At 45.8% G+C, this 72,089-nt stretch overlaps 1 protein-coding gene across 1 annotated transcript; it reads right to left on the bottom strand.

Annotated features, from left to right (window-relative positions):
- Positions 1–13,587: 13,587 nt before the first annotated feature.
- Positions 13,588–42,414, bottom strand: GRIFIN (galectin-related inter-fiber protein). The gene is made up of 4 exons (XM_068244475.1): positions 42,284–42,414; positions 30,058–30,137; positions 23,561–23,723; positions 13,588–14,099 (listed from the first exon to the last, which is right to left on the bottom strand). Exons 1-4 carry the CDS (start codon positions 42,344–42,346, stop codon positions 13,932–13,934), a joined length of 474 nt encoding a protein of 157 aa, XP_068100576.1. The 5' UTR covers positions 42,347–42,414; the 3' UTR covers positions 13,588–13,931.
- Positions 42,415–72,089: the final 29,675 nt, after the last annotated feature.

Here is a 72,089-nt window from a genome sequence, read left to right as displayed (position 1 = left end):
ACACAGCTATGAACAGATTGAGTAGGTAAGCTCTCATACTGCACTGAGGGGTAAAAATGGAAAATTATTGACCAATCAAAATTGTATGTGTGTACCAGGCTTAAGTTCTCTAAACCTAGAATTCAGCTTGGAAAGTGACCCCCACTTACATCATTCTTGGTGTTTCTGAGTAATGGGCAGCCTCACTGACCAATAGCAAGCTGCAGGAGGTAGGAGGAGCTGTGCACTACAGCAGAACTCACTTACCTGAAGTTAAAATTGTCCTAATGAATCATGAAAAACCTTTAACCCTTTAGCAGCCAATTTATTTAGAGGCTTGCAAGTGCTCCAGGTCAATTTATTTTAGCACATTTTTTTTCTTATTTGTTACATTTCCTTTGCTTCTAATTAGTACTGCTGTAATCTGTATTTATGGCCACTTGTGACTTGGGGGCAGTGTGAGACAGGAATAGAAGACTTCTGCTATCAGTTTTTATATTTTCTGCTAGTATAGCGAGATCAAAGCATTGCAGGTATTTACAGCACAACGAGTTCTGCTGACTGAGGTCAAAAGCAGTGCACTTGTCTCAAACAAGATAACTATATTGAAGCTGCTAATGGGTTAAATAAAGAACAAGCACTTCTAAAGCCCCATCTACACCAATTTTTTGTGCGTTTCGATTCAATTCAATTGATTCAATTCGATTCAATTCATTGATTCGATTCAATCCGACATGTTCGATCGGGTTTCGATTTGATTCAGTTCATTTTGCCATTGTTCTGCATGGACATGTTGGACTGAATCGAATCGATGAATTGAATCGCACAAAAAATTGTATGGTGTAGATGGGGCTTTAGAAGCCATTTTCAATCTAGGCAGCAGTAACTGAAAGATAAGTTATGGAAGTTTAATTTCAACATATTGTTTTTCAAGCCGTCTCTCAGTATAGCCTCCTTTATTCCTTTATGCCCTTACCTTTACACACCAATTACCACCTACGAATAGAGAAATGGGCTAAAGAAAAGCAATTTAAACATTTCCTGTCGAAGCACCAATGAGCCTAACTCCTTCCTTTAGCAAAACTAAATCATTCTGTGAGTGCCAGTCATTGTGTGACGGCTGCATGAATTCCCCTAAGGTTAATGCCAGCAATTTGAATAGAGAAGTCATCGCAGCATCTTTTCAGCAGATCTTCCTCCATAGTTAAAATGAAATTAACTCCCCAGAGAATGTAGCTGAGCTCCAGAGCCGGTGATGGCAGAGCAGGGACAGTGGGGCGCATTCATACAGCTGCCCCCCTCTACGATGACACAGAATGATCAAAGTTATGGAAATGTTACAAGCTGAATGTCAGGAGCAGCGCAGCAGAGAGAGCAGGCAGGAATGGATGCAGTGTGAATCACACCGCGCTCTTTGTTATCGTCTCTTTATAGATTCGCTCCTTTCTTTACCTACATAAAATTGTGCAGGTCGGTAATGATACAAATCTTTCTTCGCTGAATGATCCACATCTCCCGTCTCCTCGTTCAGTGATGGCAGCGGAGGATTTGCATTTTGTCAATGGAGAGCTGGAAAATTGTCATACGGAAAGGTTAACTTCTGCCTGGGATGGGAAATGTCAGCCGCCTTTTAATGTCACGGCCATTGTTCCAAATAGGCGTTAAAGAGTGACTCTTTAACGCCTATACTTGAGTCCATCTTTTTGTTCGGGACAATAGACTCACCTCTATCTAGTTCACAGACACATTCAACAATGCAAATGCATAGCTGGGGTAGGGGGGAGGGTATATACAGTATATATATATATATATATATATATATATATATATATATATATATATATATATATATATATATATACAGTGGTTTACAAAAGTATTCGGCCCCCTTGAAGTTTTCCACATTTTGTCACATTACTGCCACAAACATGAATCAATTTTATTGGAATTCCACGTGAAAGACCACTACAAAGTAGTGTACACGTGAGAAGTGGAACAAAAATCATACATGATTCCAAACATTAAAAATAAATAAATAAATAATAACTGCAAAGTGGGGTGTGCGTAATTATTCAGCCTCCTTTTGTCAGTTGCCCATAGACATTGCCTGGTGAGTGCTAATGACTAAATAGAGTGCACCTGTGTTTAATCTAATGTCAATACAAATACAGCTGCTCTGTGACGGCCTCAGAGGTTGTCTAAGAGAATATTGGGAGCAACAACACCATGAAGTCCAAAGAACACACCAGACCGGTCAGGGATAATGGTATTGAGAAATTTAAAGCAGGCTTAGGCTACAAAAAGATTTCCAAAGCCTTGAACATCTCACGGAGCACTGTTCAAGCGATCATTCAGAAATGGAAGGAGTATGGCACAACTGTATATATATATATATATATATATATATATATATATATATATTATATATATATCCAGTGGTTTGCAAAAGTATTCGGCCCCCTTGAAGTTTTCCACATTTTGTCATATTACTGCCACAAACATGAATCAATTTTATTGGAATTCCACATGAAAGACCAATACAAAGTGGTGTACACGTGAGAAGTGGAACGAAAATCATACATGATTCCAAACATTAAAAAAAAAAAAAATAACTGCAAAGTGGGGTGTGCATAATTATTCAGCCCCCTTTTGGCTGAGTGCAGTCAGAGGTTGTCTAAGAGAATATTGGGAGCAACAACACCATGAAGTCCAAAGAACACACCAGGTAGGTCAGGGATAGTTATTGAGAAATTTAAAACAGACTTAGGCTACAAAAAGATTTCCAAAGCCTTGAACATCCCACGGAGCACTGTTCAAGCGATCATTAAGAAATGGAAGGAGTATGGCAAAACTGTAAACCTACCAAGGCAAGGCCGTCCACCTAAACTAACAGGCCAAACAAGGAGAGCGCTGATCAGAAATGCAAAATGTGGAAAACTTCAAGGGGGCCGAATACTTTTGCAAACCACTGTATGTGTATACTGTATATACATATCCTCGATTTACCTTGAGCCTCTTTTTCAGTGATCCACTAAGCTGGGTAATACTATGCCAGGCATATTCAAAGGCCAAAGTCCAACATGGGTCCAAATGCAGCCACCAATCATTTCTGGTGGCTCCCAATCCTCTCTACAGTTGTTAATTCCATGTGACCCGCAGGTTGTAGCTGTGGTGCCACATTCAGGGGCCAACAGCAGTAACAGCCACTGTTTAGCAGCTACCACTGTGCTAATTGCACATGGTATTTGGGCTATTTCATGTGGAAATGTTTAATTTAATTTGACAAAATGTCCAAAATGGCATAGTGTACCTAACGGCAATCAGCAAAAATTGTGTTCAATTTCGCTAGTTCGGGCCCCCCAGCACTCAAGAACAGCAATAAGGCCCTTGACCTAAAAACTAAACATCCCTGTACTATCATGACCGTTATTGTAGGTATGTCTTGCTCATCCTCCCTCCTCCCCTTTTTTATAGGACAGAATGGGTAGCTTTGAGGTACAGACTACATCTGCCTGAGAAGACTGCAGGAAGTGGTCAGTGGCACTAAGTACCAGCACAGATCTAGGAAAACATGTTTGTAATGCTGAGTACATACCATGCAATTTCAGCATGTCTGATCTACTCTTGAACATGGGATCGATTTTCTGCAGTAATGTTCTGAAAATAGATTCCGTTATCAATTGAAAGCAGATCGGATATGCCATAAATAGATGGTTTAACCTGTCGATCTGATGGGAAATTGCATGGTGACTACCTATAACCTAACATAAGAAGTGGGGTTAAATTGATCCATTTGATGTCCCACACTTGGAAAATTTGTGCCAGGAGCATCAATATCATATGATACTTGATGGCCATTTGGAAAGTAAGACAAGACATTTCTCTGTCATAGAGATGGCCCAAACGGTTCGCCAGCGAATGGTTCCCAGCGAACTTCCGTGGTTCGCGATCGCGGCGAACCGGGAACTTTTCCGGAAGTTTGGTTCGCCCCCATAGTGCATCATGAGAGTCAACTTTGACCCTCTACATCATCAGGGCTGCCATCAGAAATGTTAGGGCCCCTCACACATCATCAGGCCTGGGCCCACCTCCCTGGGCCCACCCACTGGTTGCTGTACCCGCCCACTAGCCACCCCACCCCGTGTCCGTGCTTGAAGTGCGCTGCGGTGAAAAATAAGCATGACTCTGACACTGAAGAAAGCGGCATGCACAGCGTGATGCAGCAAAAAGTGGGAGTGACTATGGCATGTTTTAGGTGGAGCCAAATACTAGTAAAATATAGGTAGGCCCTGGTTAACAAGCCAAGTATAGGTGGTGCCCCAGTATAGGTAGCTAGATATAGGTGGTTCCAGCCCCAGTATAGGTAGCCAGGTATAGGTGGTGGCCCAGTATAGGTAGCCTGTAGCCAGATATAGGTGGTGCCCCAGTATAGAAAGTCCTCTGTATTGGGCTTACTCATCTGCTCCCCACGTTCAAGTGCTGATTTCACTCTTCTCTCAGCGCTGGAACGCGGTGTGCTGGTCAGTTAGCCACAGGCCCACAGCCAGCACATGCGTCCCTTCCATCACATTTGGGAGGCCCAGGGCCCCCAGAAGCCCTGGGCCCCTCTCTACAGTGTCAGTTGTCCCCCCCTGATGGCTGCCCTGTACATCATAATCAGCAGGCACATTGTAGCTAATTAGGCTACACTCCCTCCTGGAGCCCCCTCCCCTTATAAAAGGCAGGCAGCGTCAGGCATTGGACTCACTCGTGTGCCTGCAGTAATTAGTGAAGGGATAGCTGCTGCAGACTCTCATAGGGAAAGCTTAGTTAGGCTCTTGTAGGCTTGTTAGCTTGCATCCACCACCCGCCTCCAAAGGGGCATAGACATTAATCACTACAGAGAGAATTGAATGTGTGCATTAAACACCAAGTGAACACCTGACAAAACTGGCTAAGCAAATTTGGCCTAATTGGCTATTCATGAGGCAATGCTCATGCAAATATGCATTCGCTTTCGCATGCCAACTTATGCAGCGTCCAAAACCAATGCCGCAAAGCGGTTGCCCTGCGGGAATTAGTTCATGCTACAATAGCACTATCCAGGAGCGCCACGAGGAGGCTTCCCAATGCCCCCATACAACCGGGGGACCGCGGGATCCCAGGCGGTCTCACTGCCTGGGAACCACAGCAGCACCCCGGAGGAGGAGGCTGGGTGGCGCAGGCGACCCCCCCAAGCGTGGCCAGCGCCAGGGAGAGCCGTCCGCACCCACCTCCCAATATTTAAAAACAGGCACTTACCTTAACTTCCATTGCGTTCTGCTACTGAGCATAGCTTGGGTGCAACACATTTGAAAAGGAAAGGAATGAGGCATGGGTCGCACTGAGCTTTGGAGCTCAGGGCTGGCTCACACGCAGCACTCCAAGGGGGGGAAGGACAGGCGCAGACAGCCCACTCCAGGACTCACACCACCTGGAATGAGCCATCCACCACCCGCCTCCAAAGGGGCATAGACATTAATCACTACAGAGAGAATTGAATGTGTGGGGGCATGGGAAGCCTCCTCGTGGCGCTCCTGGATAGTGCTATTGTAGCATGAACTAATTCCCGCAGGGCAACCGCTTTGCGGCATTGGTTTTGGACCCTACATAAGTTCGCATGCGAAAGCAAATGCATATTTGCATGAGCATTGCCTCATGAATAGCCAATTAGGCCAAATGTGCTTAGCCAGTTTTGTCAGGTGTTCACTTGGTGTTTAATGCACACATTCAATTCTCTCTGTAGTGATTAATGTCTATGCCCCTTTGGAGGCGGGTGGTGGATGGCTCATTCCAGGTGGTGTGAGTCCTGGAGTGGGCGGTCTGCGCCTGTCCTTCCCCCCTCCCCCTTGGAGTGCTGTGTGTGAGCCAGCCCTGAGCCCCAAAGCTCAGTGCGACCCATGCTTTATTCCTTTCCTTTTCAAATGTGTTGCACCCAAGCTATGCTCAGTAGCAGTACGCAATGGACGTTAAAGAGAACCCGAGGTGGGATTTAATTATGTTACTGGGGCACAGAGGTTGGTTGTGCACACTAAGACCAGCCTCCGTTGCCCCATGGTGTGCCTCCATGTCCCCCCTGCGTGCCGCTATAACCCCGCAGTGCTGGCGACACGCAGCGTGTCGCCAGCACAATGTTTACCTATGCACTGTCAGTCAGCGCCGCTCCCCCGCCTCCTCCGCATCGGCGCTACCTGCCTGCGTCACTTCGCTCCTATCAGCAGGAGGGAAGGGATATGGGCGGGTAGCGCCGATGTGGAGGAGGCGGGGGAGCGGCGCTGACAGACAGCGCATAGGTAAACATTGTGCTGACGACACGCTGCATGTCGTCAGCACTGCGGGGGTATAGCGGCGCGCAGGGAGGACATGGAGGCACACCATGGGGCAACGGAGGCTGGTCTTAGTGTGCACAACCAGCCTCTGTGCCCCAGTAACATAATTAAATCCCACCTCGGGTTCTTGTTAAGGTAAGTGCCTGTTGTTAAATATTGGGAGGTGGGTGCGGACGGCTCTCCCCGGCTCTGGCCATGCTTTGGGGGGGGGGGGGGGGGTCGCCTGCGCCACCCAGCCTCCCCCTCCGGGGTGCTGCTGTGGTTCCCAGGCAGTGAGAGCGCCAGGGACCGCGCGGTCCCCCGGTTGTATGGGGGCATTGGGAAGCCTCCTCGTGGCGCTCCTGGATAGTGCTATTGTAGCATGAACTAATTCCCGCAGGGCAACCGCTTTGCGGCATTGGTTTTGGACCCTGCATAAGTTGGCATGCGAAAGCAAATGCATATTTGCATGAGCATTGCCTCATGAATAGCCAATTAGGCCAAATTTGCTTAGCCAGTTTTGTCAGGTGTTCACTTGGTGTTTAATGCACACATTCAATTCTCTCTGTAGTAAAAAAGCACCCCTCAACAGCTCTTTTGAGAGCTAATCTTGTTCATGTGATCTATTTTTTTTTTTTTTTGTGTGGCCCACTTGCATTATATACAGCGCTGTGAGTCAGTGTAACTGTGCCTGCCTGTGTGTTACAGGTGCACCTACACACTACCTGTTGTGTCCACTTCAGTGCACCCACCTAACTACGTGAGCGCACGCAGTGTCACTGTGCCTATCCAGTACCTGTCTGTGTGTGACAGGTGCACATGTAATACCCATCACTGCATATACCTACTACCTGTTGTTCACTTCAGTGCACCCACCTACCTACGTGAGCGCATGCAGTGTCACTGTGCCTATCCGGTACCTGTCTGTGTGTGACAAGTGCACATGTAATACCCATCCCTGCATATACCTACTACCTGATGTTCACTTCAGTGCACCCACCTACCTATGTGAGCGCATGCAGTGTCACTGTGCCTGTCCGGTACCTATCTGTGTGTGACAGGTGCACATGTAATACCCATCACTGCATTTACCTACTACCTGTTGCTCACTTCAGTGCACCCACCTACCTACGTGAGCGCATGCAGTGTGATATACCACTCCGTGCATACCTATTAACTGCACCTGTGTGACTGACTGCACATTGTATTAGTCAAGTCAGTGTATACCTTTAACTTCATCCCCCCCAATATGGACAAAACAAAAGGCAGAGGCAGGCCACCTGGCAGGTCTGTTCGAGGTCGCGCTGTCGTGATTTCATGCGGCCCACGACCAAAGTACAGTGTTCAGAAGAAGGCAGGTGCGATCAACCCCCAATATTGTCAGGAGGGAGTTGTCTATTTAACACAGAACACCTCATCTTTCTCAGCTTCTGCATGGAAGCGTAACATATCTTCCTCCTCCTGCTCTGATTCTGGCACCCCACTTAACACTCAGTCTGCCGCCACCACCAAAGTGCCATCACCCCAGCACTCAGCGGTGTGGAAATTTTTGTGTGTGTCTGCCTCAGATAAAAGAAATGCCATCTGTACTCTCTGCAAACCGAAAATTGAGCCGTGGAAAGACCAAGACAACTACCTTATGAAGGCACATGATTACAGAGTTTGCACGTGTAAAGCCTTTACACTCGCACGTGCAAAGCCTTTACACTTAAGTTTGCACGTGCAAAGCCATTACACTCGAGTTTGCACGTGCAAAGCCTTTACACCCGAGTTTGCACATGTAAAGCCTTTACACTTAAGTTTGCACGTGCAAAGCCTTTACACGTGATTACTGAGTTATCACGCTTTAGTGAATCGAGCCCAAGATGTCCATCTTGAAATGGTTGACCCTTATGCCATCTTATTTTGTTTGGTTTTGTGGTAGGGCTGATGTCAATATATGCAAGCTTGGTGCACTTATAAAGAACATAAGAAATCAGTGTTTAGACCAGGGCTAGAGGAGAGAGAGGAGGGACCAGCAGCAAGGTGCTGGTGGTGAGTAACCACTGTGCTTTTTTGCCATTTAGCTAATTGTGCTTTTGACTTCACCTCTACCACACTATTTACAATGGTGATTTAACACTCATTTCCCCATGCACTACTGAGACCCCCTTTATCTGTTTCACTCGACAGCATAAGCCAGAGCTGGATCAACCACAAGGCAATTCTAGGCAGCTGCCTAGGGTCTGAAGAGAGTCTAGGGGCTTGGAGGATGTTTGCCCCCACCAAATTTAGCTAAAAAAGCCAGGTGTCCATCAGTGGTGAACAAAAAAATGCAATCTTGCCTAGTGCCCCATATCATCTTAATTTTTTTCTGGCATTAACATCTGGGCTTACTAATCTACATGAGATGTTGTGTTCACCTTCCTGACCAGTTTTGTTAGGTGTCTTCTGCATTATGAATTGTAATTGCCGATTTACAGTCTGAACAATCTTGGAGGTCTCGGTGTTGCTTTTATTTTCCCACCTTTTTGCAACCCCTTTTCCCTATTCCTATTAGTTTGGGGCTATCCACTTAGACTTTTTCACTTGCGTAATCTTGTCCAGGGCAGGGAGTGCCTTCACTATGCATCCCTGGCAATGGGGTGGGTCACTTTTCTCTTTTGAGTGGAATGCCTTTACAAAACATCTTGGTATCCATGACAACGTACATGAGTTGTGTCAGTGCCACGGAAGATTACTTACCCAGATTCACCCCCAACCTCACCAGGCTGTGAGCAAGTCACCTGTTTCAGTATCATCCTTGGCACGGTGGCACCCACCTACTTCCACTTTTTCCTGCATTACGTATGCATGGCAGAAGATCGTGTAAGTGTATTTACTCTGACTAAATTGGGTATGATGCAAGACTCCAGAGGTGGTACCCATCATGCTTTCTCCTACCATATAAACTGAACATCAGCATAGCTTGAGCTCAATGATGGATTAAGATGAAATGGGGCCCTAGACAAGGCAGTAGTTTGGCTCCTCTTGATGGTCCTTTTGGCAATCTGACATGGGAGATGGCACAGAGAAAGTGGGAGTTGGGCCCCCTGAAACACAATAGTCCATAAGCACCACCGTAAGTTGCCATGTGGATGATCCTGCTCTACTTGATCTGGATGTAGTGGCCACCTCTGGGTCCGCCCCTGTCTGCAGAATGTGATGTTACTCCTTGCCTACCTCAGCCAATCCCTTTGGTCCACCCCTACAGTTCTCGACTTGACCTAGCTAGCCTTTCACAACAAAGCTGATTTGATTGACCACATCGACTGCTTCGGTCCTATTAATCTGTTTTTCAATGTTTATATTTAAAGTGAGATCTGGGAAACAAGAAGGGTTGAACTGTCAAATAGGACCATTTGCCAAAACTCCATTTTCCATCAACTCATTGTCATAAAACACTGATTAGCCTTTCTTTATCATCACCATTCACAATTTTCACTAAAAATATCAAGAACTGTTATACTGCTGCGCTTTATATTAATGTTGATAGTTAATCTTGGATTGTACACTTTTAAAGTAGCAAGGACAGTCATAGTATCTCAGGAAAAAAACAAATATATAAGTAGATATATCCACTTACATAACATATGTATTGTACTATCCACGTTTTGATTTCAGCGAACTTTATAAAGTCAATAAAGAGAGTCAATAAAGAGTTCTAGGCATTTTCTATCTTTACTGCTGCCTGAAATGATGTATGCATTACCAGCCCTCTTACCCATTAAGCTGTGTACTAAAACTGCACTGTCACATCTAGCTTGCTTTGTAAATACAGTGGGATGCGGAAGTTTGGGCAACCTTGTTAATCGTCATGATTTTCCTGTATAAATTATTGGTTGTTACAATAAAAATGTCAGGTAAATATATCATACAGGAGACACACACAGTAATATTTGAGAAGTGAAATTAAGTTTATTGGATTTACAGAAAGTGTGCAGGAATTGTTTAAACAAAATTAGGCAGGTGCATACATTTGGGCACCACAAAAAAGAAATGAAATCAATATTTAGTAGATCCTCCTTTTTCATAAATTACAGCCTCTAAATGTTTCCTGAAGGTTCCAATCAGAGTCTGGCTTCTGGTTGAAGGTATTTTGGACCATTCCTATTTACAAAACATCTCTAGTTCATTAAGGTTTGATGGCTTCTGAGCACGGACAGCTCTCTTTAACTCACACCACAAATGTTCAAACATATTCAGGTCTGGGGACTGAGATGGCCATTCCAGAACGTTATACTTGTTCCTCTGCATGAATGCCTTAGTGGATTTTGAGCAGTGTTTAGGGTCTTTGTTTTGTTGAAAGATCCAGCCCCGGCGCAGCTTCAGCTTTGTCACCGATTCCTGGACATTGGTTTCCAAAATCTACTGATACTGAGTGGAATACATGCGTCCCTCAACTTTGACAAGATTTCTAGTCCCTGCACTAGCCACACAGCCCCACAGCATGATGGGACCACCACCATATTTTACTGTAGGTAGCAGGTGTTTTCTTGGAATGCTGTGTTCTTTTTCCTCCATGCATAATGCCCCTTGTTATGCCCAAATCACTTAATTTTAGTTTCATCAGTCCACAGCACCTTATTCCAAAATGAAGCTGGCTTGTCCAAATGTGCTTTAGCATACCTCAAGCAGCTCTGTTTGTGCAGTGGGCGGAGAAAAGGCTTCCTTTGCATCACTCTCGCATACAGCATCTCCTTGTGTAGAAAGTGCCGAATGGTTGAACGATGCACATGGAACTCCATCTGCACCAAGATGATGTGGTAGGTCTTTGGTGCTGGTCTGGGGGTTGACTGACTGTTCTCACCATTTATCGCTTCTGTTTATCCAAGATTTGTTTTGGTCTGCCGCTTCGAGCCTTAACATGAACTGAGCCTGTGGTCTTCCATTTCCTCAATATGTTCCTAACTGTGCAAACAGACAGCTGAAATCTCCAAGACAGCTTTCTGTATCCTCCCCTAAACCATGATGGTGAACAATCTTTGTCTACAGGTCATTTGAGAGTTGTTTTGAGACCCCCATGTTGCTGCTCTTCAGAGAAAATTAAAAGAGGAGGGAAACTTACAACTGACCCCATAAATACTCTTTCTCATAATTGGATTCACCTGTGTATGTAGGTCAAGGGTCACTGAGCTTACCAAGCCAATTTGAGTTCCAATAATTAGTTCTAAAGGTTTTGGAATCAATAAAATGACAACAGTGCCCAAATTTATGCACCTGCCTAATTTTATTTAAACAATTATTGCGCATTTTCTGTAAATCCAATAAACTTCATTTCACTTCTCAAATATGACGGTGTGTGTCTCCTATATGATATATTTAACTGACATTTTTTATCGTAACACTCAACGATTTATACAGGAAAATCATGACGATTAACAAGGTTGCCCAAACTTTCGCATCCCACTGTACATGTGAGCACAGAATAGATCGTATTTCAGCAGCTACTGCAGAAGGCTGAGGTGTATTTCCCTTCTCAGCCTTTTGTTACACTATACTGCCCTCAGCCAATCAGTAAGAAGCAGGAATGTGAGAGGGGAGATTACAAGCTTCCCTATCCCCGGCAATCTACCAGAATAGAGCCAGGCTGACTGATATACAGGGAGTGCAGAATTATTAGGCAAATGAGTATTTTGACCACATCATCCTCTTTATGCATGTTGTCTTACTCCAAGCTGCATAGGCTCGAATGCCTACTACCAATTAAGCATATTAGGTGATGTGCATCTCTGTAATGAGAAGGGGTGTGGTCTAATGACATCAACACCTTATATCAGGTGTGCATAATTATTAGGCAACTTCCTTTCCTTTGGCAAAATGGGTCAAAAGAAGGACTTGACGGGCTCAGAAAAGTAAAAAATAGTGAGATATCTTGCAGAGGGATGCAGCACTCTTAAAATTGCAAAGCTTCTGAAGCGTGATCATTGAACAATCAAGCGTTTCATTCAAAATAGGCAACAGGGTCGCAAGAAGCGTGTGGAAAAGCCAAGGCGCAAAATAACTGCCCACGAACTGAGAAAAGTCAAGCGTGCAGCTGCCAAGATGCCACTTGCCACCAGTTTGGCCATATTTCAGAGCTGCAACATCACTGGAGTGCCCAAAAGCACAAGGTGTGCAATACTCAGAGACATGGCCAAGGTAAGAAAGGCTGAAAGACGACCACCACTGAACAAGACACACAAGCTGAAACGTCAAGACTGGGCCAAGAAAAAACTCAAGACTGATTTTTCTAAGGTTTTATGGACTGATGAAATGAGAGTGAGTCTTGATGGGCCAGATGGATGGGCCCGTGGCTGGTTTGGTAAAGGGCAGAGAGCTCCAGTCCGACTCCAGCAAGGTGGAGGTGGAGTACTGGTTTGGGCTGGTATCATCAAAGATGAGCTTGTGGGGCCTTTTCGGGTTGAGGATGGAGTCAAGCTCAACTCCCAGTCCTACTGCCAGTTTCTGGAAGACACCTTCTTCAAGCAGTGGTACAGGAAGAAGTCTGCATCCTTCAAGAAAAACATGATTTTCATGCAGGACAATGCTCCATCACACACGTCCAAGTACTCCACAGCGTGGCTGGCAAGAAAGGGTATAAAAGAAGAAAAACTAAAGACATGGCCTCCTTGTTCACAGGATCTGAACCCCATTGAGAACCTGTGGTCCATCATAAAATGTGAGATTTACAAGGAGGGAAAACAGTACACCTCTCTGAACAGTGTCTGAGAGGCTGTGGTTGCTGCTGCACGCAATGTTGATGGTGAACAGATCAAAACACTGACAGAATCCATGGATGGCAGGCTTTTGAGTGTCCTTGCAAAGAAAGGTGGCTATATTGGTCACTGATTTGTTTTTGTTTTGTTTTTGAATATCAGAAATGTATATTTGTGAATGTTGAGATGTTATATTGGTTTCACTGGTAAAAATAAATAATTGAAATGGGTATATATTTGTTTTTTGTTAAGTTGCCTAATAATTATGCACAGTAATAGTCACCTGCACACACAGATATCCCCCTAAAATAGCTAAAACTAAAAACAAACTAAAAACTACTTTCAAAAATATTCAGCTTTGATATTAATGATTTTTTTGGGGTTCATTGAGAACATGGTTGTTGTTCAATAATAAAATTATTCCTCAAAAATACATCTTGCCTAATAATTCTGCACTCCCTGTAAGATTCATTACAGCAGATACATTTATGATTACATTGGGACGCTTGCAATACAGCGTCAGGATGTAGACTACATAATAAACACAGAGCAGTGGGTAAACGGAATTTGATTTCATGGTTGACAATACCGCTTTAATAATTTGTAAGTATAGCCGTCCTCAGAATGTATTTAGAACACAACATGACTGATTCCTGAAATCAGGTATGTTTGATGCAAGTCTAAGGGACTTTAACATGTTATAAATTGCTTTGCTGTAAGAAAAAGATGCCTCATATGTATTGAAGTAATTCACTTTGAAGAGAATAAATTGAATTACATGCTTATTCAGTAGAGCAGCGCATAGAGCAGTGTGTAAACTATAGTAACTTTCAACAACCAATGGTTGCAGTGAGGTGGCGCACATGGCACTTGGCCATGCAGAATCAGTCTCAAATGATTGGTCCATCTTTTACTCATACATTTCACGCCTTGTGATCTCCACAGCGGAAATATTGATGTCATTCAGGATCTGCAGCTTGGTGATGTTAGAGAAGTGCTTCATGCGGTGGCGGAACTGGATGATCTTATTGTCATCGATAAACACTTGGAAATGCTCTCTGTCTGAGTAGATTTCAACCTAAAAACAACAGAAGAGTCATTAGTATGTCTGGCAATTAAAGACTACCTCCAGCCAAAAAAAAGTTTGAATGGCAATACATATATGTAGTCTGTGCATGGTGTACAGTTAGATGAAAATATAAAGTTGAAATTGTATATCGTAGGGAATAGAACAGACTCATATTTATTTCTGTAGTAGCACCTCCATCTTTCTCCTCATGCGTTGCAAGTACACCCTCAGAATTGTGTCCTCCCCTTCAGCCTGGTGCCCTCAACTGCCCCTCCCTCCTCTGCCCTCTGCCTGCCTGATTCAAATCATATTTCTTTTCACAGTGGGTAGGAGAGGGGGAGACAGGAGAACTGCTGCAGACTGTCTTGACATGTCTGTGATCATATTCCACATGCCTGTCTACTCTACCTGCCTGGATTAGATTACATCTCTTTTCACAGTAGTTGTGGGCTTGGAGCAGGACATGGGGGGGGGGGAGGATTTATGACATGAATCCCCCCGCATCCTTTGCACCTACTGTTAGGAAAGAAAAGTGCCCAATTTCAGATGGGGGCGGCAATTTCAAGTTCGTATGTGGAATACGGATCCTAGGGGTGAGAAAATCACACTTTATTATATGTGATTTAATATATCTTGGCAATTTATTCGGTTTAAAGTAAGCTGTAATTTATAATTTGGTTACTTTTTAATCCCGAATAGATAACTTTTACCTGAACCAGGATCTGCATCAGCATGGGCAATGCTCAGTCACAGATGGTGAATGATCCAATCTCTGGAATGCTGTTTTTTGGACGTCTTGCTAGTTTGTTAAGTGCTTTGACTTAAGTCTTTGCTTTACTTTCCCAAGTCCAATTTTGTAATCTTACCCCATGAACATGTATAGCAGATGAGCAGCACTGAATGTAATTGTCATGCGTAATTTTACACAGAGCATGAAAAGTAACTAAACCGAGTGGTTAGGGGTCACCAGGATTACTACGGGGAATTATTACGCAATGTTATGAATGGATATACATAATGCTACTGTTGTTTGTTTTAAGTTACTGTGTAAAACTTAAAGGACAACTGGAGTGAGAAGAATATAGAGGAAGCCATATTTATTTCCTTTTAAACAATACCAGTTGCCTGCCAGCACTGCTGATCTATTTGGCTGCAGTAGTGTCTGAATAACACTGAAACAAGCATGCAGCTAATCTTGTCAGATCTGACTATAATGTCAGAAACACCTGGGGCTTGATTCACTAACCGGCGCTAAGTGTTAGCGCCGGAGTGAAAAGCCACTTAATGCCCGAAATGTAGCTTTGCACACATTAACAGCAGCGCAAAGCTACATCGCGCACAGGACCGCCCACATTGCGCGCAGTGCGTCTGGCTGATAATAGTGCGCGGTGCGACAATAACGTTGCACCCGCTGCCATGTAAACGTCGCACCCGGTGCGCCGATAACGGCGCATTGGGTGGCTTCCCGAAGCGGCGCATTGATGCACCGGGTGCGACATTTACATGGCAGCGGGTGCAACGTCATCGTCACACTGCGCACTATTACCGGCCAGCCGTGTTGCGTGCAATGTGGGTGGTCTGTGGGCACAAACCACCTAACGCTGTGGATTGCGCCCACAAACTGTTAAGGCCTCCTAACTGGCTTAGCGTCGGTTAGTGAATCGAGGCCCTGATCTGCTGCATGCTTGTTCAGGGTGTATGGATAAAAGTATTAGAGACATAGGATGGGCAGAATAGCCAGGCAACTGGTGGTATTGCTTAAAGAGAACCCGAGCCGGATCTAAAAGTAAGAAAATAATGCTACCTGAACTGGGGGGTTGCCAGATCAGGTAGTGTCCATGACCACCACTCCTCGCCGCTCCTATCTCCTGGAATCCTTTACTTTCACTTTGGAGGCCTTTGGGGTCACGATGCTGCAGAAGCAGCTTCTGTGCTCTACTCTGAGAGCACAGCGCTGATTGATGTGGAGGGGACGGGGGAGAGGCGGGGAGAAAGCAGTTAGAATGCTCTGATAGGCGAGGAAGGGGCGTTACACAGGAGTTCCTCTCATGCAGAGGGATGCCCCTTCCCCGTTAGTATGCCAAAAAGTTGCATGCCGGTAAAATCTGGGGGGGGAGGGGGAGGCTAGCGGGGTGCAGGGGGCACTGAGAACGGTGAGCAGGGTACACAGAGACATGCCCTGCAGATGGGAATATGCCTCTATGTCCCTTTTTTAGCTTTAAAATCACTGTGGGTACACTTTAAAAGGAAATAAATATAGCAGCCTCCATATTACTCTCAATTCAGTTGTCCTTTAAAGAGGAACTGAAGTGAAAATTAACATAATTCACAAAATTGTTTTTTTTTCTCCAATATTAACCGGTTCAGCCCCACAGTGTCGAAAACCTTGTGCATCCGAGCAACGTTCACCTCCCATTCATTCGCCAATAACTTTAACACTACTTATCACAATGAATTTATCTATATCTCGTGTTTTCCGCCACTAATTAGGGTGGTACATTTTGCTAAGAATTATTTTTTCTAAATCCATTTTAACAGGAAGATTAACCACTTGCCGACTGCCTTAAGCCGATGGGCGGCGGCAAGGGCTGGGCCCAAACGACCGCAATATGCCCATTGGCGGTGGCGGCGGCAGGCGTGGTTAGGCGGAGATCGCGTCAGCAATGACGCGATCTACCGCTGGCATCTGGCCCCGCCCACTCTGCGCCGTAGGTTACACAAAATCGGTGCATGCAGCGCTGCAGGACGAGAGTTCTCCTCCGCAGTCAAAAAGATACGTTTGCCGAGGCATATGAGCCGAGGAGCGGTGTTGGGGTTTCATATGCTTTGGCAAGCACTTTGTATCAAAAAAGAACTCTGGCAATGATTTGTTCATCCACATCGTGTGAATGGATAAATTGGGTTTGCCAGGGCATACGAGCTGGTGGGTTTGGATGTTTGGGGCGGCAGCTCCTATGTCCTGGCAGACGCCTTTCCCTCTTTTTTTTTCAAATTTTTTGGGCAGATATTTTTTCATCCACATTGATTGATTGATTGTTTGACGTTCATTTTTCCTTTCAGCCCAGAGTGCATTACCCTTAAGCGGAAATTGATTTTTATTGTTTTTTTTCACAAAGTGTCATTTTCCGCTAACTTGTGACAAAAAATAAAATATTCTATGAACTCCCTATACTACTAACGGAATACCTTGGGGTGTCTTCTTTCTAAAATGGGGTCATTTGTGGGGTTCCTATACTGTCCTGGCATTTTAGGGGCCCTAAACCGTGAGGAGTAGTCTTGAAACGAAATTTCTCAAAATGACCCTTGAAATCCTAAAGGTACTCATTGGACTTTGGGCTCCTTAGTAGTATAATGTGTTTTGGGGTGTATTTTTACACATACCCAAGCTGGGTGGGAGAAATCTCTCTGTAAATGGACAATTGTGTGTAAATAAAATCAAAAGATTGTCATTTACAGAGATATTTCTCCCCCCCAGCATGAGTATGTGTAAAAATACACCCCAAAACACATTATACTACTTCTCCTGAGTACGGTAATACCACATGTGTGACCCCTTTTTGCAGCCTAGGTGCTCTAAGGGGCCCAACGTCCAATGAGCACCTTTAGGCTTTACAGTGGTGCTTACAATTTAGCACCCCCCAAAATGCTAGGACAGTAAATACACCCCACAAATGACCCCATTTTGGAAAGTAGACACTTCAAGGTATTCAGAGAGGGCTATGGTGAGTCCGTGGCAGATTTCCATTTTTTTGTCAGAAGTTAGCAGAAATGGAAAATTTTTTTTTTTTTTGTCACAAAGTGTCATTTTCCGCTAACTTGTGACAAAAAATAAAATCTTCTATGAAATCACCATGCCTCTTTGTGAATACTTTGGGATGTCTTCTTTCCAAAATGGGGTCATTTGGGGGGTATTTATACTATCCTTGAATCTTAGCACCTCATGAAACCTGACAGGTGGTCAGAAAAGTCAGAGATGCTTTAAAATGGGAAAATTCACTTTTTGCACCATAGTTTGTAAACGCTATAACTTTTACCCAATCCAATAAATATACACTGAATGTTTTTTTTTTATCAAAGACGTAGCAGAATAACTTTCGTGCTCAAATGTATAGGAAATGTTACTTTATTTGAAAAATGTCATCACAGAAAGTTAAAAAAGTCATTTTTTTGACAAAATTCATGGTTTTTTGATGAATATAATAAAAACTAAAAATCGCAGCAGCAATCAAATAGCACCAAAAGAAAGCTTTATTAGTGAGAAGAAAAGGAGGTAAAATTCATTTAGGTGGTAGGTTGTATGACCGAGTAATAAACCGTGAAAGCTGCAGTGGTCTGAATGGAGGAAAAATGCCTGGTCCTTAAGGGGTAGAAAGACTGTGGTCCTCAAGTGGTTAAGAAAGAAATGAAAAAAAATCATTATTTCTCAGTTTTTGGCCATTATAGTTTGAAATTGATGCATGCTACCGTAATTAAAACTCATGTATTTTATTTGCCCATTTGTCCCAGTTATCACACTGTTTAAATGATGACCCTATCACAATTTATGGAGCCGATATTTTATTTAGAAATAAAGGTGCATTTTTTTCAATTTGCATCCATCACTATTTACAAGCTTATAATTTAAAATAATATAATAATATACTCAATTGACATGCAGACCCTTAGGTAACTATTTAAGTTGTTTTGGGTTTTTTTATTGTGATTTTTTTTATTTATTTTTTTATTAAAAAATGTATTTGGGTAATTTTTGGCGTGGGGGGGAAACAGCTAATTTTAAATGTAAAGTAATGTAATTGTTTAATAAAAAATGTATGTGGGTGTAGTTTACTATTATACAGTCAAAAAAGTCCTGGATGCGAATGATCTCGTATCCAGGAACTAGAAAGAGGACGGGACATTTTTTGGGGGGCAGAAAAACGGTGGTCTCTGATGAGAGATCATCGGTTTTTCTGCGGGGGACATAGATCGGTGAATGGGAACTATATTCCCATTCACTGATCAGGGGCTAGTGGCAGGTGACGGGAGCGCGAGCGATCGCGCGCACCACGCAGCAGCAGAGCCTATCTGGACGAAGATGCTCGTCCAGATAGGCTGAACTGGTTAATTTATAAATAATTTATTCAGTGTTTGCCAATTGTTAAATTTTTCCTCACGCTGATTTACATTCTGAAATGTATCACTGGTGGTGGCATCTGTAGTCCTGTCAGGTGCAGCTCTGTGGAATGTTTGTTTCTGAGAATTCCAAAGCCAGTGAGAAAATAATGCGTAGTCTACAAAAATGCTCTAGGAGCAGAATTCAGCATAGCTAAACAGCATAGGCTAAGCATCACTGAGAGGGTGGGCTACACACCAACATACTGCAATATATAGAAACCAGTGATTTTAAAGATTTTGTCATGCCTGCCGAACGCGCCCCTCTCCCCCACCATCATGTGCTGCTGGCGACAGGAACGGGCACACACATGCTCATACGCTGTCACAGGCAATTGAAATACAGTGGGTTGCAAAAGTATTCGGACCCCTTGAAGTTTTCCACATTTTGTCATATTACTGCCACAAACATGAATCAATTTTATTGGAATTCCACGTGAAAGACCAATACAAAGTGGTGTACACGTGAGAAGTGGAATGAAAATCATACATGATTCCAAACATTTTTTACAAATAAATACCTGCAAAGTGGTGTGTGCATAATTATTCGGCCCCCTTTGATCTGAGTGCAGTCAGTTGCCTATAGACATTGCCTGATGAGTGCTAATGACTAAATAGAGTGCACCTGTGTGTAATCTAATGTCAGTACAAATACAGCTGCTCTGTGAGGGCCTCAGAGGTTGTCTAAGAGAATATTGGGAGCAACAACACCGTGAAGTCCAAAGAACACACAGGACAGGTCCAACACAGGTCAGGGATCAAGTTATTGAGAAATTTAAAGCAGGCTTAGGCTACAAAAAGATTTCCAAAACCTTGAACATCCCAGGAGCACTGTTCAAGCGATCATTCAGAAATGGAAGGAGTATGGCACTGTAAACCTACTAAGACAAGGCCATCCACCTAAACTTACAGGCCGAAAAAGGAGAGCGCTGATCCAGTGGCGTACCTAGGGCATTTGACACCCGGTGCTGGGTATTAAAAGACACCCCCCCCCCAAAAAAAAATAATAATGGGCGTGGCTATAACCTGCGGCGAAAAATGGGCATGGCCATGACCAGATGAGGGCGGAGCTAACTAATTTAAAGTGAACCCGGGATGAGAGTGATATGGAGGCTGTACCCCCAGGAGGGGGAAGCAGGGCTAGATTGAGGGGCTGCGGAGGCAGTGGTGGGGAGGGGGGACATATCCCCCCCTCCCTCACCTGGGACCCCTCCTTCTGCCTTTCTCTTCCCCCTCCAGAATAGCGGCCCCAGTATAGCTAGTATAGCTGCCCCCAATATAGCTAGTATAGTTGCCCTTAGTGTAGGTAATATAGTTGCCCCCAGTATAGCTGCCCCCAGTATAGCTAGTACAGTTGCCCCCAGTGTAGCTAGTATAGTTGCCCCCAGTGAAGCTAGTTGCCCCCAATGAAGTTAGTATAGTTGCCCCAGTATAGTTAGTATAGTTGCCCCCAGACAGTATAGCTAGTATGGTCGCCCCAGCCAGTATAGCTAGTATAGTTGCCCCCAGACAGTATAGCTAGTATAGTTGCCCCCAGCCAGTACAGCTAGTATAGTTGCCCCCAGCCAGTACAGCTAGTATAGTTGCCCCAGCCAGTATAGCTAGTATAGTTGCCCCCAGCCAGGATAGCTGCCCCCAGTATAGCTAGTATAGTTGCCCCAGCCAGTATAGCTAGTATAGTTGCCCCAGCCAGTATAGTTGCCCCCAGTATAGCTAGTATAGTTTAGTTGCCCCCAGTATAGCTAGTGTAGTTTAGTTGCCCCCAGTATAGCTAATATAGTTGCCCCCAGTAAGCTAGTATAGTTGCCCCAATAAGCTAGTATAGTTGCCCCCAGTATGGCTAGTATAGTTGCCCCCAGTATGGCTAGTATAGTTGCCCCCAGTATGGCTAGTATAGTTGCCCCCAGTAAGCTAGTATAGTTGCCCCCAGTATGGCTAGTATAGTTGCCCCCAGTATGGCTAGTATAGTTGCCCCCAGTATGGCTAGTATAGTTGCCCCCAGTAAGCTAGTATAGTTGCCCCCAGTATGGCTAGTATAGTTGCCCCCAGTATGGCTAGTATAGTTGCCCCCAGTATGGCTAGTATAGTTGCCCCCAGTAAGCTAGTATAGTTGCCCCCAGTGTAGGTGCCCCAGGAGGGAGAAGCAGGGCTAGATGGAGGGGCTGTGGAGGCAGCGGTGGGGAGGGGGGAAATATCCCCCCCTCCCTCACCTGGGACCCCTCCTTCTGCCTCTCTCTTCCCCCTCTAGAATAGCGGCGACAAGTGCGGGGCGGCCGGAGGCGCATGGACAATTACTTACCTGATTTCCGCGTTCCAAGTGTGGAGCGCAGCGTCATGACGTTACAGGTCTCCGCCTCCAATGCCGCCCACTGTGCTTCCTGATTAGCGGAAGCACAGTGGGCGGCATTGGAGGCGGAGACCTGTAACGTCATGACGCTGCGCTCCACGCTTGGAACGCGGAAATCAGGTAAGTAATTGTCCATGCGCCTCCGGCCGCCCCGCACTTGTCGCCGCTATTCTGGAGGGGGAAGAGAGAGGCAGAAGGAGGGGTCCCAGGTGAGGGAGGGGGGGATATTTCCCCCCTCCCCACCGCTGCCTCCACAGCCCCTCCATCTAGTCCTGCTTCTCCCTCCTGCTGTGCTGCTGTGGGGGGTCACGGCGACACCGCCCTGGGTGTCTGACACCCGGTGCGCTACGCCACCCTGCGCCCTATTATAGAGACGCCACTGTGCTGATCAGAAATGCAGTCAAGAGGCCCATGGTGACTCTGGAAGAGCTGCAGAGATCTACAGCTCAGGTGGGAGGCTCTGTCCATAGGACAACTATTAGTCATGCACTGTACAAAGTTGGCCTTTATGGAAGAGTGGCAAGAAGAAAGGCATTGTTAACAGAAAGCATAAGAAGTCCCGTTTGCAGTTTGCCGCAAGCCATGTGGGGGACACAGCAACCATGTGGAAGAAGGTGCTCTGGTCAGATGAGACCAAAATGGAACTTTTTGGCCAAAATGCAAAACGCTATGTGTGGCAGAAAACTAACACTGCACATCACTCTGAACACACCATCCCCACTGTCAAATATGGTGGTGGCAGCATCATGCTCGGGGGGGGGGGGGGGTATCTCTTCAGCAGGGACAGGGAAGCTGGTCAGAGTTGATGGGAAGATGGATGGAGCCAAATACTTGGAAGAAAACCTCTTGGAGACTGTAAAAGACTTGAGACTGGGGCGGAGTTTCACCTTCCAGCAGGACAATGACCCTAAAAATAAAGCCAGGGCAACAATGGAATGGTTTAAAACAAAACATATCTATGTGTTAGAATGGCCCAGTCAAAGTTCAGATCTAAATCCAATTGCGAATCTGTGGCAAGACCTGAAAACTGCTGTTCACAAATGCTGTCCATCTAATCTGACTGAGCTGGAGCTGTTTTGCAAAGAAGAATGGGCAAGGATTTCAGTCTCTAGATGTGCAAAGCTGGTAGAGACATACCCTAAAAGACTGGCAGCTGTAATTGCAGCAAAAGGTGGTTCTACAAAGTATTGACTCAGGGGGGCGAATAATTACGCACATCCCACTGTGCAGTTATTTATTTGTAAAAAATGTTTGGAATGATGTATGATTTTCGAACCACTTCTCACGTGTACACCACTTTGTATTGGTCTTTCACGTGGAATTCCAATAAAGTTGATGCATGTTTGTGGCAGTAATGTGACAAAATGTGGAAAACTTCAAGGGGGCCGAATACTTTTGCAACCTACTGTATGAGTTTGCAGCATTAGGGATGGTCAGAAAGGCAGATTTCCAATTGCGCAGGAAATTTCGATTTCCGCCCATGCATAGTACCGATTCTGCCAGTTTTTTTTTGTCGTTTTTTTTTTAAATCATGGAATGATCGCAGAAAAGCTTTCACAGAAAAAGTGATCGCAACAGGTGACGGAGATTTGGGAATTGCAGTTTATCAGACTAAAATAATTCTCAGCTTTTCAAAAAATGTCTTCCATGTAAGGAAAACATAACTTGTTAATTATACAGATTCTCAATGTGAGTGAATATTTCATGAAGAACATTATCATTTGTCTTCCAGAAATGCCTTGAAATAACCCAGATGTTTTATTTTCATTTCCGGCCATTTAATGGCAATAGAGAAGAATTTAGGATCAGGGGTCAAGCTTATTAGCATTTTGCTGTGATGAAAGGTTTGAAAGCCAAATCAGTATTCTGCATAGAAGCAACCTATTTATGTTTAACAAGATCCATTAGTGAAATGTAAAGAATATTTGTCCTAGTTCACAGGCAGGTGGTGGGACTCATGGCCAGGGCATACCTGGAAAGGCTCATTGGCTTCAAAGGGGAAGGTGTCAATCTTCTCTTCCTGCCCCCAGTGACTTGACAGAAAGGAGTTGCAGATGATGGTGCTCTCAGAAAAACGAGGATTGAAATGGAAAGCGATCTGGTCTCCTGAATCCGTGAGGAAGTTGATTTCAAAGCTGTCAGATCAGAAAGGGAAAAAGACTGTGAATCTTTAATATAATACACGACTGCAGCATATTATCACTTCAGTCATTCTTGCCCCTGACATATTTTTTTCTGAAATAACGTTGATTAAAAAAATGAACAGGGAAATGTACAAGGAAAGCGTACTTCTGAAGTGCATTTATCTTAAAGTGTACCTGAGATTAAAGAAGTAGAAGCATTTATACTTGCCTGAGGCTTCCTCCAGCCCCCTGTTGGCCGTGGACTCTCTCGCTGTCTTCCTGGGTCACTCCGTTCTCTAATAGTGTGATCCGGTAAATTCCTGATTAGCCTAGCTGTGCTCCATTTTGCATACAATCTTGTGGCTGGGAGCGGTCTGCGGACATCCAGTCTGCTAAGACTGTAACTGGTCACCCGCAGAACACTCCCGGCCACAGGAGGGTGACCAGGTTTGCACATGGCCAGGGCTGCACATGCGCAGTAGTCAGCAAATACCAGAGGAGAATGGAGTGGCCCAGAAGAACAGCAAGGGAACCTAAGGCCTATAGGGGGCTATAGTAAGCCCCAGACAGGGCCGGGTAAAGAGGCCTTGGGGTAAGCTCAAGCATGGGGGCCCTACCCCCACCCACAATAGTCTCCCCAACGATAAACACTACCCCACTGCTCCCCGAGGCCCATGCACATTAGCTGCATATCACCTACTTGTCCCAGCGGGCAGTGGTTGCACTGTCTCTCTAGCCACACTGTCTGCCTCTCTATTCGACATGTGTTATGTGTAAACACATACCGGGTAATAGAGAGGAAGCAGACAGCATGGCCAAAGACTAAAGTGCACAGACAGTGCCCCCTGGGCCAAGTAAGTGATAAGCTCACGTGCAGGAGCCTCGGGGAGCAGTGGGGGGGGGGGGGGGGGGAATTCTCCATGCACAGGTGCAGGGACCCCTCAGACAATTGCACCCTTTGTCTCTATGGCAGCACCGGCCCCTTAAATGCCCTTTAGCTTTCCTTTAAATGACTCTCGGACACCTTTTACTTCCACCAAAATCCCCCAGCACCTTCTTGTACCTACTCTCCTGGAGAATGACTTTAACATGCTCTAGTGTGAGTACAGTGGCTCTCCGATGCCTCGGCCAGCAATCAGCCTAGACTGATTTGTGATGTGCTGTCACTCCTGTGAAGCTCTATCAGTCCTCTGCCCTCCGCGTAGCAACAGACCATGACGCTAGCTAGGCTTCACACTAACCATAATCTCTAAGTCTGCAGGGTTTATGCATAAAGTGTTGCAATCTGTGTACAGAGCACAATTTTTTTCACCACTTGTGAAATCTTTCCAACTTTTAATTGCTAAATTTGTTGAAGAGAGAACTGTTATAGCTTGCTGCAGGGGTGAGCCTGGGGTGCCTGGCACCTGGGTGAAATATTTTCTCTGGCGCCTATGGGAGTGGTTAAATTAACTGCGCCCAACCACATAACCACACCCATGTCCTGCCTAATCACACCCACACCTTCCACCTCTTTACGCATGCATGTGATACCCCATTCCTACCCCTCTTACATGGGCTTGCTCCTGGCTGGCTTTGGCTGCCTGCGAGTCTGCTAGTCTCTGGACTGACTCAGGCTGAGAGGCTCTGCGAGTGCGACGCAGTCACACACTGCGTATTTATGGCTGCCTGCGGCCACCCTACTCTTGCTCGCTGTTGTCGGCTCCTCCCCCCGCCAAGCCCAAGCGTGAGGTGGGCTGCCTCTATCTTTCCCGTTGCGCCGCGCAGCCTGCCAGTGTTGCCAACCTTTCACGTTATTTTTTACTGACAAATACCTACAAATTTACTGACAAAAGATTATTTTTACTGACAAAATTTCCCCACTAAATGCACATAAGAGACAGCGTTTCACCAGTAAATGCCCCATAATGAGAGGCCGCTTTTCACCAGTAAATGCACATAATAAGAAACCGCTTTTCACCAGTAAATGCACAAAATAAGAAACCGCTTTTCACCAGTAAATGCACATAATAAGAGACAGCTTTTCACCAGCAAATGCACATAAAAGACAGCTTTTCACAAGTAAATGCACATAATAAGAGACAGCTTTTCACCAGTAAATGCACATAATGACAAACAGCCAGTGTCCCCAGTATATGTAGCCAGCCTGAACCCCCTTTAGGTAGTGAGTGACAGGGACCCCGTTTAGGCAGTGAGTGACAGATACCCCTTTAGGTAGTGAGTGACAGGGACCCCTTTAGGTAGTGAGTAACAGGGACCCCTTTAGGCAGTGAGTGACAGGGAGCCCCGTTTAGGCTGTAAGTGACAGGGAGCCCCGTTTAGGCAGTGAGTGACAGGGAGCCCCGTTTAGGCAGTGAGTGACATGGAGCCCCGTTTAGGCAGTGAGTGACAGGGAGCCCTTTAGGCAGTGAGTGACAGGGACCCCTTTAGGCAGCGAGTGACAGGGACCCCTTTAGGCAGTGAGTGACAGGGAGCCATTTAGGTAGTGAGTGACAGGGAGCCCTTTAGGCAGTGAGTGACAGGGACCCCGTTAGGCAGTGAGTGACAGGGACCCGTTTAGGCAGTGAGTGACAGGGACCCAGTTAGGCAGTGAGTGACAGGGAACCCTTTAGGCAGTGAGTGACAGGGACCCTGTTTAGGTAGTAAGTGACAGAGACCCCCCCTCTAGCCACCGCCACTCCCCACTCACCTTGCAGTGTAGTCAGACCCCAGGATCAGCGGCGACCCGACCAGTACGAGCGGGCGCCGGACGCACCCGCTCTATATGTGGAAGTGATGTCACTTCCGCATATCAGTGCGGTGTGCTAGGTCCTAGCACCCACACTATTGGTCGCCACCTGATCAAGGTCTGACGCGGCGGCGGCTAGAGGGAGGGAGGGAGGGAGCGGCGGTGGCCAGAGGGGGTGAGCGCCAGCCGGGCTTGACCCTGGCTTGCTGGCTAGCTAGAATTGAAAACTGGAAAAGAAAACTTATACCATTAAATGGAGAAAAGAAGTAAAATGTTCTGCAGTGCATTATAAAGTGCATAGTCTTGTCACTAACTGTCCCTAGAGGAGTTTACACTCTAATAACCATAAATACTTAAAGTGAACCTCCGGACTAAAAATCTACTCAGCAGAACTGAAAAGGCTTGGTGCTTCTTTAACAGTTCACAGCATCAGAAACTTTGTTTTTCTTACCAAAACATCATTTTTAGCTGCATTTTTAGCTAAGCTCCAGCCATCAAAGGAAAAAAAGCCCAGGCTTTTTTCCCTGATGCGGTGCAGAGCATGATGGGATTTCCTATGTTGCTGTTCACGTTGCCTAGCAACTGGGAGAGGTGCTCAGGACACAGGACAGTTGGAACTGTGTCTCATGCTCCCTGTTACCTCCTTTCAACCAAAAAGATGGCTGCCATCATGAAATCAAACATTTGCCTGTTCTTTTAAAACAGGGTGGGTAAGAGATTATATTACCTATCTATTTTAATGAACATAACTAATGTAACTTAAAGGATGTGTGTGCGCTACGTGGATCGGGGAGGGAGGCCCTAGAGCTGCGCAGCCGCAATCGCGGCGGTGCGGACTGCGAAGTCGCGGCCTCCTCTGGCGGCCATATTTGAGGAGGCAGGGGAGCCCGACCCGGGCTGTGGGGTTGGGGTCCGGCCGGAGGGAGGCTAAGCAGCGGGGACCCGGCGGAGCTGCACAGAGGGCGCGGATGGCGTCCTCCGTGCCTTCCAACGTCATACAGGTACAGACCTTTTTTTACCGTGTTGGGCTCATAAGTCCTTTAATGACAGTATGTTTGTTTAGGCTGAAATTCCTCTTTAAGTACATGACTAAAGCAACAAGTGTTACTCACAAATGTAATGCTGCTGCATTGTGAGCTCATAAGCATGGTGGCGTAGTGGTTAGCACACACTCACCTTGCAGCACTCGGTCCCTGGTTCACATCTCAGCCATCAGGGGCATAACCATAAATCACTGGTTGGATGCCCCCCCCCCCACACACACATGTGCCAAATAATAGTAATGCGGCAATGTTTCACAATGAAATAATTGTAATGGGGCAGCATTTCACCATAAAATAATTGTAATGTGTGCAGCATTTCACCAGAAATTAATGGTAAAGTGGGCAGCATTTCACTGGAAAATAATCGTAATGTGTGCAGCATTTCACCAGAAATTAATCGTAAAGTGGGCAGCATTTCACTGGAAAATAATCGTAAAGTGGGCAGCATTTTACCAGAAATGAATCGTAAAGTGGGCAGCATTTCACCAGACAATAATCGTAAAGTGGGCAGCATTTCACCAGACAATAATCATAAAGTGGGCAGCATTTCATGAGAAATTAATCGTAAAGTGGGCAGCATTTCACCAGAAATTAATTGTAAAGTGGGCAGCATTTCACCGGAAATTAATCGTAAAGTGGACAGCATTTCACCAGAAAAAATTGTAAAGTGGGCAGCATTTCACCAGAAATGAATCGTAAAGTGGGCAGCATTTCACCAGAAATGAATCGTAAAGTGGGCAGCATTTCACCAGAAATGAATCGTAAAGTAGGCAGCATTTCACCAGAAAAAATCGTAAAGTGGGCAGCATTTCACCAGAAAAATCGTAAAGTGGGCAGCATTTCACCAGAAAATAATCGTAAAGTGAGCAGCATAAGCATTTTACCAGAAAATAATCGTAAAGTGGGCAGCATTTCACTTGAAATTAATCGTAAAGTGAGCAGCATAAGCATTTCACCAGAAAATAAACGTAAAGTGGGCAGCATTTCACCAGAAAATAATAGTAAAGTGGGCAGCATTTCACCAGAAAATAATCATAAAGTGGGCAGCATTTCACCAGACAATAATCGTAAAGTGGGCAGCATTTCATGAGAAATTAATTGTAAAGTGGGCAGCATTTCACCACCAGAAATTAATCGTAAAGTGGGCAGCATTTCACCAGACAATAATTGTAAAGTGGGCAGCATTTCACCAGAAATTTATCATAAAGTGGGCAGCATTTCACCAGAAAACAAATAGTCTCCAGTGCAGGGCTTCAGACCCCATCTTCCCGTAGCCCTGCCTCCCGAAGACTCCTGCAGGCTGAGGTGAGCTGCAGGAGGCTGGGAAAGAACTGGCACGGTGTCTATTAGATGCCGCGGCCAGTTCAACACCCGAGGGGTCCACGATCGGGCGACAGTGCTCCCCCGCACAAGGCGCTTCTGCACCTTCCCCCCAAAATGGCCCTGGGTGGGCCCCAGAGGGACCCCAGGCTCCCCTGAGGCTGCGGGGGTTGCAGCTCCTATAGTTACGCTCCTGCCAGCCAGGCTATTATCTACACCGCACAGAGTTTATATGTTCTCCCTGTGTCTATGTGAACACAAACAACAAAAGAGTAGCACTGAACAGTGGAAGTTATTGCCGCTAAGAGGTGATGGGGTGCTCCAAACCCGGCAATTCAGAGTGATAAAACAAAACAGATAACCTCAACGCAATGAGATCAGGATTTGCCACAAAATTCAGATCACCTGGAGCAACTGCGACGTAGTATGTAAGGATAGTACAGTACCACCCAGCGCATATATGCAAATAAGACATACGCCGTTTTCAACTTTGATCTTGAGGTAATCCCAAGGCCCTTACTGTCACGGCCAGTGACAGCAACTCTGTGCGGCGGTACAGCCGGCTCCCGAGGTTCCGATCAAAACCTCCGAGACAAACACAGCTCCCTGCCTGCCTGCTGCTAGAAGGCTGCCAGGAAGCACTGTGGGCTACCTCTGACCAGGGAGGAATCAGAACCACACATCCAACATCCCATAAACATACAGATAGTTTAATTGGCTTCCCTCTAAAATTGTCCTAGACTACGACACATACATACATACATAGACATATGATTATGGTAAGGATTAGATTGTGAGCCCCTCTTAGGGATAATTAAAGGACAGTACAATATACTCTGTACAGCGCTGCAGAAGATGTTGGCGTTATATACTGTAAATACTAAATAATAGCAATAAGTTACAAAGTATTTTCCTTGTCTGTTCAACATCAGTTCTGTGATGGTTTGACATCAAGTCAAATATAGTCTGACTTTAACCTGCCATTTACAACTATAGTTTGAATGTAAATGTAAAGTGAAAGCATACTCATGTCCTGTGTGCTGTTTAAGAGCTTAATATCATATATTTGTGCAATTATCCTGTTCTGGGACCTAAGGGAATTCCGGGACCTATGTTTGAAGGATGTTCTGTAACCATAGTGCAGATTGCAAGCATTTGGTTTTTCACTGTTAACTGAAAATCTCCACTGAACAGTCTATAGTTCTTTGCTGTAAACACTTTACTAATGAGAATGATAACCAGTTAATGTTCTTACTCATTTTCAGTGGAGCTTGTCTCGCCCTTCACAATGACACTCCATCCAGGACAGATTCCTTGTGGATACGATGCTTCAAACTATTAAAAGACACAACAAAATGTCATCAGCATATACAGTAATTGAAACTGGTTTAAAAAAAAAAAAATCTGATAAAATGCCTAAGACCATAAGTATAGATGGAGAAGAGAAGGGGTCTGAGGACTTAGCATTTAGGAACTCCAACCGAAGAGGGCAGGAGGAGGAGGTGGTATCTGAATGTGCAACTTTGAAAGTTCTTCCTGAGAGATAAGAGGAAAGCCAGGACCCTGGATGCCCAGAGACAGAGCAGAGGATTTGGGTAAGCAAAGGATGGTCACTGCGTCAAAAAGCTGAGGAGAGATCCAGTAGGATGAGAAAAGAGTAGAAACCTTTAGCTTTAGTACTGAATAGGAATTTAACTACTTTAACTTGAGTGGTCTCTGTGGAGTAATAGGGCGGAAGCCAGACTAGAAAAGATGAAAGAGCAAGTTGGTTATAAGACAATGTACCATTTCCTTAGTGGACATGCTGCTCAAGTAGTTTTGAGGATAAGGAAAGGAGAAAGATTGGCTTGTAGTTGGTGAGGGTAGTCAGGTCCACAGAATGTCTATTGAGTAAAGGTGTTACAAGGGCTTGCTTGAAGGTGGAAAACACGAGTGGAGAGTGAAAGGTTGAAGGGAATGGTTAGGGCAGGTATGATGGAAGAGGAAAGGTGAGTAATGAGGTGAGAGGGGATAGGATCAAGAGGGCAGGTGGTGGGACAAGATTTAGAGATGAGAAGGTGTGTTCAGTTAGTTGAAGTAACACTCCCTCCGGCAAGCAGAGGCGAGTCAGGTGACCCTTGCAATGCTGGCCAGGCATGTGCTTCCTCACCAAGATCCCACAGCCGGTTGCCTCCAGACAGCGGTTACTGTGCATGCGCAGCCCCAAGCCGCGCACACCCTGATAATGCTCCTGCACCTGGGAGCACTCTGCGCTTACGCAGTAGCTATTTTTGCATTCTGCAACCATGGGATTGTGGCGAGGAGGCGCATGGCCTGCCAGCATTGCGTGGTCGTCGCTGCTTGCCGGAGGGATTTTGGCCAATATCATGGGCATAGGATGACTCCAGGGGGCTGCAAGAAGTTAAAACTTACATTGGTAAGTTAAACTTATTTTTTTTTACTTTAAAGAATGAGACAAAGTTCTTGGTTGAGATGCAGCGAGTTGGAGGTGGAGGTCAATGAAGGGAATTGCTGATTGGGGATTGTAAGACTGGGAAGAGATAAGAATGTAGAGGTAGGAATGTTTAGCTACTGTGAGGGTCAGTCTGACTTAATGGAGGGCATTTTTATGATGCTGGAATAGTAAATTGATGCTGCAAACAATGTCAAATTAATTTTCAGCCAAAATCGAAGGAATCAGTTGATCGCAGCAGACAGAAGATGTCTGGAGGAGCAGGTCAGGAGTGAAGCGGTAACAGTGCTTGATTTGGGAATGTCCAGGGCAGGGTGTTAGCATCAGAGCTAACTTACCAGCCTGCTGGCATGCCTCCTCCTGTTTCCGGTGTTTTCTCTCCATGCCTTGGATCTCCTCTCTGTGCCATTTCTCCCGGGGTGCCTGTGTCATGTAAACCATGCTAGAGGACAAACATGCCGGACCTCTAGTGTTTTGGACTCTAGTGTTTATCACATGATAAAGGCAGCCCGGGAGAGAAGACACATGAAGGAGCACCGCGACATGAAGAGAACAAAGTGGGTGAGGCACGCCGCTGGACAGGCGAGAGTTAGCTCCACTGACAACACACAGACTTAGACCCTGGCCAGTAGCAGCTTCACAGATTTGTATGCAGAAATTTATAAAAAATCTGTGTGGAAGGATTTGATTAGTGTTGGGCGAACATCTAGATGTTCGGGTTCGGGCCGAACAGGCCGAACATGGCCGCGATGTTCGGGTGTTCGACCCGAACTCCGAACATAATGGAAGTCAATGGGGACCCGAACTTTTGTGGTTTGTAAAGCCTCCTTACATGCTACATACCCCAAATTTACAGGGTATGTGCACCTTGGGAGTGGGTACAAGAGGAAAAAAAAAATTTGCAAAAAGAGCTTATAGTTTTTGAGAAAATCGATTTTAAAGTTTCAAAGGGAAAACTGTCTTTTAAATGCGGGAAATGTCTGTTTTCTTTGCACAGGTAACATGTTTTTTGTCGGCATGCAGTCATAAATGTAATACATATAAGAGGTTCCAGGAAAAGGGACCGGTAACGCTAACCCAGCAGCAGCACACGTGATGGAACAGGAGGAGGCGCAGGAGGAGAAGGCCACGCTTTGTGAGACACAACAACCCCGGCCTTGCATGAGGGCAAGAAGCGTGCGGATAGCATGCTTTGTACCGCCATGCAGTCATAAATGTAATAAAGATAAGAGGTTCCATAAACAGGGACCGGCAACGCTAACCCAGCAGCAGCAGCAGCAGCAGCAGACGTGATGGAACAGGAGCAGGTGCAGGAGGAGAAGGCCACGCTTTGTGAGACACAACAACCCAGGCCTTGCATGAGGGCAAGAAGCGTGCGGATAGCATGCTTTGTACCGCCATGCAGTCATAAATGTAATAAAGATAAGAGGTTCCATAAACAGGGAGCGGCAACGCTAACCCAGCAGCAGCAGCAGACGTGATGGAACAGGAGCAGGCGCAGGAGGAGAAGGCCACGCTTTTTGAGACGCAACCCAGGCCTTGCATGAGGACAAAAAGCGTGCGGATATAGCAATGCTTTTTGCCGCCATGCAGTCATAAATGTAATACAGATGAGAGGTTCAATAAACAGGGACTGGAAATGCTAACCCAGCAGCAGCAGACGTGATGGAACAGGACTAGGAGCAGGCGCAGGAGGAGAAGGCCAAGCTTTTTGAGACACAACAACACAGGCCTTGCATGAGGACAAAAAGCGTGCGGATATAGCAATGCTTTTTGCCGCCATGCAGTCATAAGTGTAATACAGATGAGAGGTTCAATAAACAGGGACCGGAAACGCTAAACCATCCCAGATGTTCATTGGTCATGTTACTTGGTTGGGGTCCTGGAGTGTTGCGTAGTCGTTTCCAATCCAGGATTGATTCATTTTAATTTGAGTCAGACGGTCTGCATTTTCTGTGGAGAGGCGGATACGCCGATCTGTGACGATGCCTCCGGCAGCACTGAAACAGCGTTCCGACATAACGCTGGCTGCCGGGCAAGCCAGCACCTCTATTGCGTACATTGCCAGTTCGTGCCAGGTGTCTAGCTTCGATACCCAATAGTTGAAGGGTGCAGATGGATTGTTAGACACAGCTACGTCATCTGACATGTAGTCCTTGACCATCTTCTCCAGGCGATCGGTGTTGGAGGTGGATCTGCACGCTTGCTGTTCTGTGGGCTGCTGCTGCATGGGTGTCAGAAAATTTTCCCACTCCAAGGACACTGCCGATACCATTCCCTTTTGGGTACTAGCTGCGGCTTGCGTTGTTTGCTGCCCTCCTGGTCGTCCTGGGTTTGCGGAAGTCAGTCTGTCTGCGTACAACTGGCTAGAGGAGGGGGAGGATGTCAATCTCCTCTCTAAAGTCTCCACAAGGGCCTGCTGGTATTCTTCCATTTTGACCTGTCTGACTCTTTCTTCAAGCAGTTTTGGAACATTGTGTTTGTACCGTGGATCCAGAAGGGTATAAACCCAGTAATTGGTGTTGTCCAGAATGCGCACAATGCGTGGGTCACGTTCAATGCAGTCTAGCATGAATTGAGCCATGTGTGCCAGAGTCCTACCAGAATCCTCATCATCCTCTTGTGAGCGTTGTGATAGTTGTTGTGATGCATCATAGTCGTCACCTTCCTCCTGGTCTGCTTCTGCTGACCATTCGCGTTGAATTGTGGAAGTCCAACGTGCACCGCTCTGGCCCTCGTCAGTGGTGGCATGAAATTCCTGCTCCAACTCCAGCTGTTCCTCCTCCTCTTCTTCGTCATAGCTGCTGGGGCCAGCGTTCCCTGAGGCGGATGGCCTGATGTTGGTACCATCACGCTGATCGTTTTCTCCTTCAGATTCCCCCAGTTGCATCATGACAGCTGTTTCCTTGATTTTTAACATCGACCTCTTCAGTAAACACAGCAGTGGTATGGTAATGCTGACTGAAGAGTTGTCACTGCTCACAAGCAACGTGGATTGCTCAAAATTTTGGAGGACTTGGCAGAGGTCCAACATGTTGGCCCAATCGGATCCACAGAAGCTTGGCAGCTGGCCGGATGCGCCTCGGTACTGCGCCGTCATGTACTGGACCACTGCACTCTTCTGCTCGCAAAAGCGGGCTAGCATGTGCAGCGTAGAATTCCAGCGCGTAGGGACATCACACAGCAAGCGATGGTGGGGGAGATTGAAGCGCTCCTGCATCTTGGCGAGTGCCCCCGAAGCAGTACTGGAAGTTCTACAATGTTTGGCCACTCGACGCACCTTCAACAGAAGATCGGCCACGCCTGGGTATGTCCTCAGGAACCGCTGAACTACTAGGTTCATCACGTGCGCCAGGCAAGGGATGTGTGTCAGCTTAGCCAACCTTAAAGCGCGAATGAGATTACTCCCATTATCACACACAACCATGCCCGGTTTCAGGTCCAGCGGTGCCAGCCACAAATCCGTCTGTTCCTTTATTCCCTTCCAAATTTCCTCCCCTGTGTGCTGCTTATCCCCAAGGCAGATTAGCTTCAGCAACGCTTGCTGACGCATGCCAACAGCTGTGCTGCACTGCTTCCACGATCCTACTGCTGCTGGGTTAGCGTTTCCGGATGAGGTACAGCTTTGAGATGCGTTGGAGGAGAAGGAGTCAGAGAGGTAGGTGCTGCTGTTATCCAGTGGGAGGGACGGCGGTGCAGCTGTTTGTGGCGTGGGCAACACCCGTGCCGTAGCAGGTGAGGAATCGCTGCCAGGCTCCACAAGGTTCACCCAGTGCGCGGTAAGGGAGATGTATCGACCCTGGCCGAACGCACTCGTCCAGGTGTCAGTGGTGAGGTGAACCTTGCAGGCAACGGCATTCTTCAAGCTTCGGGTTATTTTGCTGACCACGTGCTCATGCAACTCAGGCACTGCAGAGCGTGCAAAGTGGTAGCGGCTGGGAACCACGTAACGTGGGATGGCCACTGACATCATGCCCTTGAAGCTGTTTGTCTCCACCAATCGATATGGCAGCATTTCGCAGGCCAGAAGCTTGGCTATGCTGGCTGTTACTGCCACGGCCCGGGGGTCATTTGCTGGCAATTTCCTCTTGCGCTCAAACATCTCCGACACAGACAACTGAACCGTAGCGCTGCACACGGAAGGGCTGTTGGTTGTTGTGTTTGAAGAACACTGGGAGACCTCAAGAGCACTACTCCGGAAAGTGACAGTGTCAGCGTCGTCTGATGTTTGTGAATGTTGTGAACCACGCAATGGCTGGGCTACTGCTGCTGCTGAGGCGGGTCTGGTGAACCCAAGGGAGGCAGTGTTGTTTCTGGTACCCTGTCCTGACGCGTTTGCCCAAAGAGTGGGATGTTTGGATAGCATGTGACGGCTCATGCTGGTGGTGGAGAGGTTGTTAATACTTTTCCCCCTGCTCAGGCGGGTCTTGCACACCTTGCAAATCGCCATGGTAACATCCTCAGTGCAGTCTTCAAAGAAAGCCCAGACTTTGGAGCACCTGCCTCCTTGCTGGCGATTTCTGTTTGCTCCTCTTTTGCCTCTCACTTGAACTTCCACGCTTGTGGTGCCTGAAATTGCGCGCCGCCTACCTTGTGGCACAAGGCGAGCTCGTGCAGCAGTGGGTTCTTCAACAGACTCATCTGTGCTGCTGCTACGACGGCGATGTTCTCGTTCACAAACAAAATCTGGGTCTCTGTCCACATTGTCCATACCCTCCTCTTCCATCTCCTCAAACTCGTCATATGTCATTGTGGGCCGCCGCCGTGGAGTAGAGCTCCCCACAACAACCTCTGCGCAGCACACTCCAACGTCGTCTTCCAGATCTTGTCGGCCGACCTCCTGCAATTGCAACCCCTCCTGCCCAAATTGCTCTGGGATTTGGGTTTCCGAGTCCTCTTCGGACTCGCCTTGTATTTCAGTGCGCGGTGCATTTCCCACAGTTAACGGTTGTGAATCCAGGCACAACATTTCTGGCTGTTCCTCCATTGACCTTTGAAAGGTGGAAGTTTGTTGGGCTGGGAATAGCTCCTGCGAATACCCCATTGTGTCCTGAGGTAATTCATCGGACTGGTTATCTGGCAGTTGTGTGCGTGGTGTCGCTGCCGGTTGTGTCAGCTTTGTGCCCACTGGCTCCTTGTAACTGGCTGAGGACTCGGACCTCGTGCGTGATGTGCTGGTGCTGCTTAACCCACTGCTGGACGCTTGAGAGGTCATCCAAGTAATTATCTGGTCCTGTTCTTTTGGATTTGTGAGGGTTGTTGTCCTGGACAACATGGGCGGTATTGAGTGGGTTTTCTTGGGTGCTCCCCTGTGGCCTGTACGTGAACCGTCAGGGGAAACACCTCTTCCCTTGCCCCTCCCTCTTTCACCGGATTTCTTCCTCATTTCACTTATCCTTACAGTACACGCTGACTGGCAGCAGTACAGTGGCAGTACAGAAATGCTATACAGTACCACTATTCCCAGCAGCGACACAGAGCACAATGCTATACAGTGACGGGTGAGCGGTGTACCACTATTCCCAGCAGCGACACAGAGCACAATGCTATACAGTGGCGGGTGAGCGGTGTACCACTATTCCCAGCAGACACAGAACAGTACACAGAATGCTATATAGTGTGGCTGAACGAGCGGTGTACCACTATTCCCAGCAGACACAGAACAGTACACAGAATGCTATATAGTGTGGCTGAACGAGCGGTGTACTACTGTTCCCAGCAGACACAGAACAGTACACAGAATGCTATATAGTGTGGCTGAACGAGCGGTGTACTACTGTTCCCAGCAGACACAGAACAGTACACAGAATGCTATATAGTGTGGCTGAGCGAGCGGTGTACCACTATTCCCAGCAGACACAGAACAGTACACAGAATGCTATATAGTGTGGCTGAACGAGCGTTGTACCACTATTCCCAGCAGACACAGAACAGTACACAGAATGCTATATAGTGTGGCTGAACGAGCGGTGTACCACTATTCCCAGCAGACACAGAACAGTACACAGAATGCTATATAGTGTGGCTGAACGAGCGGTGTACTACTGTTCCCAGCAGACACAGAACAGTACACAGAATGCTATATAGTGTGGCTGAACGAGCGGTGTACTACTGTTCCCAGCAGACACAGAACAGTACACAGAATGCTATATAGTGTGGCTGAACGAGCGGTGTACTACTGTTCCCAGCAGACACAGAACAGTACACAGAATGCTATATAGTGTGGCTGAAAGAGCGGTGTACTACTGTTCCCAGCAGACACAGAACAGTACACAGAATGCTATATAGTGTGGCTGAACGAGCGGTGTACCACTATCCCCAGCAGACACAGAACAGTACACAGAATGCTATATAGTGTGGCTGAACGAGCGGTGTACTACTGTTCCCAGCAGACACAGAACAGTACACAGAATGCTATATAGTGTGGCTGAACGAGCGGTGTACTACTGTTCCCAGCAGACACAGAACAGTACACAGAATGCTATATAGTGTGGCTGAACGAGCGGTGTACTACTGTTCCCAGCAGACACAGAACAGTACACAGAATGCTATATAGTGTGGCTGAACGAGCGGTGTACCACTATTCCCAGCAGACACAGAACAGTACACAGAATGCTATATAGTGTGGCTGAACGAGCGGTGTACTACTGTTCCCAGCAGTGACACACAATGACTGGGGGGGACCCTGGCTAGCGTGGCTGGAGCGCGAACTACCCTGCCTGCCTACCCAAAGCTAAACCCACAGACAAATGGCGGAGATATGACGTGGTTCGGGTATTTATTTACCCGAACCACGTGACCGTTCGGCCAATCAGAGCGCGTTCGGGTCCGAACCACGTGACCCGTTCGGCCAATCACAGCGCTAGCCGAACGTTCGGGGAACGTTCGGCCATGCGCTCTTAGTTCGGCCATGTGGCCGAACGGTTTGGCCGAGCACCGTCAGGTGTTCGGCCGAACTCGAACATCACCCGAACAGGGTGATGTTCTGCAGAACCCGAACAGTGGCGAACACTGTTCGCCCAACACTAGATTTGATCCCTCGCAGATAAGATTTGATGGTCAAATCTGGTGGACAGCTATTAGTGTATGGCCACTTTTGAGGCACCTTTCCATTACATTGCGGTGCATTGTCCCCATGGCACCCCACTGCAAATCAGAAAATGTCATTCATATGACCCTGCAGCACAGTGAGCCACCAGGGTCATATACACAGGGAATCCTGCCCCCCTCACTGCACGCCCTTCGCCGCCCCCCACCCAGTGACATACTCTGTGCTGGACAGGAAGTATGTCACTGGGATTCCTGGGGTTCTCTGTCATATATGCATCATTCTGTGCATGCAGACAGCACCACTAACATATTTAAATAGTTGCGTAATGCTGGTGCGTATATATATATATATATATATATATATATATATATATATATATATATATATATACATATATATATATATATGTGTGTGTACACACACCCCCAGGGGTGTAACTAGTAATCAATGGGCCCCCCGGAAAAATTTGGATGGGGCCTACCTAAAGTAAACAGATGCACACACTAGTTCCAATCTAATGTTTACAGCAATCGGAAACTATTTGTAGTGCCATCTTGTGGCCAAAAAAGGTCAAATACATCCAAATACACCATTATACACATTTACATAGAAAAATAAAGTATATTTTTATTATTTTTTAACCTCTTCCACCCCTACCCCACAGTTCCCAAAATAAAACAATTGTAAAAAAAAAAATCACATCATTTAAAAAAAAATACATAAATAGTTACCTTAGGGACTTTTTAATATGTATGCCATGAGGGTATTACTGTTATTTTTGTATATTTTTGTGTATAAAGTCTCGTAATTATTGCTATAGTATAAAAAACACCACATGGAAAAAAGTACACGTTTATTTCCAAATAAAATATTATCGCCATACATTGTACGGACACAATTTAAATGTTGTAATAACTGGGACAAATGGGCAAATAAAATGTGTGGGTTTTATCTACAATAGTGCATTTTATTTTAAAACTATAATGGCTGAAACTGAGAAATGATTAATTTTTTTTATTCTTCTTCCCTCTAAAATGCATATAAAATAAAATAATTTTTAGTAAAAAGTACTGCCCAAAGAAAGCTTAGTTTGTCCCACAAAAAATAATACATAGATCATTTCAGTGTGATAAGTAGCAATAAAGTTATTAGCGAGAATGGGAGCAGCGTGATGTGAAAATTGCTCTGGCTTTGAAGGAGAAAAAACAAGTAGGGAAGTGGTTAAAATTCCTGCGTTACATGACTTCTGCCACAGTTGTGTGTCACCGTGGAAGTCCAATGGTAACATGCTGTTGACTTTGCGGCAGGTCGTGGCTGATCTGGAACTTCCGGCACAATGCGACGCAGTAAGTGTGCCAGGTCTCATTGCCTGGCAAAGTTGTTGTTGTGTTACCCTGCGGTAAAAGGCACACTTACAAGGCAAGTATAAAAGGGCCCTGAACAGTTTCACTAACTCCGCGATTATTTAATTCAGGGCTTTGTAACCTGTGATGACGGCTCTGTTTGAGTAAATACAAGGAGCAACAGATGACATTTGTAAATTATCCACTAAAAATCGAAATCTTTTAGGTTCTAACCTCTTTAATTCAGCTGTGAATAATTTCCATGAGAAATAAATTGCACTTCTGTCCAAACATCTCATGTGCTGAATAATTAATTACTGTTTTATTAAAACTGTCACGAGATATTTGAAAGAAAATGAACATGAAAGAAATAAAGTGTGAAAATCAAAGCTGCAATTTCTACGGCATGGAAAAAGGATTTATGATTTTAAACCATCAAATAAGAATGATTGCAAAGCAGCCAAGCAAGACTAGTACAAAATGATGGATTACAGAAACAATATATCCGTCTTACAGGAACACGTAATTGAGAGGTATACTGAAGCTGCTGCTGCAATTCCTTTATAAAAGTGTCAGTTGCTTAGCTATCATGGCGGTGGCCTGGATTAAAGGACCACTCCAGTGAAAAAAGCAAGCAGTTAAAATTTGACAGGACCTACAGGTTTTGGACTAATCCATCTCCTCACGGGGGATTCTCAAGCTGATTTTCGACTGTAAACCAGCGTTGGTAAACCAGCCCGACGCACTGCATCGCACCATCAAAAAACAGGCCTATTGCGCAGTGTTTGTCTGGCCAAGCAGGAAGTGACGCATGCTTGCCGTCATTTCCTGCATACACTTGCGTCCATGCGCACTGCAATGTTGCATTGGTAATTGTTTTAAAATCCACTCGTCGCTATAGACTAACATGACTTTCCGTGACGAAGCAGAACGCCGCAAGTCGATGCATAACCACAGCATTAATGTAGTTTTGTATTTGCATCGGGGATGGGAGAAAACATCACTTCCGTCGCGTTGCGCCGTACCGCGGAAGTATGAAAGTTTTCATAGGCTGGCGGTGGGGTGCAGTAAAACGACTGCACCGCCCCGGTGTGAAAGGAGCTTCAGGGTTTTCTCTGTTTTCAAAAGCATTTCCTGAATGGCAGTTGCTAAGTCTAAGTGACAAAATAGTGTGCAAGCGAGTAGGGAGGCTGGCTGGTATCTTACTATTTTAGCAGTTAAACGATTTGGAAGTAAAAGCGATGTGGAAAATGTTGGCATTATATAAATAGGCAATAAAATACTAATTAAAAAGAAACTTTCTTTTAAGATTTTATTACAACCTTGTAGTTTTTGAGAATACTGATTTTAAAAAATTCAAAGAAAACTCTGTAAAATAACATGTTGCTGCGGTACACTATACTATACAGTGAGTTCAGAGTTCTGCATACACATTTTATAGCAAACCTTTACTCCAGTGCTGGGACACTCTGGATTTTTGCGTGGATTACGTGAAATCAATTCAATTTTATGTATAATCATAATTGCTAATTTTTAGGTGAAATGTGGCATAAGCAAAATAAGCATATTACAAGCATCAGTAGGACAGAAGGAGGCACAGAGGGAGCGGGAGGCAGAGGAGGTACAGTGGACTCAGTGGAGGCAGGGGTGGCACGAGGGGACACTATGGGAACAGGAGGACAGAGGTGGCTCAGTGGGGGGGGACTAGTGACATAACTACAATTCATGCCCCCCCCCCCCCAGCAAAATGTTGATTCTCCCCATGTTCACACCCCTTCACTTGTGTCCCCTTGGTGCCCTTCACAGCCTTAGGGGGCATTTTGTGAGGGTCATAAAACAAATGTGGTCAACATGATCTTCCATCCATAACAAGTGTAGCCACAAAAAAGTCCTGATGCGAAGTATAGTCTCCTGCATCAGAGGAAGGCCAGGTTAGTAGTTGATGCCCCCCACAGTTCTGGGCTGCCCTGTGATAGCAGATGCTGCTCCCCTCTAGTTATTCCCTGGGGGGGGGGGGGGCAGAAGTGGCACAGAGGGGAACACTAGTGTCATAGAGGGTCACAGAGAAGATACAGGGGGCAGAGTTGGCAAAGTGTTCTCACTTAAGAACAGATTCAGGCTAAGAACGTAATTTACAGTGTTGTTCGTTGACCAGGCACTACCTGTGTAATGTGTTTGTTGTTGATCAGATGTTATTGACTGGATTTCACCTGTAATATATTGAATCCTTCCAAAATCATGGGACCTAGATACCAGCTTGAAATCAAGTTGATTTATAAACCGCAGTATCAATAAACCTACAGCAAAACCAATTAGGTTTCAGCTGTTCATTGAAACAAGGTTTCAATGAACCTAAACAACTGCTTCATGTTTGCTAACATGTTCTTTCTCTATGAAATTTAACCCCAGGTTGGGCGTTTCCAGTTATATGATAGATTGCACCTCTGGACAGTGACCCTCTCAAGTTGATAAAATGGTGCTCTAAGATTTTTTGAACTGTACGATAGGCTCCTCTGACCGTAGCTGGAATAAAAGCTGTTTTCTTTTCAGTCATTCCGTGTTTGTCTGCAGTCTTTTATATTTCACGATCCTCTCCGCCAATGAAATTGCAATTATTATTATTATAAACACTTACCCTCAGCGCCATGTTCTCTGCCACCCCAGATTTGAGGAAGATGCCCACATTGCAGGCTCTCATATACCATCGGGTGGATCTGCCAGCACAGGTGGGAGATTAACGTTCACACAATGGAGGTATGCCATGCTGAGCGGATGGGCACACAATGGTTGATCTCAGCTTCTATTTGTGGATGTCCAGGCATTACAGCAGCCAGTAACTTTCCACGGGGGAAGCATTCTGAATAGGACATGGATTAATGAGGTCATGTTGTGATTTTAAGAGTGTTTAAACTGCTGAGATCGACAATCTCAACCACATAGCAGAGTGTGTCAGTGTGTTACATCTAGTCTAGTGGAACCTGCCTGGCATTCTTGTGCAGGCCAATATTGGTGTCTTTTTTGTACACAATGGTCTCATTTAATAACACAACTGTAAAGAGAGATTTTATTTGCCTTTACAGACCAATCATAAATTATTTTAGCTCAGCATCGATGACTGCTATGGGTTTGTGTACACCAATGGTTTATTCGCAACAGTTTGGTTAAATTGTTATTTTTTTATCATTAAGAGGAGCAACACAAAGAGTATATCCCTGTTGTGGGAGAAAGGGAAAGTCTATGTTTACCTTTTTCCATGCATTGTAACAGCTGACAGACCCCATAGCCAGAGTAGGATCACCCACAAGGCCACCTAGGTAGGTGTCTGGGGCCTAGTAGGTGTCAAGGGGCCATCTTTTTTGATCCCTCTCCTACATCAGCTTATCAGAAAGACTATAATAGGGAGCCAAAGCTACAACCATTCCTTGGGCCCCATTTTGTCTTAATTCTGTCTTGCCTATAGCATGGATTCCACCCTGCTCTCCATTGAAGTTAATGCCATGACTGTAGTGTCTTCAATGAGGCGCAGAAGGACTAGGCTAATTAAATTGGCGAACAACAATGTGGTGATTAGTGCATCAGGGAGCCTAATGTGGTGCCATGCTGCCAGGGAAGAGGTTAGTATAGATTTTTGTCTAGAGTCCTTCTTTATAGCAGAACTCCAGCCAAAAGTGTTATTTTAATTTTCAAAGTGGAAGATCACCCCTATCAATAACTTTGGGGGAGCAGCCCCTCTCATGAGAGAGCCCAGTGGGGAGGAGGGGTCCAGACTTCTTCCTTCCTCATCCTACAAAAGGGTCCCCTCTCCTATGCTCCTCTGGTGGCGTCATTTCATTCAGATCTGCAGATCAGCGCAGAGGCAGTGACGGAGCTTAGCTCTTCCCCCATTGGGTTTCTTCACCACTCCTGCTGCAGCCACTAGGTGTCACTGTCCACCCTGGTCTCTACCCTCCTCTTGGTCTCTGACGAACATCGCAATTCAGATTAAAAGGAAGGCAGAGAGAAGAGAGGACAGTGACACCTAGTGGCTGCAGTGGGAGCACCGGAGAGATCCCCATTACTGTAGCTGATCTGTAGCTCTGGGTGGAAGAGCCAGTTGAGCCTAGGAGGGGGCCCTAGTGGAGGAAAAAAAAGAAGCCTGGGCTCCTCCTCCCCGCTGGGCACAGGGCAAGGGAGGATCTGAATTTCGGAAGGGAGCTCGCTAAAAGTTAACGGGGGGGGGGTCATAAGGTGTAGTTACACCCTTGGATGCTACATACATTCTAAAATAACAATGCAGAGAGTAATGCTGGAACTGAAAGAAAGGACACCAAGAGCCCAACATAGTGTAGTATGTACTGGTAATGTATAATTGGAAGAGTAATAATATTAATTTAATACTCACAAACCATAGTTACCAATTAGGCAACCACTGTCAAAGCAGGTGGGGAGATTGTCCTGACCCCACTCAGGATTAAAAAGTCGCTCTCTGTAGTAGAAGAAGGAAGGGTGCAACCCTCCACCAAGGGTGGACTTGATGTAGATAATAGGATAACAGAGACACCAACAGGATAGAAAACACTAAAATAACTCAAAAACCCATCTTGTTAATAGAGGAGGTAGTGGTGGACTTACCTTCTCCAAGCAGAACATACGACTGTGGATTTTCAGTCAAAACCATGTTATTGGATACTCCAAATAAAGTGCAACGCGTTTTGCAGGGTACAAACCTGCTTCATCAGGCAATAACAGATAGGAGTAAATAGCATCTGCCAGTATCATCAACGCTGAGCGCTTCTGTTAACAGGGGTGCTCAGCGTTGATACTGGCAGATGCTATTTACGCCTATCTGTTATTGCCTGATGAAGCGGGTTTGTACCCTGCGAAACGCGTTGCACTTTATTTATCCAATAAAATTGTTTTGACTGAAAATCCACAGTCCTATGTTCTGCTTGGAGGAGGTAAGTCCACCCTTACCTCCTCTATTACCAAGATGGGTTTTTAAGTTCTTTTAGTCTTTTTTATCCTGTTGGCGCCTCTGTTATCCTATTATCTAATGCTGGAACTGATTGTCTTCAGGGATTCTGCATTGTAAAAGATGAAGAAGACCAGCACCATCAAAGTGTATTTTTCTCTTCAATTTATTGCAGACACACAGACATTCTGCTACAGCATTAGCAATGTTTCGGAGGTGACCCTCCTTTATCAAGATCTGTCAGTGTCTAAATGGTAAACAGCAGAATCAGCTCTATATACTCACAAGGTATGGATACTAGCCAATAGCAGTGTACTGCCCCCTATGGCAACCAATCCCCTTGCGTCCTGTCAATGAGGCGGCTTATCCAGGTTGCTCTCTGGTGCGCGCATTGCGCCGCATCCCAGCTGCGCTCCATGAGATGTCTATTAGTTGCACACATTGTGCATATAAAGTACAAGTTCCTCATCAGGTCCGTTTGGCAGGACGCAAGGGGATTGGTCACCATAGGCGGCAGTGCAATGCTATTGGCTAGTATCCATGCTGTTTACCGTTTAAACACTGACAGACCTTGATAAAGGAGGGTCACCTCTGAAATGCCACTAATGCTGTATCAGAATGTCTGTGTGCCTGCAATTAATTGAAGAGCTAAATACACTTTGATGATGCCAGTCTTCATCTTTTACATTGATTGTTGGGACCTCCATGCTGTGGGACTCAAAGACCTGGCACATCACCTTTAAACTTCTGGAGTGCCTGAAGTTGATGTTAAAGGGATTCTTAAAGTGAACCAGAGACGAAGCACCCTCATGTATTTTACCATATATATCACTGGGAACATTAGAGAAAACACCTATCCTGCTCTCTGTTTCATTCTTCACTGTTCAGCTTCTTACCAGCCCTGATAAAACTTTCCGACTGAGCAATAGCATTCAGTCTGGCTTTGCTATAATGATTCAGCTATAATGATTCCTGAGCAGAGCCACAGGGGGGCAGGCTTGGGCTTGAAAAGACACCAGAGAACACAGACTCAGGTATAAAGTTTCCTGAGCAAAGCCAGACTGAATGCTCACTCGGGGATTTAATCAGGGCTGATAACAAGCAGGCTGAACAGTGAAGAATGAAACAGAGAGCAGGGTACATGTTTTCTCTAATGTCTCCACTGACATATATAGTAAAATACATGAGGGAGCTTCGTCTCTGGTTCCCTTTAAGCTAGGAAAAAAAAAACATTTTTACTCACCTCGGTCTTCTATCTTCCCCCTGCAGCTGTCCCGTGCCCTCGCAGTCACTCTCGGATCCTCCTGTCCCCTGCCGCCAGCTACTTTCGATATCGGCCGACAAGCGCACTGCGCAGGCCTATCAACGCATCTCCTTCTTCGCGTTCCCATCTGCAATAGCGCTATTGTAGACGGGAATGCAAAGAAGACTACGCATTGCCAGGCCTGTCGGCAAATTGAAAGTAGCTAGCGGTGGGGGACAGGAGGATCCGAGAGGAACTGTGAGGGCACAGGACGGCTGAAGGGGGCTGGTAGAAGCCCCAGGTGAGTAAAAAATATTTTTTTTTCTAGACTTAAAGGGAACCAAAAACTGAGAAGGATATGGATTTTTCCTTCTAAAAAAATAATACCAGTTTCCTGACTCTCCTGCTGATCCTGAGTCTCTAATACTTTTAGCCACAGCCCTCAACAAGCATGCAGATCAGGTGCTCTGACTGAAGTCAGACTGGATTAGCTGCATGCTTGTTTCAGGTGTGTGATTCAGCCACTACTGCGGACAAAGAGATCAGCAGGACTGCCAGGCAACTGGTATTGTTTCAAAGGAAACATCCATATCCCTCTCAGTTTAGGTTCCCTAAAGTGTCCCTTTAAGTCTCACACCACCCTTTATATGTACCTCTAAAGCTGTGATGGACTTAATTCTTTAAAACTCGTTTTAAAATTCATGACAACTAAGAAAAAATAAATATGTTTTTAATAGGAAACAAAGATGGTTGCCCCATATCCCTCTCACTAAAGATTCCCTTTAAAAGTAACTCCCACTTTATGTATAGCTCAGCATTCTGGCGCTGCCCAATAATTTTTAATAAAATAACACTTTGTTGATACATATTCCTTGTGGTCTTGGTTACTATAAATAATTAAGGATGTGCACTGTCCCAGAGGTCACTAAAAACGTGACAAGACAGCACATTGTACCTATCACAACAGGAAATTGGACAACTTAACTCAACGAAGTCAGTCTAATAATAGACTACAGGAAACATCAAAGGATGGACGAAAATCAAGTGGGGACAGCAAATTGTTACAAACAGAGTACTCTGGGGATTTACAGAGATCCTAGCCAATTAAAATGCAGCCTTGGTGACCTTTGACCCCATAGACATCTTGGAAATAAAGCCATACTTGATCTAACATCGGTATTTACCATGGACGCCTTTCACCGAGATGGAGCCAAATGTCGTGATGACTTTTCTGCATGGAAGCAACTCCAGCTATTTTGGATACACAGGTCTGAATGAATTCCCTCCAACAATGCCGGGATATTGTTCCTGTCCTCTGTTTTCAGGAGGGGATTGAAAGCTCTTTGTATAAAACAAGCTCAGAGAGCGGAATACAATGCTGATCGAGAGACATAAGTCCCTGACAAATAAATGCCACTGGTCTTTAAAGGGATTGTCCATATATATATATATACAGGATCTTTTCAAAAAATTAGCATATTGTGATAAAGTTCATTATTTTCTGTAATGTACTGATAAATATTAGACTTTCATATATTTTAGATTCAAATACACACAACTGAAGTAGTTCAAGCCTTTTATTGTTTTAATATTGATGATTTTGGCATACAGCTCATGAAAACCCAAATTTTCTATCTCACAAAATTAGCATATTTCATCCGACCAATAAAATAAAAGTTTTTTTAAAACAAAAAAAGTCAACCTTCAAATAATTATGTTCAGTTATGCACTCAATACTTGGTCGGGAATCCTTTTGCAGAAATGACTGCTTCAATGCGGCGTGGCATGGAGGCAATCAGCCTGTGGCACTGCTCAGGTGTTATGGAGGCCCAGGATGCTTCGATAGCGGCCTTAAGCTCATCCAGAGTGTTGGGTCTTGTGTTTCTCAACTTACTCTTCACAATATCCCACAGATTATCTATGGGATTTAGATCAGGAGAGTTGGCAGGCCAATTGAACACAGTTATACCATGGTCAGTAAACCATTTGCCAGTGGTTTTGGCACTGTGAGCAGGTGCCAGGTCGTGCTGAAAAATGAAATCTTCATCTCCATAAAGCTTTTCAGCAGATGGAAGCATGAAGTGCTCCAAAATTACCTGATAGCTAGCTGCATTGACCCTGCCCTTGATAAAACACAGTGGACCAACACCAGCAGCTGACATGGCACCCCAGACCATCACAGACTGTGGGTACTTGACACTGGACTTCAGGCATTTTGGCATTAGGCATTTTGGCATTTCCCTCTTCCCAGTCTTCCTCCAGAATCTGGCACCTTGATTTCCGAATGACATGTAAAAGTTGCTTTCATCCGAAAAAGTACTTTGGACCACTGAGCAACAGTCCAGTGCTGCTTCTCTGTAGCCCAGGTCAGACGCTTCTGCCGCTGTTTCTGGTTCAAAAGTGGGTTCATGCTTCCATCTGTTGAAAAGCTTTATGGAGATGAAGATTTCATTTTTCAGCACGACCTGGCACCTGCTCACAGTGCCAAAACCACTGATAAATGGTTTACTGACCATGATATTACTGTGCTCAATTGGCCTGCCAACTCTCCTGACCTGAACCCCACAGAGAATCTGTGGGATATTGTGAAGAGAAAGTTGAGAGACGCAAGACCCAACACTCTAGATGAGCTTAAGGCCGCTATCGGAGCATCCTGGGCCTCCATAACACCTGAGCAGTGCCACAGGCTGATTGCCTCCATGCCACGCCGCATTGAAGCAGTCATTTCTGCAAAAGCATTCCCGACCAAGTATTGAGGGAATAACTGAACATAATTATTTGAAGATTGACTTTTTATTGTTTAAAAAACACTTTTCTTTTATTGGTCGGATGAAATATGCTAATTTTGTGAGATAGGAAATTTGGGTTTTAATGAGCTATATGCCAAAATCATCAATATTAAAACAATAAAAGGCTTGAACTACTTTTGTTCTGTGTATTTGAATCTAAAATATATGAAAGTCTAATATTTATCAGTACATTACAGAAAATAATGAACCTTATCACAATATGCTAATTTTTTGAGAAGATCCTGTATATATATATATATATATATATATTTTATTTTTTTATTTTTATTTTTTACTTATAGTCTTAGTAAGTTCACTGACACTAACTGATGAAGCACTAACACAGACTACTGAGTGATACTGTATGAAGGGAACAGAGGCGCCAAAAGAATAAGATCCACTAACATCTTTTAAAAAAATTAATAAAGAGGAGGTAGTGGTGGACTTACCTCCTCAAGCAGACAAACAAACTGTCGATTTCAACAGTGAAAAGTTTTATTTATACACTCCCAAAAATTGTGCAATGCGTTTCACAGGCGTAACCCTGCTTCCTCAAGTGCCGAGGGTATAAAAATGGCGCCACATTGATTTACATTATATAACGCTATTTAGCGATATAAGTGTTAAAAAATGGCGCATGCAGGGTGACTTACAGGGTGCAGAGTGTCCCGGCCAGCAATCGCTCCTTCACTTCCAAGTTTGCTATACAGTAGTCCTGTATCCAGCCAATCACCTTGTGGCTTCAGTCCCCGTATGCTGATTGGTTGGATACAGGACTACAGCAAACTATCTAGGAATTGAAGGAGCGATCGCCGAGACAAGGTAATGTATGCCTATGCACACATCACCCTCTCCACCTCGACCCCCGCTGCCTTAACTCCATCCCGCTGCCTCTCCCTCCACCGACCCCCGCTGCCTTAACAAAGTGTCCCGCTGTCTCTCCCACCCCCCCCCCCCCCCCTGACCCCCGCTGCCAAACACTAGCCCCCCTGCAATTTTTAATGGCGCACCGTTCCACTGATAAATGTATCACAAAACACAATTTTTAATTACCGTTTTGAAATGTATTATCTTAGAAATGTATTGCTTTTTGTGTTAACATTATTTACAGCGAAGAAAGGAGGTTTTAAGGTTAGGCATCAGAGTTAGGCACCACCTGGGGGGAGGGGGGTCTTAGGGTGAGATATCAGGAAGGGGAGGGTTCTGTGTGAGAGTAGAGTTAGGTTTAGTTATAGTAAAATATTGGTAATATTTACCAATGTTTTACTATGCTGATTTTTGACTGTAAATATATTTTCATTTTCATTGTTATAGTGTAACGATTGTGGGATATCTCCGTGTTCAGCGCACAAAGATGTGCGCTGACACTGCGGAGGTCCTCCACAAGCGTGTCAAGATACTAGAACCCAGCTTTGGTGTAAGCACCAGTAGAGGGAAATTCCTGTCGGCAGATGGCACTGGGGAGTGCAGAGGAACCAATCCTCTGTACCTCCACAAATGCCAGACAGGAATTGTACGAAGCGCAGAACGCAATCGCAAGAGAAGAGATTGCGAATGAGAACGAGCAAAGGGACAGGTTGTATGTGTGTGCGCCAATCTAGTCGCCACCCCGCGACCGCGCACACACAACAGCAGGTGCGAAACAGAAACGCAACCGCCAAGAACGGCGATTGCCAGAAGTGACACAAGGCAGATCAGAACAGAATACGAGGATAGCAAAGGCACAGCAAATCATACAATGAGAAGATACGGAAAATAATAAACGCTAGCTAACCGCGAACACCGCACTCATTCACAACAGTGCACGTGGTTATGCGCGGTCTCCTCGTGATAAGCACAATAGAGACAAGCACGCCTAACTAACCATCAACAGACAAACACAAAACAAAGAACGTGAACGCTTGCTTAACGGTTACCTCATCGAGCCTACAGCAAGCGCCCGTATCAGACAAGACAGACAAACGAGAAACAGGAACTAGGCAGAAAGGATTTACCGCTCTTCCGCCAGAGCAAGTGTGATCCAAGCAGGAACACAGATCAGAAAGATCCACAGTCGCTAACGCTAGCAGCTAGTGCGATCTGAAACAAGACAGATCAGATGAGGTAGCTGGTAGCAACCACTGCTCCAGCTTACACTCCAGGAACTAGATCAGAAGGATCCACAGCCGCTACCGCTAGAGGCTAGTGCGATCCAAACAAGACAGAGCGATTCGCTATCAACCGCCGCTGGTGACAGCGCAATCGCGACAGACAAGACAGGACAGAATAGGCAGTACAAATTATACACAAACTGACTGCACTAACTAGGAATGCAAGGAGCACTCCCCAAGAATTAACTATACTAAGATAACAGTGGCTGACACTCCAGGTGAGTCCAGCAGGAACAAACCTCTATGAGCAGCGAAGCATTGTGGGACACACATAGTACTTATAGTACACGCCTCCAATGAATGTGGCCAGGCAATTTGCATGACAACGTATGCAAATTCCTCAGCAAGCACAAGCTGCAAAACTGACAGAAGGTCTTCTTTCCAGAGTCCTGCAGCATGCAGACCTGAATAATGATCAAAAGGCTGCCTGCCTGCGCAGGCAGCTGAGCGGATCGTTACAGTACCCCCCCCTCTAGGGACGAATTTCAGACGTCTTTCAAAACTGGCGTTACCAAAAAACTCTAACTGAAGACTCATGAAGGTCGGGGCAGCCCGACAAGGTCCAATTCCAGAGTCAGTCCATCCGAAACCGACCTCATCGGAAACAGAAGCCACCGAAACATGCCCATCAGTACTACCAGTCTTAGCGTAACACCCATCAGGACTGTGGATACCAGAGAAAAAGCCATCGACACCCTCCAGACAATACCCACCACCTTCCAAGGAGCGTCCGAAAATACCAAACCTGCCACAATACCTGTTCGAAGTGTCCCTTACAACACAAAAGCCACCGTTGATCTTATCCAGGGGACCAAGCAAAATTTCTCCCGGAATCTCCCAGAACCTTTTGAAGCTCCACAGAGATCCCAAGAGGGCAGAACAATCACCAGGCTCACATAGAGAATTACCAAGAACCCCCATGGAACCAATGACAATTCCGGATTCAGAATTACGAGGACACCCATCAAGATCAAGACTTTCAGGGACCACTTCTGGGCATGCAAGCAAGCAGGCTAAATCAGAGCATGTCTCCACCGAGGAAGCATCTGAGTACGCTGGTAACCGAGGCACACTTGGGCTTTCTGGGTCACAGAGCACACTGGGGTACACCAGCACAGGAGAAACCTCAGTACATGTCAGGGAACTGCCAACCTCAGAGTCCGGCACGACAAGACCAAAACCAGTACCGGACAGAGAATCATCATGAGTGGAAGTCACAGGCACTGGACTTTCACAAGAAGACTCGGATACAAATTCAGAAATTTCTGTGACAATAAAATCATCATTGACTACATATGAGTGAAGCTCCATCAGAGCTGAAAAGGTAGCCAGCAAGGCAGCAATGCCTACGGAAGAGGGTAACACCTCAGAAGGACTTAGGGGGCAGGAGACCTCTCCTACAAGTTCTGCACCCTTTGGGAGGAACTGGGAGACCTCCAGAACATCAAACAAGACCTCAGGAACATCATTTTTCAAGTTTTCTCTGAAGGATTCTGAACTATCCATGTTACAGGGCAAAACTGGAACTTTTTTTTGTGGACAGGGCAGATGTCCCAGGAATGGTTCCACCATAACCTGAGACTGGATCTCATCATCATGAGGGAAATGTACAGGTATATTTACTGGAACACACACTGACTCCCTAACTTCATTCTCACTGTACCCAGAATTCTGTGTGGCAGTCAAACTAGCTTGTAACTCCAAAACTGCAGAAAAACAGGTGAGTATAGTGGCAATACCTAGACGAGCCTCTAGGGACCCTGCAGGAGACTCTAAACAAGGCCATCTTAACTCATCCAGAGTACAGGGTGCAGAATCAGCACTTTCCTCAGAACAAGAAAGAAAGGGACTCACAAATGTCAGTGTGATTGGACATCATATTGTTATTCATGGTACAGGGCAGGCTCAGAGAAACTTTCTCTGGACCCAGCAAAGATGTTTCAGAGTCAGATTCGCAAAACCGAAGCGCTGTCTCACTCTTAGATTCGGCTAACAATGTCAAATCCGAGGAGCCAGAACGCAAAACCTGCGAATCCAAGATCGCTTTAGGTTGTGAAACTGACGCTTCCATAGCGCAAATCTCCGTGATCTGCGGAGCAGACTGCAAGGCATCTAGGGTAGAGTTGGGCCGAACCTCCGATTTTAGGTTCGCGAACCCTGTTCGCGAACTTCCGCGAAAGGTTCGGTTCGCGAAAAAGTTCGCGAACTGCCATAGACTTCAATGGGGAGGCGAACTTTCAAAGTTTAAAAAAATTCTATCAACTGGAAAAATGATAGAAAACATGTTTCAAAAGCTCTAATACCTGGAGCCACACCTAATTGAGTGAAATACACATCACTGCTGGAGGACCCGCCCACCCTCCCTCCAGCAAAGTCCTTTATACCATTTGCCTACCTACACTAATTAGTTATGAGACAGCTGCTACACACTCTGCTAGGGAGATTTTAATTCCTCCCACCTCCCTCCTCCCTTCTACCCATTCCCTCCTCCCTCCTACTGGAGGGAGGAGGGTCTCTTCTGCCAGGGAATTATACTATTTTAAAAACCAGTATACATCATACCATAGCTGGGAATACATACATGAGTATACATCATACCATAGCTGGGAATCGAACCCAGATCTCACTGTGTGGTGGACACGTCACCATAAGCACTGTACCACTACAGAAGTAAGTGAAGCTAGCCTAAAATGTAACATTTATGCTCAATGCAATAGAACCATTAGGTTGCTTAAAGGAGAACTGTAGTGAGAGGTATATGGAGGCTGCCATATTGATTTCCTTTTAAGCTATACCAGTTGCCTGGCAGCCCTGCTGATCTATTTGGCTGCAGTAGTGTGAATCACACCAGAAACAAGCATGCAGCTAATCTTGTCAGATCTTACAAAAATGTCAAACACCAGATCATACCATAGCTGGGAATCAAACCCAGATCTCACTGTGTGGTGGGCACGTCACCCTAAGCACTGTACCACTACAGAAGTAAGTGAAGCTAGCCTAAAATTTAACATTTATGCTCAATGCAATAGAACCATTAGGTTGCTTAAAGGAGAACTGTAGTGAGAGGTATATGGAGGCTGCCATATTGATTTCCTTTTAAGCTATACCAGTTGCCTGGCAGCCTTGCTGATCTATTTGGCTGCAGTAGTGTGAATCACACCAGAAACAAGCATGCAGCTAATTTTTCCTTTTAAAATAATACCAGTTGCCTTAATTGCCTGCTGATCCTGTGTCTCTAATACTTTTAGCCACAGCCCCTGAACAAGCATGCAGATCAGGTGCTCTGACTGAAGTCAGACTGGATTAGCTGCATTCTTGTTTCAGGGTGTGATTCAGCCACTATTGCAGTCACAAAGATCAGCTGGACTGCCAGGCAACTGGTATTGTTTACAGGAAACAGCCATATCACTCTCAGTTAAGGTTCCCTTTAAAGGAGAACTGTAGTAAAAGGTATATGGAGGCTACCATATTGATTTCCTTTTAAGCAATACCAGTTACCTGGCTATCCTGCAGATCCTCTGCCTCCAATACTTTTAGCCCTAGACCCTGAACAAGCATGCAGCAGATCTGGTGTTTGACATTTTTGTAAGATCTGACAAGATTAGCTGCATGCTTGTTTCTGGTGTGATTCACACTACTGCAGTCAAATAGATCAGCAGGGCTGCCAGGCAACTGGTATAGCTTAAAAGGAAATCAATATGGCAGCCTCCATATACCTCTCACTACAGTTCTCCTTTAAGCAACCTAATGGTTCTATTGCATTGAGCATAAATGTTAAATTTTAGGCTAGCTTCACTTACTTCTGTAGTGGTACAGTGCTTAGGGTGACGTGTCCACCACACAGTGAGATCTGGGTTCGATTCCCAGCTATGGTATGATGTATACTCATGTATGTATTCCCAGCTATGGTATGATGTACCAGCTATGGTATGATGTATACTGGTTTTTAAAATAGTATAATTCCCTGGCAGAAGAGACCCTCCTCCCTCCGGTAGGAGGGAGAAGGGGAGGAGGGAGGTGGGAGGAATTAAAATCTCCCTAGCAGAGTGTGTACCAGCTGTCCCATAATTAATTAGTGTAGGCAGACAACTGAGTCAAATGGTATAAAGGACCTAGCTTGAAGGGAGGGCGGGTTCTCTAGCACTGAAAGCAGTGTGTTTGACAATAACATGTCTGCTGACAGTGAAATGGAGGCTAAAAATTTTGCTCAATACAGCATTATGGGGCGAATCGAACTTCCGCAAAAGTTCGCCTGATGCAGGCGAACGCGAACCCCCAAAGTTCGCCTGGAACCGTTCGCAGGCGAACCGTTCGGCCCAACTCTAATCTAGGGTCGAAACACTGGAGCAATTGTCCCCAGGCAACGGGCCCTTACAGGTGTGAACAGGGTGAGACAGAGACTCATCTGCAGAAGAAATAGCGACATCAACAGAATAAACTTTATTAGGCATATTAATTTCACTTTTGATGCTGCATAGTTTAGGAATTTTACCCATAGCAGGATCATAGATGGAAGATCTTAAAGATCTGTTCTTAGATGACAAGGGATCCCACATATCTTTGAGAAAACTGGCACATTCATGTTGATCACAATCTGCAGGAACATCTAAGAAACAGGCATTACATCGCATAAATTCAAACTTCACGCAATCAGGAGAGAATCTTTCAAGATTCGCACAGGAATCAACCACAGTAGTGCACCCATTCATGTCAGGTCGCACAATATCTAGACTCACATGCTTTACCCCAGAAAGGCAGGAACAATCATCCGATAACGATGTCTCTTTATTGAAGTCAATTGATTGGTGTGTGTGCAATTCATCCAAAATCGTCTGCCACACATAAGTCACCGGATTCACAAAACATTCGTCACACTCATCAGAGTCAATCAAAGCGTACACCGAATCAAGACAAGCATAAAGAATCTCTGCGCTTTTTGCGATCTAGAAATCGCAAAACGCCTTCCAATCAATCTCGAACTCCTCAATTAATGCTCCAATATCCCATGGAGCAAATGGGGGTTCAAACAACCCAGTTTCCAAGAAACCCTCATAAGGGTTGGGGTCAGGAACATGCAAAGACTTTCTTACTCCTTTAATATAGAAAATAATTCTGCCTATCAAAGGATCCACAAATGCCCTTTCTTGGGGTAATGAAACCTGAGACTGAGAAATTTCAGACTTTACAGAAACAAATTTTTTAATTTGTAGTTGCTATAGGCAACGGATTTTTCAGCTGAGAAGTCTTCCTTTTTTTCCTGCTTTTAGTCCTTGCTGCTTTAGGTGGCTGCTGTTTAGACACAGGGGAATAGTTACTGCATTCATTTTCAAACTGAATGGTTTTGCATGAAGTAGGTAGAGCAGCTGACTCATTAGCAACTACACACTCATACAGGGCAGGTGGCAAGCAAGGCAACTCAAACCAGTAGGAGAATGTAAATGTAAGAAACTGATACAGATTATCATTCCAAGAATTGTCTTGCAATATTTCATGAGCCCATACAAACAGATCGTCTTTCAAAAGCACATAAGCTAATTGGAGAGCAGACGTGGACGGATCAGTAATTTGAAAAGTAGGATTCAGACAAAATTTTACGCATTCAGAGAGAAAATCCTCTTTCGTCTCTGAATTTAATATTTTGAAACTTTTAAAGACACAGGAACCATACTCAGCAAAATCGTACAAATCAGAAATTCCCTCTACACTGGGGTTTTGGGTTGGGCTGCTCATAATGTAACGATTGTGGGATATCTCCGTGTTCAGCGCACAAAGATGTGCGCTGACACTGCGGAGGTCCTCCACAAGCGTGTCAAGATACTAGAACCCAGCTTTTGGTGTAAGCACCAGTAGAGGGAAATTCCTGTCGGCAGATGGCGCTGGGGAGTGCAGAGGAACCAATCCTCTGTACCTCCACAAATGCCAGACAGGAATTGTACGAAGCGCAGAACGCAATCGCAAGAGAAGCGATTGCGAATGAGAACGAGCAAAGGAACAGGTTGTATGTGTGTGCGCCAATCTAGTCGCCACCCCGCGACCGCGCACACACAACAGCAGGTGCGAAACAGAAACGCAACCGCCAAGAACGGCGATTGCCAGAAGTGACACAAGGCAGATCAGAACAGAATACGAGGATAGCAAAGGCACAGCAAATCATACAATGAGAAGATACGGAAAATAATAAACGCTAGCTAACAGCGAACACCGCACTCATTTGCAACAGTGCACGCGGTTATGCGCGGTCTCCACGTGATAAGCACAATAGAGACAAGCACGCCTAACTAACCATCAACAGACAAACACGAAACAAAGAACGTGAACGCTTGCTTAACGGTTACCTCATCGAGCCTACAGCAAGCGCCCGTATCAGACAAGACAGACAAACGAGAAACAGGAACTAGGCAGAAAGGATCCACTGCTCTTCCGCCAGAACAAGTGTGATCCAAGCAGGAACACAGATCAGAAAGATCCACAGCCGCTAACGCTAGCGGCTAGTGCGATCTAAACAAGACAGATCAGATGAGGTAGCTGGTAGCAACCACTGCTCCAGCTTACACTCCAGGAACTAGATCAGAAGGATCCACAGCCGCTACCGCTAGAGGCTAGTGCGATCCAAACAAGACAGAGCGATTCGCTATCAACCGCCACTGGTGACAGCGCAATCGCGACAGACAAGACAGGACAGAATAGGCAGTACAAATTATACACAAACTGACTGCACTAACTAGGAATGCAAGGAGCACTCCCCAAGAATTAACTATACTAAGATAACAGTGGCTGACACTCCAGGTGAGTCCAGCAGGAACAAACCTCTATGAGCAGCGAAGCATTGTGGGACACACATAGTACTTATAGTACACGCCTCCAATGAATGTGGCCAGGCAATTTGCATGACAACGTATGCAAATTCCTCAGCAAGCACAAGCTGCAAAACTGACAGAAGGTCTTCTTTCCAGAGTCCTGCAGCATGCAGACCTGAATAATGATCAAAAGGCTGCCTGCCTGCGCAGGCAGCTGAGCGGATCGTTACATATAGACAATATTTTACAATTTCGGCTTCACCCAGCGCCCTTTTTATTACCGTTATTTTAGCATATTTATTATTCTATCTCAGATACAGATAAAGAAACGATAAAGATTTTGTTATAGACAATATTTTAAAATGTTGTCTATACCTCGTGCCCTTTTTGCCCTTTTTCCCAGTGCCCTTATTTGATGTATGCAGGATAATGACCTCCAGATGAGGAAAACAAAGTGGAGGGTGAACAGTCACCCTGGATCGAAAAAAACACACAGACACCGGGAGCCCGAATGGTGCAGTACGTCACAAATTATAGGACAGGCAAAACATGAAAACAATATAAAAAGAGGGTACTCACAAAAGGAGGTTGCAGAGTGGCAACCAACCACTACAGGCATCTGGAGATCAAAAAACCCGACTCCACTCGGGGGTCCAGGCTAGCCGGAGATGGACGCACTTTTCGAGAAAAAGGCCCTAGGGGCCCGTAAATGGGGTCCAAGGGTATCCCCTACTCTGAGCCGGGACGGGGTATGCAATGCACAAATAGGATGAAAAGGCGCCCAGAAAATGATAAAATTAATTAAAAACAAAATAAATAAAGTTTGAGGTGGCTTACCTCAATGAAGACAAATTCATATAAAAGTGAACTTTAATATCACGGACTTTTTCATCCTGTTTTTACTTCAGATGAGGACTCTGTCCCCCGTTCTGCCCCATATGGCACAGTTCATCTGTAATATCTCCCACACTCAGAGCCAGATTAAGACCACACAGTACCCCAAGCAGAGGAATAAATTTGGGGCCCCCCTCTTCAGCCACCCTGTTGAAAGGATGTCCCCCCAGTATAGGTGACCGGATGTCCCTGCAGTATAGGTAGTTGGATGTTCCCCTACTATAGGTAGTAGCCAGATGTCCCCCCACAATAGATAGCAAGACAACCCACCAGTAAAGGTAGCCAGATGTTCTCCCAGTATAGGTAGCCAGTAGCCAACTGACCCCCCCAACTATAGGTAGCCAGATGACCCCCCCCCCCCCACACCAGTATATAAAGCCAGCTGTCACCCCCCAGTATAGGTAGCCAGATGTCAACAGATGTATGGCCATTTTAATTTCCCAAGGCTCATTCCTCCCCCCCCCACACACACCCACCCACACTTATGTCCTCCCCTTCGCCACCATCTCTACTAATCCCTCAAATATGCCCCTCTTCCATCTCGGATATCCCTTTACCACCTTTACCTTTACCAGCCCGCCATCTCCCTCAGTCAGGTAACACATCTTTACTGACCTCCCTCCTGGCACCATGATCCCTGCCTCGCTAATGCTAATTTCCGAAGTTTCGGTACCCCTCCTTCCATCACTGTTTTCACTTCTATCCTCCCTGCCCCCCTTAACATCCATGCCTTTTTTGGTGGTCAGTGGCAGTGCATCACTGCCTGGTTGCCTGCACACAACCCACTTTACTATAGTATGAAACCCTATAGGCCAGGGTTCCACAACCATTTTGGACCCAGGGACCACTTTGATATAAGACATTCTCTCCAAGGCCTGGCAGACCGGAATGGGGCTTCTTCCACTGTCCCCTCGTTCTACTGCTGGCTGCTCTGTTACATGTGTGACTCGAACCAGGGACGGATCTAGGGGGGGGGCAAGCGGGTCTCTTGCCCCAGGCGCAGTTTGTTGAATTCTTAAAAAGGCCGCAAAATGTGGATGGGGAATGGCAGTTTAGGCGCCAAAATCTGACCTTGCCCCAGGCGCAACTTGGGGCAACTTGGTCTAGATCCGTCCCTGACTCAAACCCAAGTTGCAGCAACAGTGTGGCCCCATCCACCTCTATTGCACTGTTATTGCCAGGAGTGTCCTGGACATGTGTGGTACATTCTGTTAGGAACCACGCATGGGCAGAATGCTTCCAATGACAGTATTGTGATCCACACAGTCACATAGCCAGGGATGCACACTCGCATTCAAGTCACACACGTAACAGAGCCACCGGTGGGAGAATGAAGTATATCCAGAGGATATCGAGAGATGGCATGGAATACAGGGGGACTTAAAGAGAAACCGTAACCAAGAATTGAACTTCTTACCAATCAGTAGCTGATACCCCCTTTTACATGATAAATCTATTCCTTTTTCACAAGCGGATCATCAGGGGCTGTATGGCTGATATTGTGGTGAAACCCCTCCTACAGGAAACTGTGAGGACCATGGTCCTGGCAGTTTTCTGTCTGTGAACCTTGTTGCATTGTGGGAAATAAATGTTCACAGCTGTTTTCAACTGCTAAAAAAGCAAGCAGCAGGTACTTCCAGTGACATCACCTACCAGCAGTAAAAATGTCCCCATGTGATATATGTCAGAATGTAAATCAGGGAGAGGAAAGATTTTACAACGGGGAAACACTGACTAAATCATTTATACATAATTATTGTAAAAATGAAGCACGTTTTTTACTACATTATTTTCACTAGAGTTCCTCTTTAAAGTAAAATACTGTATATTTAAAAGAAGTTCAGGTTCCTTTCAGCATTACTTCACTGCTCCACTACCTAAAAAGTACTAATCAGCATATAAAAATGCACAAAAATTGCGCCCTTACAAAAGCACGATCGTTATTGTGGCTGTATACACTGTGACAAACAGTAACCCCAGTCATGCAGGAATTGTAGCCTTTCAATGGCCAGTTTGATTAAGGGGCGGGACTGGAGACTGGCACTTTAAGATAGGGGAATGGGATGATTGGCCACACTGGTGGACTGAAGGCCTCCAATATACACAGCTGCCGCTTGAAGAAGAGGATGATTGGCCATACTGATGGTGGAGGCGGGGCTGGCACCTCTAATATACATCTTCGCCGCCGCTTGAGGAAGGGGATCATCGGCCACACTAATAGAGGGGGCGGAACTGGAGACCTCCAATATGCACGACCGCCGCTACGCCGGTGCATAGAAGTGATTTAAACTGACAAGTGAGTCTGAAGCCGCGGGCCCAGTGTAAAACGTCCTGCGGACCGCTATTGGACCTTGGCTCGGGGGTTGGGGACCCCTGCTATAGGCCACAACCATACTCAGTACTGACAGGTGAAAAAGCCTTTATGATTTAATAATAGTGAAAGAATCTGCCTGTAACAATTGATGCATGTATGGCCAGCTTTAGATTATGGTTTCTAATAACAAGATTGGAGAGAGGAGGAAGAAGGCAAAGCAGATGGTTTTGGTGCACAGCGCTCAGCACTGGTTACCCAAACCAGGAGCCCCATAGCAGCAATAATATGCTGCGCGGTGCACCTAAGGGAAATTTGGGGCTCCGGTGATCGCCATACCCCAAATTACACCTCCTTCAGAGTTGCAACGAATTGGAGGGGGAATAGTATTTAACGCCGCCAGGGAGTTTAGTGGCAGCAGGAAGAGCCATCATTCGGCACTCCCGGCACCCAACATCGTACAAAAACTAAGGACTCAGACACACTATAAGCGATTTTATGAGCACTTTTAGCCATCAGAGCTTTCTGAGAGCTTTTAAAAAAAAAACGCTCAAATTGACTTACATTAAAATCATGGTAAAATCGCGATCGTGGTAAAATCGCTCCGAAAAGTGCTTATAGTGTGTCTGAGCCCTTATGCAGAGAAGGGGAGAAACGGTGAGGAGAGAAAAGCTGAAAGATGGGGAAGAAGATAGTTGCCTCACCAGGATTGCACTTTTATTTAGCTTTCCTGTATGACAAGAAGATACAGCCAGCCAGCGCTAGGGAAAGAGGGAAACAAAGGTGAATGAGGGAGGGCTGGTGCACACCAAGAGCGAATCAAAAAGCGCTTGGCTAATGTTACCATATGAGGGTGTTCCCACAGCAGCGTTGTGATTTTTTCAAATTCGCAAGCAAGCTGTATGTAGCATTTTTTGGAGCAATTCATTCAAAAATCACTCTGAAAACCGCTTCACAAAATCGCACTCGCAAATTGCTAGCAATTGCTATTGCGATTTTGTCATGTAATAGCCCAGAGAGAGGAGGAGTGGAGAGAAATTGAGAATAGCCTGAGATAGAGAAGAGAGCTGTAATGATCTGCTCAGCTGCCTGTGCAGGCAGGCAGCTTTTTAACCATAGTTCAGGTCTGCATTCTGCAGGTCTCTGGAAGAGAGACCTTTTGTCAGTTTTTCAGCTTGCTGCTGCTGAGGAATTTGCATACGTGTGTCGGTTGCCACTTCAGGTTTTAAACAGCAGACATGCAAAGTTGCAAAAAAGGGAAAAACTAAAAGACGCAAGCATCTGAATAAAATACTCCCTTTTGATGTTAATGAGTTGGTGCTTGCAGGCCAATCTGCTGATTTGGCTTGTCAGCCAGATTTGTTGCCCCTAGCAACCACAAATAAAGAGGTTATTTCTGTCAAGTCTGAAATGTGCAAAACCATTCAATATGATAATGATGTTTACCATGATGTTGATCTGTCTCCGGGTTTTTTGCCTCAATCCAAAGCTTGTGTGGATCCTACTATAGGTAGGATCGCCCACTATATTAAAGCAGTTAAAAAATCTGTTCTTGTTCCTGAACTCCACCCATATGGAGATTATCTGGATACTGGCCTGTTTGAACCTCCATTTGCCTCATGGGACATTGGGGCCTTGATGGAGGAATTCGATTTTGATTGGAAAGCCTTTTGCGATTTTTACATCGCAAAAAGCGAAGATGTCTTGAATGATTGTCTCGATTCTATGTACCTGTTGATTGATTCCGATGAATGTGACGAGGGTGATGTGGATCTGATGATTTATGTATGGCAGACGATTTTGGATGAGTTGCACACACATCAACCAATTGATTCCAATAAAGAGACATCGTTGTTGGATGATTGTTCCTGCATTTCTGGGGTAAAGCATGTGAGTCGTGACATTGTGCGATCTGAAATGAGTGGGTGTGCCACTGTGGTTGATTCCTGTGCGAATCCTGGAGGATTCTCTCCTGACTGCGTGCAGTTTAAATCTGTGCGATCTGATGCCTGTTTCTCTGATGTTCCTGCAGATTGTGATCAGCATGAATGTGCCAGTTTTCTCAAGGATGTGTGGGACCCCTTATCATTTAGAAACAGATCTTTAATATCTTCCATTTGTGATTCTGCCATGGGGAAAATTCCTAAATTTTGCAGCATCAAAAGTAAAATTAATATGTCTAATAAAGTTTTTCCTGATGTTGTCGCTATTTCTACTGCAGATGCGTGTTTGTCTCACCCTGTTCACACCTGTAAGGGCCCGTTGCCTGGTGACAGTTGCTCCAGTGTTTCTGTCCTGAACACCTTACAGTCTGCCCCGCAGATCGCGGAGGTTTGCGCTATGGAAGCGTCAGTTTCACAACCTAAAGCGATTTTTGATTCGCAGGTTTTGCGTTCTGGCTCCTCGGATTTGACATTGTTAGCCGAATCTAAGAGTGAGACAGCGCTTCGGTTTTGCGAATCTGACTCTGAAACATCTTTGCTGGGTCCAGAGAAAGTTTCTCTGAGCCTGCCCTGTACCATGAATAACAATATGATGTCCAATCACACTGACATTTGTGAGTCCCTTTCTTGTTCTGAGGAAAATGCTGATTCTGCACCCTGTACTCTGGATGAGTTAAGATGGCCTTGTTTAGAGTCTCCTGCAGTGTCCCTAGAGGCTCGTCTAGGTATTGCCACTATACTCACCTGTTTTTCTGCAGTTTTGGAGTTGCAAGCTAGTTTGACTGCTACGCAGAATTCTGGGTGCAGAGAGATTAAAGTTAGGAAGTCAGTCTGTGTTCCAGTAAATATTCCTGTACGTTCCGCTCATGATGATGAAATTCAGTCTCAGTTTATGGTGGAACCTTCCCTGGGACATCTGCCCTGTTCACAAAATAAAGTTCCAGTTTTGCCCTGTAACATGGATAGTTCAGAATCCTTCTAAGAAAACTTGAAAAATGATGTTCCTGAGGTCTTGTCTGATGTCCTGGAGACCTCTGAGTTCCTCCCAAAGGGTGCAGAACTTGTAGGAGATGTCTCCTGCCCCCCAAGTCCTTCTGAGGTGTTGCCCACTTCAGTAGGCATTGCTGTTGTGCTGACTACCTTTGCAGCTCTGACGGAGCTTCACGCATGTGTAGTCAATGATGATATTGCAGTCACAGAAATTTCTGAATTTGAGTCCGAGTCTTCTTTTGAAAGACCAGTGCCTGTGGCCCCTACTCGTGATGAATTTATGCCCGGTCCTGGTTTTGGTTTTCTCGTATCAGACTCTGAGGTTGGCAGTTCCCCAACATGTCCTGAGGTTTCTCCTGTGCTGGTGTACCCCAGTGTGCTCTGTGACCCAGAAAGCCCAAGTGTGCCTCGGTTACCAGCATACTCAGATGCTTCCTCAGTGGAGACATGCTCTGATATGGCCTGCCTGGTCGCATGCCCAGAAGTGGTCCCGGAAAGTCCTGATCTTGATGGGTGTCTGGGTAATTCTGAATCCAGAATAATCATTGGTTCCATAGGGGTTCTTGGCGGTTCTCCATGTGAGCCTGGTGAGCGTTCTGGCCTCTTGGGGTCTCTGCAGGGCTCCAAAGGGTTTTGGGAGATTCCGGGAGAGATTTTGCTTGATACTCTGGATAGGATCAACGGTGGCTTTTGTTTTGTAAGAGACACTTCAGGTATTGTGGCAGGTATGGTGTCTTCGGACGCTCCTTGGAAGGTGGTGGGTATGGTCTGGAGGGTGTCGATGGCTTCTTCTCTGGCATTCACAGTCCTGTGGGTGTTACACTGAGACTTGTAGTGGCTTGGGCATGTTTCGGTGGCTTCTGCTTCCAATGAGGTCGGTTTCGGGTGGACTGACTCTGGAATTGGACCTTGTCGGGCTGTCCCGACCTTCATGAGTCTTCGGTTGGAGTCTTTTGCTAATAGCAATTTTGAGGGTCGTCTGGAATTCGACCCTAGGGGGGGGGGGGGGGGGGTACTGTAATGATCTGCTCAGCTGCCTGTGCAGGCAGGCAGCTTTTTAACCATTGTTCAGGTCTGCATTCTGCAGGTCTCTGGAAGAGAGACCTTTTGTCAGTTTTTCAGCTTGCTGCTGCTGAGGAATTTGCATATGTTTGTCATGCAAATTGCCTAGCCACATCCCTTGTGGGCTTGCTCTATAAAGAGCTATGTTTCCCACAGTAAGTTGCTGGTCATAAGGATTCATCCTGTGAAACACTCTGGAGAGTGTCAGCCTTGCTCATTGTTTGGATATTAGTTTAGAGTAATTCCTGGGATTGCACTCGGCAGGTTTCCCTAGTGCAGTTAGGATTGCATATCTGTTTTGTCTGTCTGTTGCGATTGTCCTGTCTCTGCGGTGGTCGACAGGAAGTCGTTCTGATCTTTGTTCTTGGAGTATAGCTGGAGCAGCGGTTGCTACCAGCTATCTCCTCTCTCTGTCTCCCTGGATCGTACTGGCCTCTTTTCGCTAGTGCTGTGGATCCTTCTGTTCTGCTACTCTGTAGTGTGTACTTGGATTGCACTAGCATCTTGCGCTAGCGCTGTGGATTCTTCTGTTCTGTCTTCCTGGATCGCACTAGCCACCTGCGCTAGTGCTGTGGATCCTTCTGGTCTGCTACTCTGTACTTGGATCTCACTAGCATCTTGCTCTAGCGCTGTGGATCCTTCTGTTCTGTCTTCCTGGATCGCGCTAGCCACTTTCGCTAGTGCTGTGGATCCTATCGTTCGCTTATTCATGTTTTCGTGTGTCTGTCTTGTCTGCTACGAATGCTTGCTGGAGGCTCGGTGAGGTAACCGCTAAGCAAGCGCTCACGTCCTCTGTTTCATGTTTGTCTGTCGTGGTTAGCTAGGCGTGCTTGTCTCTATTGTGCTTATCACGTGGAGACCGTGCATAAACGCGTGCACTGTTGCGAATGAGAGCGGTGTTCGCGTTTAGCTAGCGTTGGTTATTTTCCGTATCTCCTCATTGTATGATTTGCTGTGCCTTTGCTACTCTTGTGCTCTGCCTTGCTGTCACCTCTGGCAATCGCCTCTCTCGCGATTGCGTTCCTGCTTCCTATCTGCTGTTGTGTATGCACCGTCGCGGGTTGGCGACTAGTTTGGTGCACACACATACAATCTGTCGCTTTGCTCTCTCTCCTTTAGGGCTATCTAGCCCTGCGTTCCGTCCCTTCGTGCAATTCCTGTCTGGCGTGTGTGGCAGGGCAGAGGAGCTGTTTCTCTGCACTCCACAGCTCCCCCTGTCGACAGGAATTTCCCTCTACAGGTGCATTGCACCTTTTGCTGGGTCTCCTGCAAATTATACGCTTGTGGAGGATTTCCGCAGTGTCAGCGCACGTCTTGTGCGCTGATCACGGAGAGAATTCCACAATCGTTACAAGAGCTTATCTGGATTGCAGTCCCACATCACACAGAGGCTACATAACTGTAATAGGACTCCTGTCCCTGCCAATCTCTCACACATATCAGTAAGCAGCCCTCCTGGAGTCTAGGGACTGTCAACAACTTTTCAACTTGTTTAACACCTTATCCACACATGCAGTCATTAAAACAATGGGCAGAGACCAGACAGATTTTTGCCCACAGACCCACATTTTTATTAGTGGAGAACGCTGGACAGAGATCACACAAATAACATTAGTCATTCCAGACCCCAGCCTGTGTCTGACAGCTAAACTAAGGAGGGGAGGGGGGAAGATCCAGGGGGAAACATTGTCTGTATGTGTCTTATTATTTATGTTACAGAGAGCATTCCTAACAACTGTTTTTAATGGACCATAAAGAGTTACATCAACAGGGGCAATAAATCTTTATTGGGTCTTTATTAGGGCTGCTGGGGCCCCTGGCCTTTCACTAGATCAAAGCAACTGCCTGTGTTGCCTGGTGGATAATCCGGCTCTGCCCAGATTAGGCGCATGCACAGTTTATCCCACTGCTGTCATGCGCATCTTAAGGGACACAGTTACTAGACTCCTGGCGGCCTCCTGAGAGTGGTGTTCATTTTCACAGCATTGGCAGAAGTGCATGTGAGGCCAGACTTACTGTGGGCGATCGTACTGCCCATCCAGTCCTTTCCAGCAGTGCCATCACTGTCTATATAACTTACTGAATTAGGCCTGGTGCACACCGAGCGGTTTTAGAAGCCTTCCGCAAACCACTTCCGCCTATGAAAACGCTTGGCTAATGTATTTCAATGGGATAGTGCACACCAGCGGTTTGAGGTTTTTAGCAAACCACAAACGTGGGTCCTGCAGCACTTTTGCGGTTTGTAGATGCGTTTCTGCCTCAATGTTAAAGTATAGGAAAAGCTCAAACTGCTCTGAAAAACGCTAGATCTGAGCTGTTTTCCAGGCGTTTTTGTTACATTAGCTGTTCAGTAACAGCTTCACTGTAACAATATTTGTAATCTGCTACCCAAAAACACTCCAAAAACGCTAGGCATGTTATAAAAACCTCTCTAAACATGCCTAGAATGGCTCTGAAAATCTGCTTCAAAAACCTCTAGCGTTTTGCAGATCTGTTAGCGGTTTTGGTGTGCACTGGGCCTGACACATACTTTAACAAGACGTGTAGCCTTGGAATTCTTAATGATTAAGAATTAAAATATGACCAAGGACATACTACTCACTTGTGAAAAAGGAAGAAGAACAAATATATAAAAATATATATCATTTATTATAAATCACTATGTATATAAAAAATATAGATTCCATTAAAAACCAGAGCCCTATCTCCTAGCAACCGGGGGGTAGAAACTTGACCAATGCAAACCATATGGCAACAGATGTTCCAAAAAACATTTTAGCTGGAGCTCTCAGCATAAAAATTCAGTTCCATGTGGATCAAGATACTGTTCACAGTTCCCAAAATAGTTATTAGTCACAGTGAATGGAGGATCCTGGATAGTAGATAATTCCGTAAGTATTGCAGATAGAACAAACACTTCCGTAAGTATAGCAGATAGAACAAACACTTATTGAGATTGTAATATAAGGATGCTCGCATCAACTTCCACCCAAGCAAAGAAATTTCTAGTAGATGTAATATTCATCAGGTAATGGGCCCCTTATTAGATCTTCAATCATAAATCACAAATGTCCATCAAACATACTGTTTACGTGACCACCGATAACTTAGCTTCCATAGATTGATGTTCAGAGAAATCACTTGCTATAAACATTCAGTGATAAGTCCGCCAGGGCTTAGCCCTTATGCAGGCCTCCGATAGTGGGTCAGTCACGTGATGGAAAAGCAAATGGTGTGGGCTCCGTGGTGGATAGATTTTCCTGCAATATGAGTGCACTCAGCCTATATATATTGATGTTACAGAGGCAGTCCATCCGCATTCATTGCAAATTGTATATGGTACAGATATAAGGATACTCATCCATCCAGTGTGGTTTCTTATCAGGATGCTTGGTCAAAGAGTGTCCCCGGGTGGAGATGGGCTTCTAGTAGGCAATGAGCCCTGGTTTGCCGACCGGTTTCTCTGGCAAAGTCGCCAGCATCATCAGGGCAGGCTCATAGGAAGTTCCCGTGCATGCGAACGCCGGCCTATAATGGCGCCCGGCGGCCCCAGGGCGCCACGCCGCACCCAGACACGCCCCACGTCACCGCGTCACACTCACTGCGGACGCTGACGCCTGGAGCGCATCGGGGACGGCATTAGAGACGCGCACCACCCGCAAGCGGAACTAGCACCATCTAGCGGCTGAGATGGATGTTGCCGCTTTGGAGCTGAAATCAGCTCTTGTGCATATCCGCAGCGGGGCGGCGCGCGACCCAGGGCGGAGATGTGAGTCCACCCTAGTAAGCGCCCCGGGGCCGCCTTGGCCCCATACCTCTGGGGACCCAGTCACCCATCAAACCGCCACCCCCGGGGCACCACACGGCTCAGACCAAGGGCCCGGAGGGAGACCACACCACTAGAATTAGATACCATAAGTATACAGAATACATGCAAACCCTTGGAAAGTTCACTCACATATAGGGAGCATGTCAAGTCGTACTCTCAGGTGTGGTACTCCCCCCGGCCATCAAGACGAGCCACACAGACACCCCATACCAGGGAAAGAGGGAGGGGACAAAGGCAAGGACCCCAGGGGGCCATAACGATCACACCACAGGGAACCCACCACATTGTCAATGAAGTATTAATAAAACAAAACAAGAATCAGAATACAGCCATTATTTTATAAATTCATTAGTTGACTAACATCATGTGCAGCAACCAATTATCATTCACATTTCTAATAAATGGTGATAATAACCTACAACACTATCCCTACATGTGGGCAGTTGTTCTTGATATATAAATAAATGAAAACCATAAATCTCGTTCTGGTTGCATCCATGGGGCCAGCGGGGTACCACCCCTGATCTCCCATAAAGGGAGACAGCAGTCTCAGCCATGCAACCGCCAAACCTCAGGCAAGATGGCACAACGAAGCTTACCCAAACAGGAGGAAAAAATCATCTATTATTGTATCTAAAAGAGGGAGTTACAGGCAGTGAGATCAGGTTCTAAATGACATCTAAGATAGATGTCATCATAAGAATGGAGCATAATCAATGCCCTCATTTAGGCCAGGTGCCCGGAAGGCCTTTAGTTTATATATCCAAAAGGCCTCACACTGGAGAAGCTTACCATCCCAGTCGCCACCCCTAGGGTCAGAATGCACTCTATCGAGTCCAAAGAACCGTACCCTGGCTGGGTTGGCATTCTGGCATCTGGCAAAGTGCCGAGCCACTGGTGTGTCATGGGATTCACTAATCCCATAGGTATGTTCATAAATGCGTCTTCTGAGGGCTCTGCCTGTCTTGCCCACATAGAAAGCTCCACATGGGCAAGTAAGCAGATAGATGACGCCCTCAGTTCCACAATTGGTATAATGTCTGGTAGTCAAAGTTTTGTCTCGGGCTCCCAGGGTACACTGTCTGCCCACGAGAATGTAACGACATTGGTTGCAAGAATGGCATGGGTATGTGCCCAATGCCGTACATTTACATAGTTTACCTGCTCCATTTTGTCCTGGATAGTGACTACGTGTCAGCCTATCTCCTATCGTCGGTGCCCGCTTGAAAGTGAGCATAGGTGACTCTGGGACAAGGGCGGCAACCTTAGGGTCCACTGTTAGCAAGGGCCAATGTTTGTGAAGTAAAGATCTAATCTGGTGATGTTCACTACAGAATTTTGTGGTGAAAGATAGGCCTCTATCCAATCGAGTCCTAGGCTCTGTAGACCTATATAAAAGTTCTGATCTCGATGTGTTACTCGCTCTATGATAGGCCTTTTTAAGATATCTTTTGGGATAACCCCTAGCTTTGAAATGTTGTTGCAGATCATTTGCTGAGGATTGGAAATCCAGATCCTCTGAACAATTACGTCGTATACGAAGGTATTGACCAATCGGAATACCTCGTATCTGGTGTGTAGGGTGAAAACTCCCTGCATGCAGTAGGGAGTTAGCAGCAGTGGGTTTTCTGTATAATTTGGTCTGAAGCATACCAGTCTCATCAATGCAAATTGTTACATCTAGAAACGGGATGCTAAACCGATCCTTAGACATCGTAAATTTTAAATTGAAAAGGTTGACTCCGAGCAGTCCCACCAATCTGGTCACATCTTGCTCTGTGCCTGTCCATATCAAAAATATGTCGTCAATAAAACGATGCCAGGTGAGTACATATTGTAACAAGTCACTTAGATCTTCATCTGCAAAAATACATCTTTCCCACTCCCCCAGGTACAGGCACGCATAGGACGGGGCACATGTCCCCATCGCTGTGCCCTGCACCTGGAGGTAGTGGGCGGAGTCAAATGTAAAAAAATTGTTTGTCAGAATGAACCGCAACAGCTTCAAAAGAAAGATATTATGTGGGATGCTATCAATCGGCAGACTGGTTAATACCGATCTAATGGTCTCAAGGCCCTCCTCGTGCGGTATGCTGGAATAGAGGGCCTCGACATCAAGGGTGACCAACCAGGCTCCTGGCGGGACACTCATGCCATCCAAGATGGTTAATAGATGGGAGGTGTCCCGCACATATGAGGGGAGTGCTCTAACATGGGGCTGAAGATGCGTGTCCACATAAATACTAGCATTGGCTGTTAGGGAGCCACATCCTGAGATGATAGGTCTCCCACTCGGATTAGTAACGGACTTATGTGTCTTTGGTAATGCATAGAACGTGGGAATTCTAGTATTTGGGTTCCATAGGAACCGATGTGTCTTCCTAGATATCAAACCTAATGCCAGATTGTCGTCCAACAATCTTTTAAACTCACCCGTGCTGGCCTCCACCCTCGACATCGAGACCCTCTCATACCAGTCACGATTGTTTATGATCTCATAACACATCTGTTCATATCGACCCTTGGTCATGAGGACTATATTGCCGCCCTTGTCCGAGGGTTTAATCACCAAATTCGGAGCCGATGACAGGTCATCAAGAGCTCTGTGCAAATCAGGGGACAAATTAGGACTAGGTCCACGGTCAAAAGGGAGTGTTTCAAGATCTCGCATAACAGATAAAGCGAAAACTTGTAAGGAGGGAACCGTCGATAGGGCTGGAAAGAATCGAGATTTAGGTCTGACTCTGGTGCTGTCAGGTGGATCAACATCAGAGGCTGATGAGATCAAATCTCTGTCAACAACATCACTTGTGGGAAGACATTCACCCTGTAAGCCAACCAAATCCCGCAATGCCTGTTGATCCTGTTGGGTGGTCAGGCTTGGGACATCCCCAGTATCACCCCCAAACATAACCTTAAGTGCCACACGTCTACAAAAAAGGTGTAAATCTTGCACCAATTCAAACTTGTCCAAATTAGTGGTAATTGCATAACCCAAACCTAAATTGAGGACTCTAACATGGTCATCATTTAACACAAATTCAGATAAGTTAATAATTTGTTTTTCACAAGATTCATCAGTGATTCAAGTAACAGATATTGCATTCAACGATGTTGGTTGGTTCATTTGCGATGATGACCCTGTTTGTCCTTCAATTTGGAGGTCTTCTGTGTACCTCCCCTGTCTCTCAGGTCTGGCTGGCCCACTCCTAAAAAAGAGGATGATGTTGCAGATGACAAGGAAGATTGAGAACTCATATTGGGAGAGGATAAGGGTTCATTCTGTGATATGTTCGATAAAAGTGACTCTAAAGAGGATGCCGAGGGGGCTCCCTTTCTCTTAGGTGAAAAAATGTTGAAATGTGTTTGTGAAACATCTTGAAGTGATTGTTTAAATTGCCCTTGGCCCTTGGTCTGAGCCGTGTGGTGCCCCGGGGGTGGCGGTTTGATGGGTGACTGGGTCCCCAGAGGTATGGGGCCAA

The sequence above is a fragment of the Hyperolius riggenbachi genome, chromosome 7 (genome assembly GCF_040937935.1).
Source record: "Hyperolius riggenbachi isolate aHypRig1 chromosome 7, aHypRig1.pri, whole genome shotgun sequence".
Lineage (NCBI taxonomy): Eukaryota > Metazoa > Chordata > Amphibia > Anura > Hyperoliidae > Hyperolius > Hyperolius riggenbachi.
Note: the sequence above shows the minus strand (reverse complement) of the source record. Positions and strands in the feature narration are given on the sequence as shown.

Bases quoted from the DNA above. Each gene is read 5' to 3' on its own strand.
- GRIFIN (XM_068244475.1), bottom strand. From the start codon at position 42,346: ATGAGAGCCTGCAATGTGGGCATCTTCCTCAAATCTGGGGTGGCAGAG. The intron at 30,138-42,283 runs GTAAGTGTTTAT...GTCTTTTAATAG, and splicing joins CAGAGAACATGGCGCTGAGG to TTTGAAGCATCGTATCCACA. The intron at 14,100-23,560 runs GTATGCCCTGGC...TGTTGTTTTTAG, and splicing joins AAGCCAATGAGCCTTTCCAG to GTTGAAATCTACTCAGACAG.